The 72089-nt window shown below is 30.9% G+C and overlaps 1 long non-coding RNA gene and 2 other non-coding genes across 3 annotated transcripts; 2 read left to right on the forward strand and 1 right to left on the reverse strand.

Moving 5' to 3' along the window:
- Positions 1-38920: 38920 nt before the first annotated feature.
- LOC122724941 lies at positions 38921-46587 on the reverse strand. Its single transcript, XR_006352386.1, has 2 exons — positions 46438-46587; positions 38921-39893 (listed from the first exon to the last, which is right to left on the reverse strand). It is a non-coding gene; the product is annotated as an uncharacterized LOC122724941 (long non-coding RNA).
- Positions 39082-39153, forward strand: TRNAP-UGG. Its single transcript has one exon. It is a non-coding gene; the product is annotated as a tRNA-Pro (tRNA).
- On the forward strand, positions 40443-40514 carry TRNAP-UGG. The gene has a single exon. It is a non-coding gene; the product is annotated as a tRNA-Pro (tRNA).
- Positions 46588-72089: the final 25502 nt, after the last annotated feature.

A 72089-nucleotide genomic window follows, 5' to 3' on the forward strand; every position in this document is an offset into this window, starting at 1 on the left:
CAGAAGTGATAAAAAATTGATTAGACTCTGTCATGAGATTAATTAATATTATTTAGCTAATACAGTATGAGAAAAAAAATTGGTTAGAAAATGAAAAATCTTATTAAAATTATTTAAATATTAAAAAGTAAATTTTTAATAGTTAAAAAATGCTATTTATAATAGAAAAAAATTATAATATTTAAAATTATAAAAATATTTTAAAAAATAATTAAAATGTAAAATTGACTCCATAAACAATAGAATTTTATATAGAATTTTATGATAGACCTGTGCCTCCCATTACACTTTTGAAAGTCGTGTGTTTCGAAATTTCTTTTTCAAAAAGTTATCGTGAGTCTCCATCGAACGTTGGCAGCAGAAGTTAGACCCGGTCTAAGTCTGCCATAAAGTCCAAGATTAGTTGCTCCATGTCAAGGAGTCTGATAAACTGATATGTAGTCCCACTCGCAGAAAAAAAGACCTGAACACTATAACACTAAGTTTTTCACCAAAACTCATCCTCTCTTGAGTAGGACGAGAATTCACGGAAAGTTACCGTTAACGAATACAACCCAAAAGATTCCATTACACCTACAATCGCAGAATCTCTTATCCACTAGTCGGTACCAGTCAGATTTTCATAAGATTTGACAACCAACCCCACCTTCTTGCAATATAAAAAGTAATAAACGCAGAGATCAAAGTACGCATTCTTACATAACTATTTCTGACATGAGCGTCGGAGTGGCTGTCATAGGCGACAAGCACTCACATTTTCTTTTTTTGTAGATTGACCAATTACAGCTCAGCTCCATTTCAATCACATAATTTAATTCCATTACTGGGATATCTATTGAATTCTCTCAGTTCATTTAGATTAAAACTAGTCCCTTATTCACTTTCCTTCTCTTACATTCTCTAAATGGCTGACAATTCACAAACTGTTGCTAAGACTGTTGTTAACAAAAGGGACACCATTTCTTCTACCTCTAGCAGTGGACAAAACACATCCTCTATGATCAATGAGACAAATCTCAATAATCTGAATAACGATCAAATGCTCCAATATATCAAAGCTAGAGGATGAGGAGTCATTGGACGAGCCTCGAAAGGACGTCGACTGGAAGTTGGTCCGAACTGAGCAAAGGTACCAGAAGGAGCAGGAGAAGGACTATGGTCTGGATGATGCCTCGCCCCTGTCAGAAGAGATCCTAGTAGAAACTTTTCCTACCAAGTTTAAGCTGCCAAGTTTGGACAAGTATGACGAAACAGCAGATCCCAGAAGTCACTTGGCAATCTTCAAAATAGCGATGCAGTTTCAAGACGTCAACAACTTTGTGCTGTGCCGAGTGTTTTCATCCACACTCATATGTTTGGCTTAGAAATAATACCAACATCTGAGTCCAGATTCTATTCAAAGTTTTACTCAAGTTGCCATGTTATTTAAATCTAGATTTATTACTTGCATACCTCCTAAAAAACTCTCCTCTGACTTGCGGAAGATCGACCAAGGAGATGACGAGTTTTTAAGAAGTTTTATTTCACATTTCAATGCTGAAGGGATATAGGAACAAGATGTCTAGAATGTTTAACAGTAGAGTCAAACCACGTACTTTTAATATAGGAGATTTAATCCTTAAAATAATTGATGTAATGAGAGATAGTGTTGGGTCTGGTATGTTGGGCGAGAACTGAAAAGGACCATCTAGGGTCTCGAAGGTTATTCACCTAAGGTCTTATAAGTTGGCCAAATTAGATGGTCGAGTCATTCCCCATTCTTGAAACATTTGTAATCTAAGTGAAATTTATCAATAATACTTAACGAAGTATTCTTTTGCATATATTGTGTTACAAGGAATGGTGAATTGCCTCTCCAAAAGTTAAAAGATCGTTGATCAACGTGTCTTTTCAAAAAGGCCACAAAGTGGATATCCGCCAGACTCACGACCAGGTGTCAGTCTCAATTAATTGCTAATGCATTTTATACATAGGCCACAAGACGAATATCCACTAAGCTCACGACTGGGTATCAGTCCTAATTAATAAAAATTTCTAAGGCATTTTATGCTCAGAGCACAAGGCGGGTATACGCCAGGCTCAAGATCAGGTGTCAGTCCAAATCAATAAAAATTTCTAAAGCATTTTATGTGTAGGTTACAAGGCGGATATCCGCCAGACTCACGACCGGGTGTCAATCCCAATCAATAAAAATTTCTAAGGCATTTGATGACTAGCCCACAAGCTGAGTACTTTCTAGACTCAAGACTGGGTGTCAGTTATGATTAATAAAATCTTTAAAGCATGATCATGTCCGAGTGTCTAGGTCGGTTGATTATTTTTCCAAGTTATTTATTTCATAATACGAGGCGGGCATCCACTAGGCTGATGACCGGGTGCTAAGTCCCGTTAATGAGTCCATTTAAGTTTTTTTATGACAAAAGGTAGAGATTGCCAGATATTTAATTGGCTTGGCTGTTAATCTCACTTAGTAATTTTTTAAAAATTATTTAAGTCTTATTTGGCGATAATTGAACGAGAGTTATGATCGAGTATTGGTCATACAAGCACTTAGTAAAAATAATAACAATATATAAAGAAAAGTTTTTTCATTAAAAGGAATATTACAGGGCAGGAGGGACATCATCAGTCGCATCGACCTAAGTTTCTGTTATATTTTCATCTATAGTTATTGCATTAGAAGTTAGGTCAAAGGGATTGTATTCGGTTGTCTCTCTTCGTCGTGCCCATCCTCATCCTCATCGTTCTCCTCCTCCAAGAAGATGTCATCTATACAAGCAAAGTCCTCGATAGGAAATTGTTTCACTAGCTCCTTCTTGACTGAGTCTTGGCCTTTGACGAACATCTCCCCTCTTCAAGCTACTGCCTCTTAAAGTTCAGCTTCTAGTTTAGCAATCCTAGTAGAGGCAGTCTAGTTCTCCTCAGCCTAAGACTGCAGCTCCTGGACTTGCTGCTAGAGGATACCTACTTGATCTTCGGTATTTTTAGCCCGATTCTCAAGGGAAAACTTTGAAGTATTATTCTCGTCCAGATCCGCCTGGAGTTTATCCATAGAATCCATCATCTCTTTCATAGTGCCCTCCACTTCATTAATCCTAGCCTTCAACCTCGAATACTCCTTTTCCAGGAGATCTTTGTCCATCTCCTGAGCCCCAAACTCTCGCCTCAGAGCCTTATTCCGCTCCTTGGCCATAAAAATGCAAAGAGCACTCTCCATTGTAGAATGGATAATATTGTCATAGAGGTCGTTGGTCTCGACCTCATTCAAGTGATGGCGGTCCCGGGCCCAAGACCATTCTTGGCAATAAGGACTGAGAGACGAGGCTTCTCGAGCAAAAAAGTTGTCCAAGTCAGAGCTAGTGCCAAATGCTGGATGCCCCTAGGCCATGTTGCTCCAGCTCTAGCCTCTTCACGTGACGGGTTCACTTAAACAGGGACTATTGCAGGACCGCCCCTTGTAGAACACTTGGGCTAAGTAGGGGCTACTTCCTCAATTGCAAGAGAAGGTAAAGAAGGAAGTATAATAATCTCCTCGGCACGATAAACTCGTTTAGGAGATGGAGCGGTCATTCCAACAACAGTTTTACCTTTACAAGTGGCGCGTGCTGTCTCGATAAACTTATTTCTTATTTTAGTCATATTTACATAAAATAAAAAGTGAATCAGTAAGACAGTTTTAAAAGTAAAGGGGTTAGAAAGAAAAATAGTTTATTTATTTATTTAAAAAATTATTTTTTTAATTTTTTAATATGTTATTAACTTTAAAGTTTATTAATTATAAAATATTTTCTTTTATAATTACAATAAATAATAAATCAATATAAAATAACATCACAATATCAATATTAAAAAAAATCAATATGATATATGGTATTTATCGGTCATTTTGCATATTAATAACAGCAAACATATAATTTTATCAAATATCGAGAATATAGCGAGTACAATTAATTATTAACGGTTACTGATAATTATTTTTAAAAAAATATAAAATAATATTATATATCTTCACTCAATTTTATTTTAAAATTTAAAATTTATTTTTTATCAAAATATTATATAAATATAGCGAGTATAGTAATTTTTTAAAATTGTTTTTTAATGTAAGAAATAAAATATAATTATTAATTAAAAAAATATAAAAAAATATTTTCATTTTTATTTTGGGGTCTATGATTTAATTTATTTAAATTAGTATCTTTGATAAAATTTTTATATCAATAATTCTGATAATATTTAAAAAATGCTGCTATTTATTAATGATGGGATGTCAAATATATTATTTTAATACAAATTAAATCATAAATAATAAAGTAAAAAATTGATAAAATTATAAAATTTTTTTAATACTTTCCTTAAATTATTAATTATAAATAGTATTCAATAATTAAATTAAATCTTGCCATCAATTTATCTATTTTTGATAAATGTATCACCTAAATACACATTTTTTCACTTCATCAATCTAAATTATTATTTTGAGCTAACTATAGGGCTTGTCTTGGACTAGTTCGTAACAGTCATGCCAAGTTATTCCTAAATTATAATATGAATAATATTTTTGTTTATAAATTAGAATATTATGAAATATTCTGAGAGATTTTATTGTAATAAATTAAAAATAAAGAACTGAAATATAACAAATTTCAAAGTTGGGGGACTTGATGTAAATTAATCCATGACATCTTCTCAATAAAAACGTGTTTCACACTACAAACGCTGTGAAGGTACACAAATCTCGGCTCACTTCAAATGGGCAAGCAATTTATGGCAGGTCAGTTCACCTTTTTAGTTCAAAAAATGCGGATAATTAGATCTTATTTAATTCAGATCTGAGTATTTTTTTTTTGAAAATTTTACTTTAAAAAAAATTTAAGTGAATTTAAAATAAAATAAAAAAAATTGTAACTTACAGAAAATAAAAAAAAAAACTTTTAAGGAGGAGGGATTTTTATATAATACCTTTAAAAATAGAAATTTCATGATAACAAATTAAAAATGGGCAATTAAAGATAATAAATTTTAAAGTTGGGACTAAGAATGTAAATTAGCCATCAAAAATGGAACTGTTATGTATGAGAAAAAAAAAATGATTTTATGGATTAGTCTGTCTGAAATTTTACCAATACAGACGTGAAACATTTATGGATTTTGTCTCAATTTTACCAATGAGTTATATATATTTTTTATATGTATATATTTTTTATATGTATATATTTTTTAATTTTCAAATATAGAAAGGGTAGTGGACTTTTTTTTCTTATTAAATAGGAAAGTTTAAATAGATTAAACTTTTAATTAATTTCATAAAATAAAGTCGAATATTTTTAATTTATTTTAATTATAATCAATTTATTTCAATTGTGGTCAATTTCTAAATTGATATATTTATTATGTATTTCTCTGCTATTTTAGAATTTTTTTTTAAAGCAAACCTGATTGTATTAATAAAATTTCATCAAATTGAGAAATAATTATACCTGATAGATTCTCTAATCAAAATATGAACAATTAGAGTAGTATTTATCTAATAAAAATATCAGGTCTAGAGTTTAATAAAAATTTACAATTATTTAAAATTAAATCCCTACATAAGATAATATGGCAAAAATACTCCTCAAGTGTCTGTTTAAACCATTGCATAAGATAATTTGGTAAAGATAATCCACCTTTCTTATCTCTCGAGTATAAATCATTAAAGTCTCCCGAACAAAATCACGAAAAAGAGTTTTTACGAGATAAAACTCGAATAAGATTTCAAGACTAACGTGGTCATTGCGATTCCGGAAACTCATAATAACTGGTAAACCTTCATTAAATATTATATTTCGAAATAATCAAATCAATAAAATTTGAAGAAAAACTAATCACAGAAATAGACCCATGACTAGGGGTGAGCAGTATTCGATTCAAACCGAAAAAATCGACCGAACCGAATTAATTTCAAAATTTGGTTCAGTTTTTTATTTAATTCGTTTCGGTTCGATTTTTAATTTCAAAAATTTTGGTTATTTCGATTCGATTTTGATCAGAAAAAAATCAAAAAAATCAAACCGAACCGATTAGTGATAATAATATGTTATTTTCAATAATATAAAGAAATTAAATTATATTAATATTAAAAAATTTTAATTAAATTTTAAAATATTAAAAATAAAGTGTAAAAAATAAAAAATTTATTAAAAATTGAAATCGATCAAACCGAACAGAATTAAAGCGAATCAGACTGGTTTAGTTCGATTCAATTTATGATCAAAATCAATTCGATTCGGTTTTTATAAATACTAAAATTTTAATTTTTGATTTATTCGATTCGATTCGATTTTAAACCAAACCGATCAAATGTTCACTTCTATCCATGACTCTTCCACGTTAACGAAAGAGTTCCTCTCAATTATTGTCTATTAACGAAAAAAACAACCATCAAGATATAAAAATACCATTTTAAATATTATAGTTTCCAATAAATATTTAAAATGAGGATTCAAATTGGGATCAACTTGATCACCTGTCTTAAACATGATCTGATAACTTTTTTTTCTTTGAAAAAAAAAGTATATTAATACAATGTTTTGATATTAAACATGCAAAATTATTTTCAATACCATCCAATTTTTTTAAACCAAAATAAACAAGTAATTAAAATCAACTTATAACTCAATCCATTTATTAATTATTTTAATATTAAAAGTGTCTAAATTATACAATTTTTTTATGTATAGGTATATGATTTATGTAAAAGAGAATACTATAATATTTTAATTTAAACTCTATTTATTTTATTAAAAATATTTTTCATGAAAAATAATTTTTTAAAAAATATTTTTTAAATGTAGATTATTTTTTATAAATAAATGAAATTTAAATTTAATTCTTGAGTTGAATTTTACCTGAGATTAGGGGTGAGCATTCAGTCGGTTCGGTTCAAAATCAAATCAAATCGAATAAATCGAAAACTGAAATTTTAGTGTTTATAAAAACCGAACCAAACCGATTTTAGTCAGAAACCGAATCGAACCGAACCGGTCTGATTCGATTCGGTTCGGTTTGATCGATTTCAATTTTTAATAATTTTTTTATTTTTTACCCTTTATTTTTAATATTTTAAAATTTAATTAAAATATTTTAATTTTAATATGATTTAATTTCTCTATATTATTAAAAAAACATATTATTATCACTAATCGGTTCGGTTCGATTTTTTCGATTTTTTTCTGATCAAAATCGAATCGAATCGAAATAATCAAAATTTTTGAAATTAAAAACTGAATCAAATCAAAATATATAAAAAACCGAATCAAATTTTAAAATCGATTCGATTCAATCGATTTTTTTAATTTGAACCGAACACTCACCCCTACTTGAGATATTACATAAACCATATATCGTTGATCATATGTGAGTGTGATATGACGAAACAAAGGTCCCTATCCACCATATATCATCCAAATCTATGTATGTTATTATCTATCAAGTACACACAAATACGGGAGATTATATAAGAGGATCCTTGGCCCTACGTTCTCCCTCCAATATCATTGTGAGATTGGCCCCACCAAAACTTTATTATATTTTTATTATATAAGGGGTTCCTGCAGAATAAAATCGTTAAGAATATATATTGTTTTCTCTCTGGCTTTAATTAAAATATTTCGATCTTAATAATTTTTTAAATAATAACTATTAAATAATATAAAAAAATAAATTATTAATTAATATCATAAAAATTTTTAAAAAAATTATAATTTTATATGTTTATTTATATAAAATTATTTTATAATAATTATTCAATTCAATTTAATTTGTTTTATCAAAATTAAACTAAATTGATATGATTAAAATTATTAAAAATTAAAATCGAGGACTGAATTAAAATTTGAAATATGAGATTGGATCCACTGTCTGGATGTGAATAGGACATTGCTGAGCCTGGTGCTGTGCTGAGCCTAGTTTTGTGCGATTGTAACCCAACCATAACATTAGTCATAGTCACTAGTAAGAAGGTGAACGGGACCCACTGAGGACTGCTTAAATTTCAGTGAAGATATTGTGGAATGTAGCATTAATTGTCCACATAGCATTAATTGAGCATTAATTGTCGACATAGCATTAATTGACAGCCTGCATTAATTGACCATTAAATGTGCAGCCAGCATTAATTGTTCGCCCAGGCGCCCAGCATTAACTCTATTCAAATTTTCTTGCCGAATATTCCAGGGAAAATTAAAAGAAAATTTATGATGGAAGACTGAAATGTTAGAAAGAAATAGAAATTGGATCCCAATAATAATAATGATGAATTCTTCAGTCACGGACTTCCTCTGCCACTCGTTGCTGTTCTGCATATTTCTCCCTTGATAATCTCCAAAATGTGTATCCCATTTGGTTCCGTGAACTTTGCAGCTTTATGTTCCGCTTGTCATCTTATCTTCTCTTTCTTTTTTTTTTTTTTTTTAACCTTAAATTTATTATATAATAATAAAAAATTAATTATTTAATTTTTATATTGTAATAAAACATCCATGTATTAAACATACAATTTAGAACCTAAATGTTAAGTAAAGAGATTTGGAGATGTATCGACTAGTAAAAATAACTAAAAAAATAAGCTAATTCTTATAAAAATAAAATATTAAAATTAAAAAAAATATATATTTTTTTTCCTTTTTTGAATTTTATATATCACTATTTTATTATGTGAAATTTATTTACAATTTTATCTGTATTAAATTTTTGAGAAATTTTTCTTTCAATGTAGACAATTAATTATTCAAATATAAATTAAACTTTTAATACTAGTACAATGAAATAAGGAAAAATAATTAATTTTCTAAATACCAGAATAAATATAAGTTTAATAAGTGAATGAAGTGACAATAGGTAAAAGATTTTAGCAATTTAATTTATAAGAAATATCACTATAATTATTTTCCAATTTTTTTATTAAAATAATAGTAACCGAAATTCAAATATTTTTGCTTCATTTAATGCAAAAAACTACTAGTTACTTAATGAAATATTCTCTATTTAAAAAAATTATTAAAAAAATTTTCGTCAGAATATATATTATTAAAAATAAGTAGAAGAAATAGTGTTAAACACTTAAACATAATCAATTAATTATATTACACAATTGGACACTATATTTTAGATTTTTAAATAGTTTTTTAATTAATAACTCTTTAAAATAAAATTTTAATTATTTAGTTTTTGATTTACTTTTAAGATATACATCAATGGGTGATTTAATATTTTAAACATACATATTTTAAAGATTTAAAAATTATCAACTAATTTTGAGAGGCTATTATGAGTAAATGGCTGCTCCCCTCGCTTCTACCACTGATAATTAACCAGGCAAACTTACATAGGAAAGAATACAGAATAGAAACCTTAGAAAAATTTACAATCTACCAGCCCAGCCCAACCCAACCAAATCCAATTCATAATTTCACAATGGAAGCAGCCTAGCCTAACCCAAGTCATAGTGGAAGCATTTGGACCATCCAACCAAACAACTGTAGCACAATTCTTTTCTTTTTTGTCGATAGGTGGGAATCCAATTCGTCAGGAACTTTTTTATCTATGCCAATCTATTTAGTAGATAGTAAACTAATTGGTGCCCATTCAAACACTATCATTGCAATCAATAAGCACAAGCACCTCAACAAGACACCACAATCAAAGGACAATGGGTTGAAAACCTCATGGAAAGCACCAACAAAAATACATAGACGGGATGATAGGGTCAAGTTTATCGACATCTTTTTAAAAACTTTAGAGAAGCCAAATAGGCAAGGGTTCCTTATCGAGCTATAAACCTCCAATCTAATCGAAAGAATTTCGACTGCAAAACAAGAAAAATTCTTACACTAGAAAGCCACAACGTTGTAAATTAAAGCCATTGATACAAAAAAAAGAAAACCCATCAAAATAGAGAAAAATGATAACAATGCTTACGGACAAAAGAAAAGCATTTTTTCTTATCAATGAGAAACTTGCATTTCTTAAATCCCAACATTGCTCTCTCTTTCACTCTCTTTATTTGCCTAAAGCTAAAATTGACACTTATAATTAGGTTTCAAAAGAAAATTTTACTTTTAAGAGCGGAGATAGGAATATTCAATCTTTTTTTTTCATAAGTGATTTTAAATTTGAATCCTAAATATAAAACATAAGAAAATACTTTATTTTCTTAATGAGTTTGTCCTATATAAATTTAAATTAATCGAAATAATCAACTCGAAAAAAGAAAAATTTCAATACATTAATTAAAGTTTATTGATGAAATTAATTTGTCATAATAACATTTCTTTCATTTTTTTAGTCTTAATCTAGATACTAAGTATATATAATTTCTTAGGACAAGGCCTAAGGGCTAACTTTAGTTGTATATTTGAGTTTACCTCTAGTAGATTTTAATAGTACTTTTTAGAAAATATCTTGTATAATAACAAATTTAATTTAATAAATAATATTAAGATAACTTTAAATCAATATATATTAGGGTAAATTATACTTTAATATCTAAGTTATACCATAATTAACAGATCCATCATTCTATTTTTTTAAACCAAATACTTAAACCCTTCTATTTTCATTCCGTTCAAATACACAGTCTTTTCATCTATTTCTCTGTTAGTTCAAAGATAAATGATTGGTCAAACCTCTAAAAATTATTTTTTCTTCTCATAATACTCTTATTGCACCATACAACACATATAAAAGAAATTTTTACATCTAAAAATTCAAATCCTCCTTCATCCTTTCTCAAATTTGCTGCAATTTTTAATTTTATTTGCTTCAAAATTCAAGTAATTTTAAATACTTAAGTCCTTCTACTTTTATACATTAAAACACATCACTTCTTGAAAATAAAATTTACATTTTTCTTAGATTTTCTATTATTTTTAATTTTCTTGGTATAAAATTAAACTAATCATATAACAATGAACTCCTTCATTTTTTATATACTAAATAACACGTTCTTGTTTAAAATAATTTGAAATTTTCTGATTTCCTATCATTTCTTAATTTTTTGGTATAAAATTCAACTAATTACAAACACTTAAGCCCTTCACATTTTATATATTAAAACATATCAGTCTCTGCGAGTAAAATTTGCTGTTTTCTCAAACTTTCTGCCATTTTTAATTTTTCTTATCTTTCACAGCCACAACAACCATTAAAACACTAACACTTGTCAAAAATTAGTGCAGCTTACTGTACGTGGTGAGAATAGTGGAATTGAGTCCTTTTATTTAGTTAGTTTTATCTTTTACTAAGTCAATAAGCTATTTATGTAAGACTTGTTCATATTAGTTTATTAGTTTATTTCTATTTTATTGGTGAGTGCAATAAATTAGTGGAGAGATTTGTGGAGAATTGGTTTAGATTTATTCTATAAATAATTATTGTAATCAAAAGCTAAATAGAACACATTCTCAAAATTTTCTTATTTATAGAAGCTTCCTCCATCTCAGAAATTTATGTGTTTTACAATTACATTAGAAAGTTTTCTTTATTTTATAGTATCAGAGCTTGGTCTAAGACTCGGTCATTCAAACTTTTATTGTTTGGGTGGGAAAGAAAAGTTTTATTGTTTGCAATAATGGAGATGGCAAACAATGGTACTACACAATATGGAGTGGAGAAACTTGTAGGCAACAATTATAAGTATTGGAGAATGTGTATGGAAGCATTCCTTAATTCAAAGCCAGAATCTTTAGGATTTAGTGACTGGCGCTAATACCGAAATTCCTGCAGAAGCTCCTGAGAATGTTGATTCACAAAAGAAGTGAAAGATCAAGTGTGGGAAGATTCTCTTTCTATTGAGAACTTCTATCAGCAAAGATTATATTGATCATGTTCGTGATGTAAGCTCTCCAAAAGAAGTGTGGGAAACGATTAAAAGGCTGTTTGCCAAAAAGAATACTGTAAGGTTGCAATTTTTAGAGAAAGTTGGCAATGTTAAAACAAGGAGGTATATCAATTTCAAAATATTTTTTATGAGTTAAAAATATTTGCACTGAGATTTTAGAAATAGATGCGAATGAGAAAATTAGAGAATCCTGTCTACGTCGCTTTCTTATTCATGACTTGAAGAAGGAGTAAAGGCCCTTTGTCACTTCTATTCAAGGGTGGTCATAACAACCTTCTGTTGAAGAGTTAGAGAATTTGCTCTCTAACCAGAAAGCTTTGGCAAAATAAATTGTAATACCCGGCTAGACTTCGGTATCGGAATTCCTACCGTCCGGTGGAATCTCGGATGTCGGAAGCCTCTAGTAGGGTAAAACCATGTTTTTATGAAATGTTTTAATGTGTTTTATGTTTTAAGCATGAAAGAAAATGAGTTTTTGCATGAAAATAGCATTGGAGGAAAACTCAGGTTCGGCCGCCGAACCTCAGGTTCGGCCGCCGAACATGCATGCGTTGCGGGTGTGCTTTAGGCCCCCGAAAGCATAAGTGAGGGAAGTCCAGGTTCGGCCGCTGAACCCCAAGTTCGGCCGCCGAACATGGCATGCATGCGGAGGCACTTTCGGCCCCCGAATGTGGTCTGGCCAGCCACTATAAAAGGGTCCCTTAGCCGAAAACGGGCGAGCTTTTTCCCCATTTTCGGTCAAGGTGAGCTCTTCGCCGTCCCTCACCCATCTTTGATGTTTTTCCTCTAAATCTTTCAAGATTTTCATTTGTTTTAACTTTGTTTTGAAGATTAAAGCTTTTGAGCAAAGTTTTTGGAGCTTGGAGGTTCAAGAACCCAATCTCTCCCAACTTCGAGTTTAGGTCGTCTCTCCCTCGATCTTCAAGAGGTAAGAGCCGATCTTAAGCTCATTGCATGTTTTAAGTAAGTTTTAAGTAGATCTATGGGATAGAATGCATATTTAGGTTATGGTTATGTTTTTGGAGTTTATGGGTATAAATGTATGTTCATGAACAATGTGAGTTACTTGATGTGTTGTAGATGGGGTTTATGTTGGTTTGAGGCCCCTAGGAACATGTATGCTTGTGTTTGTGTGTTGTAGAATAGGTTTGATGCATGTTTGATAAGTTTGGAGGCGAAATGTGCAAAAGGAGCCAAGTTTCTGCCCTTTGGCAAAAACCAGGTTCGGCAACCGAAGGATTTTCGGCCGCCGAACATGGCTGGGGAGGCAGCCTTTCGGCTGCCGAAGCTTGCCCCCGAAAGGGAGACTTTCGTCTTTGTCTGGCAGTTTCGGCCGCCGAAAGTGCCGCCGAACATGCATGAGTTTCGTCATACGATATCTAGTTTGAACATAATTCATTGTCAATGTCAAACTTATAATGTTCAAACTTATGATTTTTCGATCTCTAAGTAGACTGATAAAACCAAATGATATTGATCACACTATCAATTCATTTGAGCACGACTATGCATTTCTCAGTCTCATTTATCGAGGGGCCTAGAAGATATCTCTATCAAAGAGAGGGATAAATTCTATCTTGATTGTTCAATATCCTTTACATAATTTTTATTATGCTTAATTATAACATTTATGATTATCTAATTAAAGACAATGTTTGGTTATGTCAAAACATAACCGTCCTTATATTGGAAATTACAACAATCTCAAGTCAAAAGATTAAAACATAACTATATTGAGATTCACTTATGACAATAACTCATGTAGTGATCTCAATGTGGGTCCATCCAATATTTTGTTCTCTGACAAGTATTTATGATTATTGAATTATATCAACATATACATAACTATTTCATGATTATCAATCAATAATCATACTAGTCATATTTTATTATTATCACCATAATAATAAGTAACCAGAGGTGTTAATCATTATTACGTAACATACAAATAAATAGTAATGATAATAAAATCTCTTTAATTAATAATCAAAATGACATATAAAAAGATTTAAGATAATGACCTAGGGCAAATACACTAACATTCATGTTCGATGATTTCTTTCAATATTGCTAGGACAACGGTATTCTTTGGCAAATGACTTATCCAGACACTCCTCAGCAGAATGGAGTTGCCAAAAGGAAGCTTGGTTATCTTACTTCAATTTGTCTTTCATGGCTGTATGACAAGAACCTTCCTTGAGAACTATGGGCAGAAGCTATTCAATGTGCATGCCATGTAGCCAATAGGTTGCCTCCTTGGCCAGGTACACAAAAATCTCCATTTGAGATTGTATATATACAGAAGCCAAATGTCAATTATTTTGGGTATTTAGTTCTATTTGCTATGTTCATGTTTCCAAACCTAATAGAACCAAACTTGACTCGAAAGCAAAGAAATGTGTATTTGTTGGCTATGACCCTTGTAAGAAAGGTTGGAGATGTATAGATCTGCAAGCAAAGAAATTTACTACTTCTAGAGGTGTGATGTTTGATGAACTGTCACCTCTATTTTATGCTGAAAAAATTGTTGTTCTTAATGATGATCAAGTTGATTTGGAGCCTCTATTTCCTAAAGCAATTGTACAAGCCCCTCGTAATGAAGAAACAAAGTCTGAACCCCCAATTCAAAATGTTACCGAAAGAGATGTTAATGGGGAATAACCAGCAAGAAGATCAATAAGAGAGAAAAGGCCGTCGAACTACCTCAAAGATTATGAGGTGGAACTTAACAATTATTCAGTTACTTCATGTTTTTTTGCAGGAGCATTAACTGCAGAAGAACTAATAAGTTATGACGAAGCAAAAGGTTGTCTTAATTGACAAAAAGCAGTGCAAGAAGAGATTGAGGCTTTACACAAGAATGAGACATGGGAGTTGGTTCCCAAACCAGAAAAATGTGAGTCGGTTACTTGCAAGTGGGTTTTTTGCTTAAAGAAAAATTTAGATGGAACCATTGCTAAGTATAAAGCTCATTTAGTGGCTCATGGATTTTCTTAAAATTATGGATTGGATTATGAGAAAACTTTCAACCCGGTAGCAAAGATGGTAACGGTGAGGTAACTAATTTCACTTGCTGCTTTTAAAGGTTGTAAATTGTGGCAGCTTGACGTAAAGAATGCATTTCCTTACGGTGATTTGGATCGTAAAGTGTTTATAGAGCAGCCCCTTGGTTTTGTTTCTAAACAATTTTCCAATTATGTATGTCGTTTGAAGAAAGCGCTTTATGGTTTAAAGCAAGCTCCGCGAGCATGGTATGGTAAAGTTTCTCAATATTTCATCTTTTGTGGTTTTAGAGTTTCTGATTCAGATTTTGGTTTATTCATTAAATTACAATCAAATGTGCATCTCCTAGTATTATTGTACGTTGATGATATGATAATAAGTGGAGAAAATGAGTCAGAAATCTCTAACTTGAGGAATGATTTGTCTATTCGTTTTGAGATGAAAAATATGGGGGAAATTGGATGCTTTTTGGGTCTAGAAGTGAAAAAAATCAAATTTGGGTTATTTTGTTTCTCAAAAAGCATATGCAAAGAGCCTCTTGGAGCGTTTCGGCATGGGGAAATTGAAAGCAATAGCCACTCTAATGGAACCCAATTTAGAGTTGCAAAAGGATGAAGCGAAGCCATTCAAAGATGCCAAGAAATTTCAGCAACTTGTTGGGTGCTTAATTTATTTAACCATCACAAGGCTAGAAATCTCATATTCAGTCTCTATTATTTCTCAATTTATGCCAGAATCTAAGAATTTCTCATTTAGATGCTGCAAAAAGGATATTGCATTATGTGAAAGGATCTCTTAATCATGGGCTTTGGTACAAGAAATGTGATAATTTTATATTAAATGGATTTATTAATGCAGATTGGGCAGGGGATGCAAATGATTGTCATTCAACCTCTGGATATTGTTTTAACACTGGATTGGTAGTAATTTCTCAGAGCAGTAAGAAGCAAGTTGTTATGGCTCTATCTAGCACAGATACAAAATATGTAGCAGCAATCATGGCTGCACAAAAATGAATTTGGTTAAAAAGGTTGAATGGAGACATGTCACAACAAGTTAATTATGCTGTAAAAATTAAGTGTAACAATGAAAGTGCTGTTAAACTAGCATCAAATCTAGTGTTCCACGCACGAACAAAGCATATTGAAGTCCGGCATTAGTTTATTCATGAAAAAGTTTTGAGTGAAGAGATTGAGGTAACAAGTGTTCGTACTAATGCTCAAGTTTCTGATATATTTACTAAGGCTCTGGTGAAGCCTAAGTTTCTGTTCTTTCGAGCTGCTATAAGAGTTGTTGATAGTAAGTTTGCACTAAGGAGGAGTGTCAAAAGTTAGTGCAGCTCACTGCACATGGTGAGAATAGTCGAATTGAGTCCTTATATTTAGTTTGTTTGTTTTATCTTTTACTAAGTCAATAAGCTATTTATGTAAGATTTGTTCACATTAGTTTTATTAGTTTGTTTCTATTTTATTGGTGAGTGCAGTAAAGTAGCGGAGCGATTTATAGAGAGTTGGTTTAGATTTATTCTATAAATAATTCTTATAATCAGAAGCTAAATGGAACACATTCTCAAAACTTTCTTATTTATAGAGGTTTCTTCCATCTTAGAAATTTCTGTATTTTATAATTACATTGGAAAGCTTTTCTTTATTTTAACACTTTTATTCAATCAAACTTTTTATAACAATTAAAATATTTTTGCAACTGCCACAAGTATAAAAATGTACAAATTAAAAATAAAATTTTTAAATTTATTAACACACATTCAATCCTCTCAAACTTTTCTAAAATAATTTTAGGACCTTCCTTGATTTTTTTCACATTATGAAATACCTCACCATTTGAAATAAAGATTTCTCTACTTGCAACTATCTTTCAAAGAAGAGAATGAGAGAAAAAGAAGGAAGAGTTGTGTTTTCAAAATGTAAAAATTTTCTTTAAATATGTTGTAGGGCATAGAAGGGCATTATGGAAAGAAAAATATCTTTTGTTAGGTTTGACCAACCATTTACTTTTGAACTAATGGAGAAATGAATGGAGGGACTATACATTTGGACGGATGAAAAATAGAGGGATTTAAGTATTCGATTTTAAAAATATAAAAAATAATTTGTTAATTATGGTATAATTAAAAGACTAAAATATAATTTATCCTATAATAAATAATATGTATAACATCAAATCTAGATTGATTATGGTTGGCCTTGTTTGTTCTAACGAGTATAAACCTTTGCGCTTGGTCTATAAACATTATTTTTTTACGCTCTTAAATGTTTTAAGCAAATTATAACTTAATTTTATGATTTTTTAAAAATAATGTGTTAAATTATTTTTTATGGAAAAGAAACAAAATTAGCAATCAATTTATGGACAAGGATATATTAATAGAATTAAATTTTTGAGACTAAATTATATTTTATAAAAAAAATCCACAGACTATTGATATATTTCAAAGATTAATTTATAACATATCCTAAATGTTTCAAAACTTTAAAAGTGCTAAAATGATAAAATAAGTGTATATTTCAATTTTTTCGATACAATTGGTTTCAACTCGTGTCTATACTCGAGATCTCTCAGCTTTAAAATCTATTTCAGAGCTATTTCAGAAACAATAGAATAAAACGATAAAACCAAGATACAATTTTGCTGTCTTTGAAAGGCTATTTCACAAATATATTTAAAATTAAATTAAGAGTTATATAATTAAAAACTAAGACTTTGCTTTTATTTGTTTTAAAAAGATAACTTGTGGAAAATATTTTTTTATAAAATAATTTATTTTTAAAAGATTTATTATTTAGTCTTTAGGTACTGCCATTATTAACGAGTCTGCATTTTCATAAATCTATTAAAAGGTTTTCACTTTTACATTTATTAACTATACCGTTATTCCTCTAATTTAATCTCATCATCATCCATTAAAAATTGATGGAAAAAACTAATTTGCTCTTTGACTAAGAGCTCTCTTTGGTTGTCTTTTTTTATTTAAACCTTTTTTTTTAAAAAAAAAAGAAATGATAATGAAGAAAAAAAAAGAAAAAATGATGTGATAATGCAAAAAAACACCACAATAAGAATGGTCTGCAAACAATCAGGAAAAGAAGTTTATTTTTTCTAAAAATTGGTTGTGAAAATAGCATTGTAGAGAGACAACCCATTTCTTTCCTTGCTGTTGGCTTCTTTTCCTCGGAATAATAAACACAAAAAGAAATTGTAAAATTCAAATAAAATAACACAATTCAATTCTAATAAAAAAATTCAACTACAAATTTAATCACACCTAAATACAAATTCTCAATATTTCAATCTTATAAAATAATATAATTCAAATACAAAATCTCTCAAAATTGCAATCGCATATTTAAGCACAAAACCCATATTTTAATCTCAAAAGCAACCCAATTTAATTGTAAAATTTACAAAAAATTAGTCAAATAAAAATTATAAAATGAAATCCAGTAGTGAAGAAACACATAGAGACAATGTATATTGGATTGGGATGAATGCGGTTGAATTTTGTTGAATCTCTCCCTCGCTTGGACGAAATTGCAACATGAAATGGTAGTAAGAGCACCAAGCAAAGGAGAGATGATTGATAGGGACTCGGGAGAGACTAATGTAATAAAAAATACTCACAAATCTTTAATTTTGGTGGTTGTGTAATGATTGGTGTAGATTGGGGACTTAGTTGATTGAGAAGGAGAAGCTGAAAAGGATCATAGGGATGAATATCCGGTCGGAGGAAAGAAAGGAGAAAAATAATAAATTTTTTAATACCATTAAAAAAATAATTTAACAAAAGATATTTTTTTGATAAAAATAAAAAATAAATCATTCTTTCTCTTCTCTTTTTCAAGAGAAAGTCATTTTTTATATTTAATGTCTTATTAAAATATTTATATATAAATTTATTAATATATTTTATTTTTAAATTAAAGTTAAATAATAAAAAATAAATTATTTTATTGAAAAAAAATATTTTTCATAAAAAATATTTTTTATGAAAATTATTTTTCATATAATCTATGAAGATACGAAGGTAAAAATATAACATATTTTAGTAGTTTTCTGCTTCATACTTGGTCATTGAGTGTTTATTGTGTAGCACTAGGAGTGAGCAGTATTCGGTTCAAATAAAAAAAATCGATCGAATCGAATTAATTTGAAAATTCAGTTCGGTTCGGTTTGGTTTTTAATTTTAAAAATTTCAGTTATTTCGGTTCGATTCGATTTTGATCAGAAAAAAATCAAAAAAACCGAACTGAATCGATTTAGTAATAATAATATGTTATTTTCAATAATATAGAAAAATTAAATTATATTAAGATTAAAATATTTTAATTAAATTTTAAAATATTAAAAATAAAATGTAAAAAATAAAAAATTTATTAAAAATTGAAACTGATCAAATCGAATCGAATCAAATCGAATCAGACCGATTCGATTCAATTTAATTTCTGATTAAAATCAATTCGATTCAGTTTTTACAAATACTAAAATTTTAATTTTTAATTTATTCAATTCAGTTTGATTTTAAACCGAACCGATCGAATGATCAGTTTTACGTATCACGATGAGTAGTGCAGTGGAGATGCGCCCTTCTCAATCCTCTTATACTAAAGAAAATTCCTTTTAATATTCAGAAAATATTAGTTGTTCGTATAAGTTTTAGTTTTATTAGTATGTATAACTAAAAGTTAAAAGGAAAAATCTTTTTATAAAAACTATTTAATCACTTTAAATAATGATTTGGGCAATGCGAAAATATAGATATATTATTTTAATGGTGTTGCACAACAGAATCCTAATAATACTTAAATAAAAATTTATATAATTATTTTAATACTGGTATGTTCTGTTCATATTAAAAAGAGATAATCTTAATCTTAATTATATTAAGAATCCTTTTTGAGCTGACATAATCAATCCCCTTAATTATAAAAGAGACTTTAATTATGTCTGATTAGGTCTTAATAAAGGCCATACTAAATTTGGAAAATTTAAGTAATTGACCTTAACGTTGACTTGGGCATACGTGCACTTTGACTATATATTCTAACCTTTGGGGCTCATCTTGGACCTAACTCTAACTCAATAGTTCAGGCCTGTAATTCCCTTTGCTAGAACTACATGGAGGGCTTGGGACGAGGCCTTGTTGAAATGGCTTGGACTAAGCCTTCATAGCCAACTTTTTTACCTAATTTTGATTCAGCCCCTCGACTAACTCCATAAATAATATTTTTTTTCATTAATAAATTGATTAATTACACTTATAATTTTATATCTGCGCTTTTATGATATTATAATTTTCATTTATATATATTTTTTAAAATCTCGTATATTTTTTTTAAAAAAATCTCGTATATTTTTTCTTTTCTTTTTGCAAACTAAAATAATGAGATAAAACTTATGAAACATATAAATATAGATAAATAGAAATTTATTTATCAACATGCCCTAATACCAATTGATACGGAATCCAGGATCAACTCGTGATCAAGAATCTCAAACACACATTTGACAAAAAATAATGTTAAGATATCTTTCAAATGTTGCTCCACTACATTTCTAATTAACTAATGTGATTAGTAACATAGATAATCAAAGGAGATGATTTTATGAATAATATTTTAATTTTTCTCTATTGTTAGTAATTTATTAAGGTTTAATATTGTGGCGTTCTAATATGAATTTTCTCCATACTTAGTTAACTTATCAAGAATTTCTTGTGACATTCTCTAATTAGAATCGCTTGATAAAATAGCCCTAAAAAAAATTCACCTCGAGCGTTCCCACCTCTACACTCTCTGACCAACATAGCGTGGAGTTGAATCTGCGACCATAGGGTATGGTGTATAATCCATAATTTATTATTAGACTCTATATCTTAACATATCATTCATACTCTAAATCCAAATAGCCATGATTGAGAGTCGAAAGGCTCAAAAGTGAAGCATGATATCTAAGTTTGACCAAGTGAAATCCTTTTTTTTGTGAAGGAATTAAAATTTGGGTGTTGAATATGAAACTTTCTAAAGTTCAATTAAATGTATTTACTATTGAATGAAGCTCAGTATAAATTAAATCGTTGATTATGCTTTAAAATAAATTTTTTATAAAAAACTTAATAGCATTTTAAAGGAAATATAATCTAATATTTATTGTCGAAGATGCATAAAGAAAATTCCTAAAATTAACTCTCCAAGGTCATACTCTTTAAAGTAAATATTTATCTCCTAAAAATAATTTTGTTGACTTTTCTATTTTAATCTTCTTGCTTGACAACATTTTAGTCTTGTGCAAGACCTATTACTCATATCTTTCTCTGTTACTTTTAAATTTTCATCATCAAGCTCCCACATGCAATCAAATCATGCACGTAAAGAACTTGCATAACAATTACATATGCATCAAATTAAGACAAGATTTGGTAGCATTGTAATCCTTGTCTATTGGGCTTTCATCTTGAACAGCTTCATCGCGCAACTTCCCCTTTAATGGTTGATCAACTTCCTTCTTCAACAAATTTTGGTTAAATACTAAAATTCTAACCAAACGGCTATGAGTTTGCACAATGTGGCATTGGATTTTCCATCTTTCCAACAATCTTTTGGCACCATTATTAATTTCTTGAGTTGCACTAATTTTTTTTATAAAATGTTATAAAAATGAATTTATATTTCAAAAGATTTTAACTTATCAATAAATATTTATTCTTAATCTTTTAAATATTTTTATATCTCAAATATACTGACAAGGGGGAAGCCAATCAAGGATCAAAGGATAATTTAAAGATGAGGCAAACCTTATAGCCAAGAATCAAGATGAATAAAGGTCACTTATTATGAAAACGCACATGGCGTCATACAGGGCAGAGGCAAGTACCTGCCAGTCTACATTTTTGGGTATTCACTCTATTCTACTAAAGTTTTATAAGAAACATTTGTTAAATCGAGAGTTAAAATCCACAGGTGGATATGTCTTTGTAACCGAATAAGATATACAAAATAAGCATTTTCATTAGAAAAGATTACAAAGAGTTAAAAGGGACTCGAACAAAGTCTCTAATACATTAGAACCTTCAAAAATCTATTAGCAGAAACTCCATCTCATCCTATGGGAAGACACCGTTTGAAAGGCCATGCAAAGAACTATCTCTCCAATCCTGGCCTTGCCCTTGGAATTAATCTTGCATAATCCAACCCCTCTCCTTAGAGTCGCAATACTAAAAAGACATTATAGTCGGGTTGGTTGTAGGCCTCAGCGCCAAGCAATATAACTGCACCTTCATGAAAGCCCAAGGGTCGTGATACTGAAGAGGTATTATAGTCGGACCGGATGTAACTTTTAGTAGTATGCCCGTACCTTCACAAAAACTTACCTTCACAAAAACTCACCTTCAGCTGCACTTCGTAGACCATTATGACATAAGAAAGAAAGCGCCCATTCCTTGTCTCCCAAAGACGATAGTCACAAATACAAAAGAGAAAAGAGGATTCTTATACAGTTGCGTAGTCATAAAAGTCTTTAATATGGACCAAAGAATAAGGCCGCCATTATGACCAAGGAAAGGCAAAATGAGGCAAATAGTCAAGTTGTGCCACGTGGTCAATAAGACAAAATGTCACATTCAAATCTAAAGAATCAAAGACCAGCCTAAAGGGGTCTATGACGATACATAACAATTGCCCAAAGTGACCTATGCGCTGTCATCACGAGATAGGTTCATGTGGCAAGGATTAGGTGAGTAGGAAATGCAGTCCATCCCAAGGGAAGGAAGATCCAAACACCATAACACTTGTTGCATCATTAAGACTTGCCTTTTCCTCGAACGGGCGAGTCTCGGTCCGAAGTTACCATTAACAGACACAGTCTAGTGTATACCTATTGCACCTGTAATCGCGGGATTACCAACTTATTAGTCGACGATATCTCTTATCAAACAGCCGGCCACGTCATTGCTAGATTATCAGAAAATTCTATATTCATCACCACCTTCTTATAATATAAAAGGAGAAGGATCATAGAGGCAAAGGTATGCTATTCTCTAATACTAAAACTCAAAGCAATTCCTTGTATTCTCTATACTCGTCAATACTGACTTGAGCATTGAAGTGGCCATTGTGGATACCCACCACCACCTCACGTTTTCTTCTTTGTAGGCTCTAGCCAGTCATAGTGCGGCTCCCTTTCGGCCACGTCATCAATCTAATCTCTGCAACATTAAAGCTTAAAAAAAAGGTTGAAATTTAATTGTTTTAGTTTCATTACGTAAAACTTTATCCACCAAATGAATTTTTATTTTTTTGAAGATTTGAAAAAATATTTATGTGGTATAAAGGTTGTCTTATTTCTAATCAAGGAAATAAAATTATTGAATTTTTATATGGTTTGAAATAAGTACCTAAACAGTGACATGAGATATTTTACCAAGTTTTGGCTAGTATATATGTTTACAAAGTTTATACATAATGAAAGTGTGATTTTTTTTATATGTGAACGATATATTTATTGTAATACCCGGCTAGACCCCGGCATCGGAATTTCTACTTTCCGGCGGAATCTCGGACGTCAGAACCCTCTAGAAGGGTAAAATATATTTTTTTATAAAATGTTTTTACATGTTTTTATAGTTTTAATGAAGAAAGAAAATGAGTTTTTGAAAGAAAACACCATGGAGGAAGAGTCCAGGTTCGGCCGTCGAACATAGTGCTCTTGCGGAAGCACCTTAGGCCCCCGAAGGTGGTCTGGCCAGCCACCTATAAAAGGCCCCTTGTCCGAAAATGGGCGAGTTTTCTCTCTCTATTTTTCGGCATAGGTGAGATTTTACCTTCCTTTGGTTAATTTTATGTTTTCCTTCAAATCTTTCAAGTTTTTGACAAGCTTTCATCTTGTTTTGAAGTTTTTGAGCTAAAGAGCAAAGTTTTGAAGCTTGGAGACCCCCGGAGCTTGTTCCTCCATATCTCCGAGTTTGGGATCGCATCTCCTCTCGATCTTCAAGAGGTAAGTGTCGATCCACGCCTTTTATGATGTTTTAAGTAAGTTTTAAGAAGGGGTTAAGGGTTTTGATGCATTTTAGGCTAAGGGTAACATGTTAGGGTTTATGTACCCTTTATGTTAAATATATGCTAAATGTGATGTTTGTTGGGGTATAGGTTAGTTTTATGCCCCTATATGCTTGGAAATGTATTTATGCATGTTTTAGTATAGTTTTAATGCAAGTTGGGTTGTTGATAGAGCATATTTTAGTCCATATTATCATGATTTCATTGATGTTTATTTACACCTTTCCTACCTAATTTTGTGGTTTTAATCATGTTTTGAAGATATTAGGTTTAAAGAGACATTCTGGAGAAAATGCTCTTAAAACTGCCAAAAAGTGCCAAAAACAAAAAAGTCACCTTCGGAAGCACCTTCGGAAGCCGAAAGTCACCCACCTTCGAAAGCACTTTCGGAAGCCGAAAGTCTGGTCCAGAGCTGAAAGTCACCCATCTTTGGAGGCACCTTCGGCCGCCGAACCTTCACTCCAGAGCCGAAAGTCCAGCCTCCGAAACTAGACTTAGGCGGCCGAAAGTCCCTCCGAACAGCCTCTTCCTTGTTCAATAAGCCAAATCTTGAAGATCACATGTTTTCCACTTTATGCCATGCACATTCAAAATTCAAATCAAGGCTCCACCTTCCTCTTTAGTGCATGAATAATGTGAAGAAGGCTTCTTGGACACACTTGGACAGCAATTAAAAGACCAAAAAGGGCTTGCAACTCTATACATGCACATAGAAGACACAAGGGCACTTTGGGCAGCCTCCAAAAGATGCATGAAACCCTAGGCAGCCTCTCAAGACATATTTAAGATCCTTATGAAGGCAAGATGAAGCAGATTTTCATCCACACAACTCCTCCAAGGTTCGGCTAAGGCTCTCCAAGGCTTCTCCCTTTTGGTTCTTCATCTTCTTGCTTTCTTTTCTTTTATTTTCTGTTTTGGTTCAGCCATGAGTGGCTGAAACCCTTATTCTAGTTGAAGTTTGGTTGAAACTAAGGTTGTTTAAAGGGTTGTGAGATCTGAACATAAAGTGTTTATCTTTGATTAGTTCAATATTCATGCAAGTGTGCTTAATTCTAAGATTGCTTTGTTGTTTTGATCAAATTGGCCACTTGATTCTTGATTGCAAAGTTAATTGATTGTTAGTTGGGATATTTGTTAGTCCGTAATTGCTGAAAATATTCTGACCTAAGAACACTTGGTGTAAAAACTAAGGAATTGCATGATCTAGCAACATCTCATGCGTTTGAGTAGCTAGGGTTGGATCTCTCTCATTCTTTATGCAATTGACAATTGTTTTGATGCCTAAGGCCCAAGGACATTCCTTGGCAATTTGTTAATTAGTAATTGATTAGAGGACGTTCCCTAATTGATTTAATGATAAGGAGAGACATGGTGGTGAGAAGCGTTTTCAATCCCCATAACTAATCTATTGAATCAATCAAGAAAACATAAGTTTCAATGATCAACCCAAACAACCAAAGTGGATCCATATCTTCAACTAGACCTTTCCCGTATTGATTTTCTCTTTTATTTTAATTACTTGCTGTTTTAATTGCTTTCAATAGTTGTTAGTCAAATCATTTTCAAAACCCTCTTTTTACTTTATTGCACTTTACTTTTGCTCTACTTGCTTTCAATTGATTCTGATTGATCTTGATTGAGAAAAATAAATAGGTAATCAATTCTCTGTGGATTCGATCCTTCACCACTATCTGCAGTTGTAAATTGTTGATAACCAAGAAGGTTATTTTTTACCGGCTTCGACAACCGCGAGTCAGTTGTTGTGGGTGGCTAGATACGCAAGGCAGAATCGGGTTCTGCCCTTTGGGAGAGCCCAGGTTCGGCCGCCGAAGCCAGTTTCGGCCGCCGAACTTGTGGAGGCAGTTTGGCCGCCTAAACTCGCCCCCGAAAGTTTGGACTTTCAGCTCTAGAGGGGAGTTTCGGCCGCCGAACCTGCCTCCGAAGGTTGTGACTTTCGGCTCTGGAGGGACTTTCGGCCGCTGAACCCTGCCCCCGAAAGTGCTTGACTTTCGGCTCTGGAGGGACCTTCGGCCGCCGAACCTGCCGCCGAAAGTCTCCTGTTCAGCCTTCCTTTGCATGTTTTCTATGAATGTTTTATGATGTTTTAGGGGGTTTTTGGGGAGATGTTTAGAGTCTTGCTAGAGTTGTTTGGTCCCTCATTTGAGTCCACCTGTGTAGGATCGGACCCGAGGAACCGAGGAGGCCAGCAGTGCTAGCTGTTTCAGAGTCAGCCAGAGCTGAGTAGAACTGAACTATGTTTTAAAGTAAATGAAATTTTTTAGCATGTTCATGCATCATGAATGCCATGATATGTGTTGGGAAATCCCGAGATTGTTGCAACCCAGTTGCGCAGCGGAAAAATAAAATCTCTGTTGATTTCCTTTCCCAGAATCTGAGTGCTTCGTTTAATTCAAAAGATGGATATGAGACTAACCTGTTAATCTCATCAAGAAGATATAATGCCGGACTGATGGTGTTGCCTTTTCAAACGAATACCCTCAATGGTATCCACACGAACGTTTTCTATTCTTCTAGAGTGCTAGCTCTCTCAATGATGGATAGATTATGTGCTCCACAATCTGCAATCTTTTAGACTGAGTTTTCTCAAAACCGTCGTCACCACTCTCTTCGTAGAAAGAGTATTTATATGTTTCAGTCTTTTTGTTTTCCTACTACTCTTTTCCCAAAAGAGTTGTGTTCAGAACCCACTATCACAATCTCGCAGATACTCAAATATCTTTATGTGATAGAGTCCTTTATTTGTAACAGTTACAGATAGACTGCAGATCTTTTTAAATATTATTATCTTATAATAATAAATAATTAATAATAATAACACTTTATTATTATTAATTATACTAATGGGCTTTTAGCTCATTAATATAGCACATCAACAACGTTCTTGTGTGTGACCCAATAGGCTCACATTAATTGGCAATAGGCCCAGTCCAACAAGGCCTATAAGTCATAAGTGGCCTCTAGCAAGACATTATGACTATCCAACTAATATGAGGATCAATAGTCCGATAAAGCCTATTAAATAGAGCATGAATTAATCCCTTTGTAACACCATATCTAGTTTGAACATAAGTCATGGTCAATGTCAAACTTACAATGTTCAAACTTATGATTTCTCGATCTCTAAGTAGACTGATAAATTCAAATGATATTGATCACACTATCAATTCATTTGAGCACGGCCATGCATTTCTCAGTCTCACTTATCGAGGGGCCCAGAAAATATCTCTCTCATAGAGAGGGACAAATCCTATCTTGATTGTTCATTATCCTCTACATAATTTCTATTATGCTCAATCATAACCTTTGTGATTGTCCGATTTAAGACAACGTTTGGTTATGTCAAAACATAATAGTCCTTATGTTGGAAACTATGACAATCTCAAGTCAAAGGATTAAGACATAACTACTTTGAGATTCACTTATGACAATGACCCATGTAGTGATCTCAATGCGGGTCCATCCAATACTTTGTTCTCTAACAAGTATTTATGATTATTGAATTATATCAACATATACATAATCATCTTATGATTATCAATCAATAATCATACCAGTTATATTTTATTATTATCAACATAATAATAAGTAATCAGGGATGATAATAATTATTATGTAACATACAAACAAATAATAATGATAAAAACATCTTTTATTAATAACCAAAACGAAATACAAAAAAGGCCCAAGATAATGGCCTAGGGCATATACACTAACAATCTCCCACTTGCACTAGGCCTAATCATACAAGTATCTAATACCCATAGACCTAGTGTGCTGATCATGCTTGACCTGTGAAAGAGGCTTGGTCAGTGGATCTGCAATGTTGTCATTTGTGTCTACTTTGCATATTTTGATATCTCCTCTGAATAAGGTGATATCACCTGAGTATATGTTTTAGATCTCTGGTGGGATCTGGGCTCCTTTGCCTGTGCTATGGCACCGTTATTATCACAATAAAGGTCCATAGGTTTTGCAATGCTGGGAACCATTCCCAACTCTGAGATGAATTCCTATAACCAGACTGCCTTTTTAGCTGCATTTGATGTTGCTATATACTCAGCTTCTATTGTAGAATCTGCTATAGTGCTCTACTTGGAACTCTTCCAACTAACAACTCCACCATTTAAAGTGAATACGAATCCTGACTGCGATCTGAAGTCATCTATGTCGGTTTGGAAACTAGTATCTGTGTAACCACTTAAAACTAGCTCGTCTTCCAATCCTCCATAAACTAGGAATGCATCCTTAGTCCTTCTAAGGTACTTTAGGATATTCTTAACAGTTGTCCAGTGACTTTCACCGGGATCTGCCTGATATCTGCTTGTTGTGCTCAAGGCATATGAGACGTCTGGTCTAGTACATAACATGGCATACATGATAGATCCAATAGCAGAAGCATAAGGGATCTTATTCATTGTTTCTCGCTCATCAGATGTCATAGGACATTGATTCTTGCTGAGATGAATACCATGAGACATGGGCAAGAATCCTCTTTTGGAATCTTGCATGCTGAACCTTTTCAGCACCTTGTCAATATAAGTACTTTGACTCAGACCGATTATCCTCTTGGATAGCCCTATAGATCTTAACCTTTTGCAAGGTAGGGATATCATTTTCAATGAGTAATATGTCATCCACATATAGGACTAGAAACACAACTGCACTCCCACTAACCATCTTGTAAACACAAGGTTCATCTTCATTTTTGATGAATCCAAAGTCCCTGACTGTTTCATCAAAATGAAGATTCTAGCTCCGAGAAGCTTGCTTCAATCCATAATGGATCTCTGAAGCTTGCAAATCTTTCTAGAATTCTCAGGGATTACAAAACCCTTAGGTTGTGTCATGTACACATTCTCGAGCAAAAGTTCACGACTGTCAGTCATGAGAAATCCATATCTCTCATGCTGATGACATGTCCTATCAGATCTGCATGGGACTTGTGTCACCCTTTCAGTTTCCACAACTGTTTGTGGTTCTGGAAGTGGTTCTACCAGTGGTTCAATGCTCTCTTGTGGTTCTTGAGTTTCCTCAAATCGCACTGTACTCCCACTGAATCTCTGAGAGATAAATTCCTTTTCTAAAAAGGTACCATTTCGAGCAACAAACACTTTGTTCTCTGAGGGAATATAGAAATAGTATCCTTTGGTTTCCTTCGGATACCCCATAAAATTGTACTTGATAGATTTTGGAGCTAGCTTATCTGAAATTGGGCGTTTCACATAAGCCTCACAACCCCAAATCTTAAGGAAAGACAAACTAGGCATTTTCCCAGTCCATAACTCATATGGTGTCTTTTCAACCGCTCGGTTTAGAATGAATGCAGTTGTTTCCCAAGACATAACCTCAAAACAATAAAGGGAGATTTGTTTGATTCATCATAGATCGAACCATATCTAATAAAGTTCGATTTTTCCTTTCAGAAATACCATTCCATTGTGGAGTTCCTGAAGGAGTTAATTATGAAATAATTCCACAGTTTTTAAGATGTTCATCAAACTCTTGGCTCAAATATTCACCACCTCGATCAGATCGAAGCATCTTAATAGTTCTACCAAGTTGATTTTGTACTTCATTTTGAAAAGTTCTAAACATTTCAAAAGATTCATGCTTATGTTTCATTAGGTAGACATAGCCATACCTATTGAAATCATCAGTGAATGTAATGAAGTACTGATAACCTCCCCTAGCACTAATGCTTAGTGGGCCACATACATCTGTATGTATTAAGTCCAATAAGTCTGAAGCCCTTTGACCTTGTCCAGTAAAAGGGTCCTTTGTCATCTTACCAAGCAAACAAGATTCACAATTTTCAAATGATTCAAAATCAAATGAATCTAATAAACCATCTTTATGGAGCTTAGATATGCGATTCTCATTTATATGGTTAAGACGATAGTGCCATAAATATGTTGGGTTTAACTCATTTGGTTTAGTTTTCTTAGAAGTTATGTTATAGATATTATTGTCTCTAGAATCATCTAGATCAAGGACATAAAGGCCATCATATGAATTTGTAATACAATAAAGCAAATCATCTTTACTAATGGAGCATTTCTTATTCTTAATAAGAAATGAAAAACCTTCATCGTCCAAAACAGAAACTGAAATAATATTCCTACTTAAAATAGGAACATAAAAGCAATTGTTCAAAACTAACAAAAGCCCATTGGGCAACACAAGTTCATATGTCCCTACAGCCATGGCAGCAACTCTTGCTCCATTGCCTACACGTAGGTCCACTTCGCCCTTTTTCAGTTTTCTACTCCTTTTGAGACTCTACACATTTGTACAAATGTGAGAACCATATTCGGTATCTAATACCTATGAAGTAGAAATAGATAAATTAATATCTATAACATAAATACCTGAAGTCGTAGTCTCACTACTCTTCTTCTTCTTGCACTCATCCAAATAGAGTTTGCAATTTCTCTTCCAATACCCTGGTTCCTTGCAATGGAAGCAAATTCCTTCCTTAGGAGCTATTTCCTTAGGAACTTTTGCCTTGGATTGCCATTTAGGCTTGCCTCGTCCCTTAGGCCCATTACCACCTTTAGACTTGGGCTTCCTCTTATTTTTCATGGGCTTACCCTTATTGACATTCAAAATTTAGGTAGGCCTTTTCTTGACATGAACCTCAGCTGTCTTTAGCATCCCATGCAGCTCAGGAATGGATTTCTCCATATTGTTCATGTTATAGTTCATGATAAACTGAGAGAAACTGCCAGGTAAAGAATATAGGATCAGATCCGTAAAGAGTTCTAAACTCATAGGACAACCAAGCCTAGCAAGGTGATCAATGTAGCCTTTCATCTTTAAAACATGAGCACTAACTGATTCACCTTCAGCTATTTTGCAAACATGCAATGCAATGGTGGTTTCATACCTATCCTGCCTAGCTTATTGTTGGACAGCCTGTTTGAGATGGACACTCATCTCATAGGCCTCAAGGTGCTCCAGATCCTTCTGAAGTTCTAGGCACATAGTTGCCAATATAAGACATCCAATGTCATTAGAATCATCCATATGCTTCTTATGCTTGTTCTTAACAGCATTAGTAGCATCAGCAGGAGGTGGTTTTGGGATAGCTTCATCAAGCACATAGGACTTTTTCTCTTGCTTGAGAACAATTCTCAAGTTTCTAAACCAGTCAACAAAATTAGTCCCATTTTCTTTCAGTTTATCCTTCTCAAGGATAGATCGCAGTGATAAGGTGGAATTGTTATTAGCAGCCATAATTATCTACAAAAATATGCAAATATAATCAATCTAGTAAATTAATATTGAGGTGATAATAATCTCCCACTAAAATATAACCCTCAAAAATAATAATATTTTAGTGGGCTAAGATCCATATTTCACCTAATTCTAAGTCAGCTTTGGCATGACGCTTAGAATTAAGTTATTTAGGTAGGTAACCCCTTACCAATTACATCTAATGTAACTCTTAAATTATGAGGTGTTGATATCATATGTTAAATGCATGTTATACCCCATCTAATGCCTTAGGCCCAAAACCGTTTTGATAGCCTAATTAAACTCAACCAAAATTAAATAAATCAGTAACCATTACTCATCCTATCTTACTAGGATAACCTAATGCACTTTGCTTTGGCAAAACCTGCATTTTGGTGATCTTAGTCTTGATAGATTTTTAATATATGGGTGGCATTAAAACTTAAAATTTTAGAGTGAGGGTTCATCTTTTAATTTTAATTATTTTATCTTGCATATATATATTATAGTATCCTATATGCATACATATATATATCTATAGACAATAATGCATAGTATCTCATACTAATATATGACAAAATAATAAAATATAGTCATTTAAATCTAATTTAAAGACTAAAAGGAAATAATAAAATATAGTCATTTAAATCTGATTTAAAGACTAAAAGAAAATAATTTAAAATTTATTTTTTTATTTAATTTTTTTTTATTATTTCCAATGGCAGAATGGTAATTTATGGCATCTTCTTCCCCCAGGCTCCTGCCCGAAGATCCAAAATAATAAAATATAGTCGCTGCCAGCCAGACGCGCAATGGCGAGCTCGAAACGGCACCGGCGAGCTCGCGATTCGCAGAAATTGCGAGGAGCCGAGAAACATCTCGGCTTCGTAGTCCCCGGTGGCCCACCGACGCACGTCGCGCCACGCCAGCGCGCGACCACCGGCCGTGTGATCTATCGGGACACGCGACCCACCGGGCGGTGGATGGGTCGCGCGACCCACCTGGCGCGCGAACCGGCGTTGCCAGGCGACGCCGCCGACCATCCGAGTTCCACCCGACGCGCAACAATTGCGCGATAACTGGTCCTTTGTGCCAGCCACTCATCGGTGACTGTTCGAAGGACAACTTTGGTCTTACCAAGCTTCCTTTCCGACGACGTCGAGGCTGCTGGGTTCATCCTGCGACCGTTGTGCATGCCGTCCGTGCAACGCCGATGACAGGCGTGCGACGCCCGTCATTGGGTGTACACAAATTGATCATGGCCACAGGAATCGCGTTCCTCCTGAACACGATTTTTCCAGAAATTAATTTTTTTTAATTAATTTAAATTTTCTAACCAAAAATTAAAATTATCTAAATGATCTAATCATTCATCCATAATTATCATGCGATTCTAATAAACATATACCACATATATAATATCAATCATGGCATAATTAATTTAAACGAAAAGTACATATAGGCTCTGATACCACTGTTGAGAAATCCCGAGATTGTTGCAACCCAGTTGCGCAGCGGAAAAATAAAATCTCTGTTGATTTCCTTTCTCAGAATCTGAGTGCTTTGTTTAATTCAAAAGATGGATATGAGACTAACCTGTTAATCTCGTCAAGCAGATATAATGCCGGACTGATGGTGTTGCCTTTTCAAACGAACACCCTCAATGGTATCCACACGAACGTTTTCTATCATTTTAGAGTGCTAGCTCTCTCAATGATGGATAGATTATGTGCTCCACAATCTACAATCTTTTAGACTGAGTTTTCTCAAAACCGTTGTCACCACTCTCTTCGTAGAAAGAGTATTTATATGTTTCAGTCTTTTGTTTTCCCACAACTCTTTTCCTAAAAGAGTTGTACTACTCTTTTCCCAAAAGAGTTGTGTTCAGAACCCACTATCACAATCTCGCAGATACTCAAATATCTTTATGTGATAGAGTCCTTTATTTGTAACAGTTACAGATAGATTGCAGATCTTTTTAAATATTATTATCTTATAATAATAAATAATTAATAATAATAACACTTTATTATTATTAATTATACTAATGGGCTTTTAGCCCATTAATATAGCACATCAACAACGTTCTTGTGTGTGACCCAATAGGCTCACATTAATTGACAATAGGCCCAGTCCAACAAGACCTATAAGTCATAAGTGGCCTCTAGCAAGACATTATGACTACCCAACTAATATGAGGATCAATAGTCCGATAAAGCCTATTAAATAGAACATGAATTAGTCCCTTTGTAACACGATATCTAGTTTGAACATAAGTCATGGTCAATGTCAAACTTACAATGTTCAAACTTATGATTTCTCGATCTCTAAGTAGACTGATAAATTCAAATGATATTGATCACACTATCAATTCATTTGAGCACGGCTATGCATTTCTCAGTCTCACTTATCGAGGGGCCCAGAAGATATCTCTCTCATAGAGAGGGACAAATCCTATCTTGATTGTTCATTATCCTCTACATAATTTCTATTATGCTCAATCATAACCTTTATGATTGTCCGATTAAAGACAACGTTTGGTTATGTCAAAACATAATAGTCCTTATGTTGGAAACTATGACAATCTCAAGTCAAAGGATTAAGACATAACTACTTTGAGATTCACTTATGACAATGATCCATATAGTGATCTCAATACGGGTCCATCCAATACTTTGTTCTCTAACAAGTATTTATGATTATTGAATTATATCAACATATACATAATCATCTCATGATTATCAATCAATAATCATACCAGTTATATTTTATTATTATCAACATAATAATAAGTAACCAGGGATGATAATCATTATTATGTAACATGCAAACAAATAATAATGATAAAAACCTCTTTTATTAATAACCAAAACGAAATACAAAAAAAGCCCAAGATAATGGCCTAGGGCATATACACTAACAATATGTACTATGTTGTTTTGCATTAGAATTCACGAATATGATGCATTGCATAATATGTTATTGATGTGGATGGATATTGGATGACCCACTAGCCCTCAATATAATATGTAATGTAATGTAAAGAAATGTTTCATGGTTTAGTATTGTGCTTGGCCCTAACAGTAGTGGTAATCCCTTTTTGTACATGATCCTTATGAAAATGTTTTAATGATGATATATGTGGAACCAAGCTTGATATATGTAATGTTGACCCAACTAGAGTATTTGATGAGGGCTCTAGTATGGGGTTTGTATGTCTTAAGTTATGGTGCATGCACAGGTCAAGCTTGGTAAATAAAAAGTTTAAAGTTTTTATGAAATGTATGATTATGTATGGGATTTTATCAGATTGGATGTATAGTAGGCTTGCTACGGGTCCCGGCGACATTAAGTCGATCTGGATCCTAGCGCCGGTAGCGGTCCGGTTTCCGGGTCGTTACATTTATATTTAACACAAGTTATAATATAGCATATGAAATAAAATATTTTCCTATTCATAAATTTGATATAAAATATATAAAGGAAGCGAATGTGATTTGTGGTATTAAAATTAGAATGATAGTATAATTATATCACAAGAGCATTAATATTGAGCTTTTCTATACAATGCTAATTCTCAAAGAAGAATAGAGATGATATTATCACTCATTTTAGATATGCACATATTATTAAAAGATTGTTGTATCTAATAAATTTTTTAGACTTGATATAATTTATGCTATGTAGATTGAGCAAATTTACATATAACCGCAGTGACGATCATTGGGTTGCATTAGTTAGACTAATGAAATATTTGAGAGGTACAATAAATTATGATATCTTATATAGTGGATTTCTCACTGTATAAGGATACAATGATACTAACTAGATTTCAGATTCATATGAGAAAAAATTCATTAGTGGTTATGTATTCACTCCAAGAGGTGGCGCAATTATGTGAAAATCAATCCAAACAAATCATCATTACTAAATCCACTATGGAGTCAAAGTTTAATGATAAAAAATTAGCTGGAGCTGAAGCTGAGTGGCTAATAAACTTCTTAGTAAATATTTCGTTAGGAATAAAACTAACACTATTTGTGTCAATGCGTTGTAATTGTCAAGTGACAATATCCATTGTAAAGAATAAAACTTTTAATAGTAAAAATAGATATATTCATCTAAGACATAATATGATTAAACAACTATTGAGAAATGGAATTATACCCATTAATTATGTGAAGTCAAAGTGAATTTGGCCAATTTTTATACTAAATCTTTAAGAAAGAAGTTAATAAATGAAATATCGAGGGGAGTAGGTCTTAGGCAATTTGAAATTAACAGTGATAGAAACCCAACCTTTGTGATTGGAGATCCCATAAAAAAGATTTATATGGGTAATAACAAGTCATTTGTTAGTTCTGCTAGCACTATTTAACTTTGTTCCTTCCTATGATGTGAGAAGCTTTAGACTGCATTAAATGAGAGAATGAGCTAAAAGCTCTTAATGATGTTTATAGCCCTTATGGGTGGTGTATAGATTATAGTACACACTTGATGGTATCACCTATATAAGTGTGGAGTGAGGCTACTTCTATGAGACTGTGACATAATCTCTAGAGCACTTATAAACTATTAGGCGTGCACATGGCCTATTAGCGCAAAACAACATTGACAATAAGATCTATAGAGTGTTATGAGATTGATAGGATATTAGCATACCAAAAAGAGTTTTTTGTTCATAGAAACAAAAGTTTCACCAATTACTCGGTATGTTAAATTTTATTAATCTAAATTTGGTTTATAGTCCAAAAGACATTAGATTCGAAACATATACACTTAAATCTTAAGCTCAGCAATGAAAACCTTTTGAAATATGTCTGGGATTATTGTAAAAATGAATTTATATTTCAAAAGATTTTAACTTATCAATACATATTCATTTTTTACCTTTCAAATATTTTTAGATCTCGAATCTCAAAATATATATATGATGATCTGAGATCCAGAAAATAGGGTTTTACAATGGGTTCTGTAAAACTGGAAAAAGCCTAGACCTAGAGGAGAGTATTTCTCCTTTTATATGTTTCCTTTTGTCTGTTAGTGACGTGTAACAGAACGTGTGTCATTGGGCCACCTGTCCCTGCTACGTTGATACGAACGTACGAGGGAATCAGATCTCTGCCCCATGCGTAACGGCCCCCTGATTCTCCCGGACGCGCGTGCGGGTGGTCCCATGTGAAAGATGGGTAGATCTTCTTCCTGAATCCGGGCCAGGCCGGAAGATATGATATGGGCTAAGCCCAGAGAGGATTTGTTCATCTGGCGCAAAGAGCTAGGCCGGCCTGCCCGGGGAGATTGGTGGGAGTTTGGTCTCAAGGCTGGCGGACTGGCGGATTTGGCTTGGATCATAAGAAAGACTTGAGGGCCTCTAAGTACTGGGCTGATATCACGGGCTTGGCCCCAGACCGGGGTGGAGAAATCCAGCAGTCATCAATTGCCCCTTTACCTTCTCGTTAGTTATTGTTTGGCTGATGAGGGGGTAAATATCGAGAGTAATAATGACCGCGCCGCCTAAAGGACACGTCTACTCAGAACATCTTCTCCTCTCATCACAATTCTCATATTTCAAATTCTTTCTGTCTTCTCGAAACCTTTGCTCTCTTTTGCCTTCTGCGCGATTTGCCTACTTCGTCTTTCTGCCCCAGCCTCTTTCAAGGTACGCTCTTCTCTTTATCCTTCCATGGATAGCCCGAGACTTCCCGATGTTCTTAGAGTAGAGTCTAATGTCACTCCATCTGTCCTAAAAAATTTCTTCTCTAGGGAGTACTTAGATACTCTCCTCTTTCGTATTTGGGCCCCCTACCCAAACGAGAGGATCGTTCTTCCTGATCCTCCTCCCTCCGACCTAATCGATCCTCAAAAGGATCTTAGCCTGGTCTTTTTCGCTAAACAAAGGGAGTTTGGCTTAACCTTCCCCTTTTCCCCTTTCTTCACCGAGGTCTTCCGGTATTTTAGGATAACCCCTCGGATGCTAGTTCCTAACTCCATTCTGTTCATGTCCTCCTTTGAATCTGTGTGTCTGAGCTGGGGGTTCACACCCACGGTGCATTTGTTTGTTTCTTTCTTCCGATTAGTTAGAGCAAATCAGGGTTTTTATTATTTTTCCCCTCGGGGGGGGGGCTTTCAATCTTTTCGAGTCATAAGGACTCAATAAAGGGCTGGATGGAGGGCTTTGCAGTAGTGGAGCTCAAGAAGGAGTCCGAGCTCATCTGGGACCTAGAACTCTCTTGGGAGGATGTTTCATTGAACTGCAATGACCTGCCCCAGCTTAGCCTTACCGAGAAGGTCGGGTATCTTCAACTGACTTCTGTTGAAAAGAAGTATGACGTTGAGAAATGTATGTTTGTGTCTAATCTTCGTGATATTAGAGACGCGGATACTCTACTATACTTAGCTGTGTTTTTCTGCCTTTGTGATCTGCGTGGCAGGGTATCTTACTTTGTAATGATTTTGGACTTTTGCAGCTTCCAACGTGAAGATGGACCAGATCAAGCCCCCGAAGAACCTTATACTGTCTCGCGAGAGCATGAACGCAGCTCTGGACGCCCTCCGGGCTGGGCAATCAGTGAAGGAGGCTACCCAGGAGGTGGCTAGGACTATTTCTGCCAGGACGGTTAGTAAGCCTCTTGCTCCACCCACCTCCCGAGCTCCCAAACCGAGTACCCGGGGAGCCAGGTCTGCCAAGCCCCCCGGCAGTAGATCGAGCTCGGCTGTTCAGCCCCCTCGAGCTTTCCGGTCCCGACGAACTTTCACTGAGGGGGCGAAGAAAGCTCCAGAAGATGCTGCTATGTCATCCGCAAGCGCTGATCCGGTGAGAGCGGACTCAACCCTGCCTCCAACAGATGCCGCCAGGCCACCCTCGGGTGCTGAGCTGGAGAGAGTGGAATTAGCTTCGCTTTCTGGGGAGACCTCTGAGGGGAGAATCAAGACCCCCATAACTGAAGAGACGGCTTCTGGAGGCGAAGCAAGGGTCATCCTTGTGGATGATGATGTAGGGGAAGCTGCTGACGAAGATGCTCTGGTTATTAGGGATATCCTCGCGGAGGCTGTGGAGGCTAAAACGGTTGAGGATGCTCTTCCTCAAAAGAAGTCCCCAAGTGTCCCTGAAGAGGTTTCTGGGAGGATGGAGAGCAAGCGTCCTCTCCACCCTGACGCTCCTGGCGTCAAACCATATAAGTTTAGACTTTCATCCTTCTGTTTTAGATCTGGCCAGCATAAAGCCAACTGCATAAGAGCAAGTATTTAGTCCTCCAACTAATAAACTTAAAATAATTTAGAAACACAAATGTTCTCAGCAATCACTTAGAAGCCAGCTACTTCAACCCTGCCAAATGTTATTAAGGTCAGAGAAGGCAACAAGTGAAAACCAGGCATATAAAAATTTAAAAAAACAAAAATAAACAAACTAAATGTGCTATATAATAAAATATATCATGAATTTTATAAAAAGGTGGAGCATGCTAGAAAAATAAACCACAGATGAGATAAATTAGTATACAGATTCATCGTTAACAAAACCTCTGTGTGTCCAAATATCAAAACTTACATTTTTCCTAAGAACATTTTCATCATTACATTGAGATGTAAAAGGTTGAAGAGTCCATTTTATGGGTAGAGAAACCAAATTTTACAACTAGTGAACTCACTTCTAGTCCATAATTTAGTGTTTAGTTTCAATTTAAAGATTAACCAGAAAAACTAGCATCTGGTAGGAAAGATGTCCTAAAAATAAGCAAAAAGCAACAAATCATGCTCCAAACTTTCAAATACTAAGATTCAAATGTTGAATTTGCATGTGAATTTCACATCTAACCACAGAAATAATGCTCCAAACTAGCAATAGCAACAGTCCACATAATTAGTATGAATGGGCATTTGGTCTAGTGGTATGATTCTCGCTTTGGGTGCGAAAGGTCTCGAGTTCGATTCTCGAAATGCCCCCATTTTGCCATTTCAATTAACAAGATTTTTTTGAGCAAGTCAATCCTAGCCTAAGTCTAATAGGAGAACAAATATTTCATGCTTTTTTAATAGCTTAGATCTACTAGATCTTTATCTATGCCAATGAATTTACAGAGTAAATTAGTAGCACTGATTACAATTTAAATTGCTTTTGAGCAGAGGAATCAAAGCCCAGGTCAATCATATATATATACATATATATATATATATATATATATATATATGTATGTATAAGACTTTAGTTTCCTAACAAGATCCCATGCAATCAAATTTAAAAAAGAAAAGAGAGAGAGAGAGAGAAACAAAAAGAACATTAGATATTGGCACCAGGTAGACAAACGATAGCAGCATCAATGATCATAAATCAAGCATTCAGTATCAGTAACATGCATAGATACATTTCATTGAATCCAAAGACGATAAGAATAAGGCTTTAAGGTCTTGTTCACCCAATTCGAAATGAAATTAAGCATTATTAAAGCAAATAACATCAGCAGCTGGCCATTTGGTTTAGTTGTATGATCTCACTTAGGGTGCAGTAGGTCCCAAGTTCCATTCTCATTTCCACCCTATTTTTGGGATTCTTAGCCATTCTATACAGATGCACTTTTTATGGTTTATGAAGATGATATTCAGACTAACAATTAGCAAGCTCAGAATCATACCTGTATCTAGTTCCATTCAATTCATCAAGGGGGGAATAGCAATTTACCTGAACCCTGCAAAATAAAACAACTATTGAGAGCAAATTCTCTAGAAAAATGATCAATCAAAGACATGCTGAATTAGAGAATACAAACATAAAACAATAAACAGGTAGTGCACACATGTTAAGTATAGAATTCAGATCAACCCTATCCATCAAGGCAAAAGAAACAGGCAATTTGCCCGAGTATGCTCATGTAGGTAACTCGCGCTATTTTTGACATGGTCTCATAACTTTTTTGAACAATCTATATTTTCACAAACTTAACATTTTTGTTTTACTGCTCAAATTATTTAGGTCATGCATCCCAAATTTCAAGTTGACTGCATATTGAAGGTTTGAAAATTAAATAACTCTTTTAAGCTAATTATTTTCCTAAATATAATTTAGGGCCAAACAACATGTTACAAATGAAGCACTTATTCATATTTGGTTCATCTAAAACGCGACATGCATGGTATACATGAAAACAGCAGTAAATACAAGAATTTTTTTAGAAAACATGACAAAAATAATTATTTGAAGCTTCTTTTAAATTATAAATTAAACAAACATAACAATTGGGCATTTGGTCTAGTGGTATGATTCTTGCTTTGGGTGCAAGAGGTCCCGAGTTCGATTCTCGGAATGCCCCAGCTTTTTGTCTTTTTTCATATCCAAATATTGAGATTAAAAACTGGCCCTGTACCTGTCCTTAGTCAACCATAGACTTTTTTAGGTATTTTTGTTCTGTTCCAAAAATTAAAATATATGGCCCTGTAATCTGCTCTGAAGTCAACTGCAGAAATACAAGTCCCAAGGCCCCCACCACCACCACTTTTCCTGTCTGTTTGTGCTTTTCAATGACCTTTTACCCAGTTATCAATTGAAAAGGCAGCTACTCTCTATGAAATGGTTGTGGAAATGAAAGTATGCAATAAGTGACCTGAAGATGGCAAGTAAAAATTCTAATAAAGCAATCAAGTAAATCTGCTATATATTGAACAGAAAGAAAAAAAAATCTGCTCTACATTAGGGAAGAAACCCTAACAGGATGTAATCTCAAGAAGAAGAAGAAAGAGTTAAAAAGAGAATAGGAAGAAAGAATATAGAAGACTTCATTAACAATATTATTGAATAACTTCTACATAACAGCTCCTTTGATACACAATTCCCTCGAATTCTCTATTTGCCTAACAGCTTAATCCACAACTATCAATTTTTCCCTCCAAATTATGAGCTGACTTTAGTTGACTTTTCCTGTGTTCACAGCTGATTTGCACACTCATTATTTTTCCTGTTCTCATACTTTCTCTTCTGTGATAATAGCCTCATCATGAGAACATTCTTGTCCCCAATAATGTTAAAATTTGGAAATTGAGTTTGAATAAATGTGCTATATTTCCAGTGGCATCCTAAGCTACCACTTTGAACCCATTTTTTTTTTCTTCTTCTAATATGATAAAAAAAATCAGAGAATTGAAACAAATGTCACTTGTCCCTTGTTGCCAATGAATGAAAGTATAGGCTGTTGGGAAATATTAGGACTGAACTACTGTTTCAGTATAGACACATGAAAGTATAAACTCTGGGTTGACAATTTGACATAGATTTGACTTTCTTTGCTACCACTTGATGTCCAGCCATAAATAAAAGGCCCAATCACATACTTTTTCTGAAAAGTTCCAGCAATAGGAAGAATGCTCTCTGCAGACTTTTTTTTATCAACTCTGATAAGACCTCAGCAGTTTACGTGTCCATTTACACAAACATTTCTAATGTTCAAATCATCCCTTGAAAAGGAATGCTTTGTCTTCCTTTGTCTTCTCCATCTTTCAGAAACATCTTCTTTAAGAATGACTAAACCAACAAAAGCTCCCTTTAAAATCAATTTCTTCTTCTGCCTTCTTGATAACTCCCATTTGAACTCCATGGAATTTATGAAATCACTAGGGTAGAATTCACAATCTTGGTTCTCAAAATAATGCCACTTCCTCGCAATGTTCCCAATTTCTCCAATTCCCTTCTTTTTTCTTTATGGAATATCTCCTCAAGAATCTCAACAACCAAAGAATCACATTTACAAATTGTCTTGTACAAATCCAGATTGCTTTAGTGGCATCCAAGAGATGCTCTTTCTGAATTTTCAACAGGTTCTAGAACAAGAATCTTATCTTGATTTAAGGTTGTAAATTTGATGTTGAAATCTCCATTTTTTCAGCAACAGCCAAGCTTTTCATCAAACTTCAACTTTGTTCCGAGATTGCTTTCTTCTAGGTAGCCAGCAATATGTTAGGGTCCCTAGAATAGGATCTAGTTATGGATCTATATAAAGAGTCTTTTGGCAGGATAGAAGGGGGTAAGGATGAATTTTTCTTTTTGCGACCTATTGTGAATAGCTGTTAGGCTCGTCAAAGAGAATTTGTAACCTCTTGAATTTAGAATACTCAAACACTTTTCTTTGAAAATTGTTCTCATCCTTCTTTTATTAAATTGTTGCATTTAAATATAAGAGTGAAATATAACTATCTCCTAAAAACAGGGAACCATGCACCCTCCTACCCCTAAGAAAAAGTAAAAATTAACTTTCGCTATTTACATCATGGGTTGACCACTAAGAACATGGCCTAACTACCTAACTCTTGAAAATATAACAACTAACGTACAAAAAAACTAACTTGCATTATTTGCTAACATTACTCACTCCTCTACTATGCGCTTGTCCTCAAGCACAAACTCAGGAATTTTCTAAGGATTGTTCAGCCAGTAGTTGGTCCGCTACGAACATCTCCTAGATCTTCATCAGCTAAATCCAGCCAGAATAATTTCTTGCACTAATGTCCTCAAATAAAAGGTTCATCACAATTAAAGCAAAGTCCTTTTCATCGTCGTTCCTCCATCACCTCGCGGTTCAAGTGCTTAATGATTTGGGTACCTTTTGCTTCCATTATTTATTAAGATGAATAATTGGTTGAAGGATTTGAGCACATATGGACCAATTTTTCTGTTCACAGAGTCAAGACATGCTCATAGCTAAAACCAAGTCCTTGAATTGGTGAAGCTCAACTTCCACTGCAATGTATTCTTGCAATCCACTGATATACAACTATATTTTCTGCTCTTGGTTGAGGAGGCCAACTCGTGAGACAAGGATTTCAAACTGGGTTTGATACTGAGCAACAGTACTCGTTTGTTTCAACTTTGCTAATCCTCCCAATTTATGGCTTCGAATTGGGGGGCCAAAATGCAAGTTGCATTGGTGCGAGAATTCCTCTCAAGTTGGATCAGGAACATCCAATAATATCTGCGTATACCACAATTGAGCAATTCCCTCTAGGTGATAGGAGGCTAAGCTCACCTTTTCTTTCTCGAGTGTTGATTGATGGCAGAAAAAATGTTGACAACAGCTAAGCCAACCCAAAGGGTCTTCTAGCCCATTGAAGAGAGGGAAGTCAAGTTTTGTGAATTTTGACACAATCGAGTTTCCTCCAGGATTTTCAGAAACTGTCGTACTAGAAATTTCCTTATCTTTTCGTATTTTTGTTTGACTTTCAGCGCTTGAAGAAGACATCCCCTTCTTTGTCAATTCCAAGTCAAGAGACGTGGCGTCTAATTTGGTGTGAAGTTGTTTAATTTTCTCATTTTTGGATTGGTTGGCTTGCTGCTTGGCTAAGAGTAAGTTATAGAGTTTGTTAAGCTGTTCTTGAACTGATTCACCCATAACTATTGGCTCTGATACCAATTTGTTAGGATCCCTAGAATAGGATCTAGTTATGGGTCTGTGTAAAGAGTCTTTTGGTTAGATAAGGTGAGGATAGATTTTTTTTTGCGACCTATTGTGAATAGCTATAGGGCACATCAGAGGAAACCTATAACCTCTTGACTTTATAGTACTCATAGATTTTTTTTCGGAAATTTTTCTCACCCTCCTGAAAACAGGAAACCTTCAGCCTCCTACCGCTAAGAAAAAACAAAAACTAATTTGCACTGTCTACGTCATGGGTTGACCACTAAAAACATGACTAAACCACTAATAACATGACTCTTGAAAATATGACAACTAACTTGCAAAAAACTAACTTGCATTATTTTCGAACACAATATTTACAAAATCATTTTCTTTAAAACCTTTATCAATCTTTGCTTCTTGAGCTTGGAATTTCTGCTCCAAATCCTGAAATAGATCATTCAGGTCTGATCCAATTTCAGACCCAAACCCGCCTTATTTCTTGCCTTCAGAGGGCAGGTTTTCGCTTGGAAGTGGCAGCATTCCCCTGTTAGCCAACCCATTTTTCCCATGAGACCCAAAATTAGAGACTTTAACTCTCCTATGGAAGTTTCCATAGAATTAATAGAGTTTTTAAACTCCAAAATTCTTTTCCATGGCTTCTGTATCATTCCTAACTCCAAGTTGTAGATTCTTGAAGTCAGATTTCAGAATCTCCAATTCCTTCCTTGTCCGGTGACTCTCCAACTGAAAGAACCTCCATCTCTGCTACCTAACTGATCCTTGACTAACCACAGCAGATTTTGCCATGCCCTGCAAGCTGCAACCCCCAGAAACCAGACTGCATGTAGAGCCCTCCCCACCCCCCCCCCCCCCCAAAAAAAAAAAAAAACAAGAACAAAAGACTCTCTAATACCAAATTTCGTTAATAATATTCTTTTATATCTCCTACATAAGCTTACAGCTCCTTTTATACACAATTCCCTCCAAATTCTCCAACTCCCCACCAACTTGTCCACAACTAACAACTTTTCCCTCCAATTTACAAGCTGATTTTAGTTGACTTTCCATGCGCTCACACCAACTTTTCACACTTGTTCATTTTCCCTATTTTCATACTTTCTCCTACTACACCTCAAGAAAACAGAATTTCATGGCAGATAGAGCAAGCTAAAAAGGAAAAACAAAGAGCTAGTGTATGAGTATAATGATTCATTGCTAATCAAAACCTTCAATTACCAGAATACCTAAGCTTACATTTACTGAGAACATTTTCACCAATACTTTCAGAAAGAAAGGTTGCAAAATTTATCTATTGATAAACAAGACAATATTAAACCAATGAACTCGGTGCTAGTCCACAGTGTAGTAATTTGTTTCAGATTAAGACTGCAAGCTTAGGATCATACCTGTATCTAGCTCCATTCATCAAGAAGCAAAGGCAATTTACCCGAACTCTACCAGATGATACAAATAATATGAGCAAGTTCATTAACAAAAATTACAAGTCAGAGGTTGGCCAAAATTAAAGAATAGAACACATACCAAGAAACACTTGTGCAGACAAAGAAAATATATAACACACATATATGCATATCCCTTTGAATTTCTTACTCCAAATAAGAAATGTTCTCTCATCTGTCGAGGCATTCTGATTCAGTCATCAATTTTCACCAACTTTACCTGTCATCTCATTTCTGCTCCATATTACAACATTAGGCTTTGCTGCTATGGATCCTAATACCAGAACAAGTCACAGGCAGCAGACTGCTACTCGAGAAACTTACAACAACTAAGCATTAATCCCAAACTAGCTGGACTCAGTTTGCTATAATCCCAAACTACTTGGACACTTAATTAATAGCAAATTGACGCTGTCCCTCAACCCAAACTAAAAAGCTGGATGGAAATGAGCTACATCCAGACCTTGGTCGCATGTATCAACTCAAAATGCAGGGATACCATGACAGTCCTTTGTTGATTCAGATTATGAATCAAGAATACTTGAGAATCAATCTAATTTCATGACGTAATTTTTAAACAGAGAGATGCAGAAATTGATGCCATAACAAATGATGTCAAATTTAAGGGCAAATGGCCATTCCTTGCAGAAAAACAAATGTAAGCTGCAAAAGTACTGATGTCCACTTCTAGCATGCACAAGATGCACATACAATTTTTCATTTCATCTTTGTTTCAACGGTCGGTATGTTTAATTTTGTAGATAGGAATTCACTGAGAAAAGGGGGAAAAAGGAAAATTATTATCAATTACATAATATTTGCATTCATGTAAGCTGAGTATTTCTCTAAAGTCTAGTGTCCTACGCTATAAGAAACGAGCAAGACTGAAAGTCCAACACTGGGAATCAAATACAATATCCACGGCATATAGAAAGAACAACCATGTTTTAATTAATGAAATACATCAATAATTATATAAAACTATGGTGTTAATTCTAGCTATTGAGCAAAAGAAAAACGTCTGCAATGTTTCCAAACATGAATCTATGAGGTTACAACTGTAACTTTAATTGATTATAAGACTAGAGATCTAAAGAATGTGTATTTGAAGTTTTGCATACCATCACATTCAAGGCAACAATAAAACTCAAACAGAACCTGATAATCAAGGAACAGGAGAATTCATACATATGAAAATAAACATAAACAAATATGACACTCCACTAAACACCAAAAACACACACAAAAAAAAAAACAAAAAAGGCAAAACCCATAAAAATATCATTAAAAGCTTTCACTTCTTCTTCTCAATTGAACAAAACCAAGAGAGAGATAGAGAGAGAGTAGTAAAACAATAGCTAATTAAAACATGGGCATAGCTCAAGTACGGTTCTTGGAATACGTGCTCCATTCGGGTGCGTCAAAAAGGTGAAGACACTCCTCTGCTGCTTTGGCTACTAATTTGCAGACCTCCATTTTTTTTTTCATGCGGCTGTACAGTTCGTGTCGCCTCCGAATTTATCAGAGCTCTTATTTAATTCGCTAATTATCATTCTTAAGAAGAAAAATTAATTAAAAAAATATCTCGCCACCTTGCATGATTTAAAAAGGTAAAATAATTTATTAAAAACTAGATAATTATTTAATCAGTTTAATAATATTAAACCTCTTGTCTCACAAAAAAATTTTTTAAAAAATATTCTTTTCCATCCATCTCAGTTTATAAAATATTTTCCTTTTTAAATTATTTATTTACTTATAATATACTCTAATTTAATATGTATTGAAAAATAAAATTTATTATTTTTTAATTTATGTAAAAAGTAAATTGGACAGAGAATATATGTTAGAAAAATTATTCTGTTTCTAAAAAATGATTAATTAACCCCAATGAATCAAAGTATTACTATTTTTAATTAATTTTATCGATAATTATGCCTTAAATAAATTTTGGAGGCAATGTAAGAAATCTTTCCCTAAATTGATTTTACAACCTCCCTCCTCTTCTTTTATTAATTTTTGGATTTTAAAAATAACATTATCTTCCATAAACTTAATTTAGTGATAATAAGTAGTTTAATGATAATAAATAATTTAGTAATAATAAATATATCTAAATAAATCTGAAAAATTTCAACTTTTATTTTTCAATTCTTAATTTTCATTTTAAAATAAAAAAAACAATATCTTCCATCAATCTTTTAAATAAATTGTCATAAAATTACAATAAAATCAACAATTTTCTGTTAGTACTTTAAAATTATTAGTATCAGTTAACATTTTATTATATGTACAATATTCATTATATCAACTCGTAAATTTTTATATATTTATATTTTTTGTATAAAATAATTATTAATATTATAAAGAATAGAAAAATATAATTGATAAAATATAAACATTAATATAAAATAAATTATAGGATTGTTCACTTTTTTAAATGATTGTTTAAATATATTAATTTTTTTAAAACAAAACTACTAATTGTATTAATAAAATTCAATCAAATAAAAAGGATATCATCTCAAACAAGATACATTATGCATAATAGATTCTCTAACCAAAATATAAGCAGTTAGAATAGTATTACGATGAATCCATCTATCAGTTCTAGAGTGTAATAAATATTTACAATCATTCAAAATCAAATCCTTACATAAAATAATTTGGCAAAAATATTCATCAAGTGTCTGTCTAAGCCCCTATATAAGATAATTCAACAAAGATACTCCTCCTTCTTTTTTATCTCTTGAACATAAATTATTAAAATCTTCCAAATAAAGCCACGGAAGAGAGTTTTTTTGAGATAAAACTCGAATAAGGTTTTAAAATTGACATCGTCGTTGCGATTCCAGAAACCCATAATAACTAGTAAACCTCCATTGAACATTACCTTCCGAAACAACCGAATCAATAAAATTTGAAGAAAAACCAACCACAAAAATAGACCCATGATTATTCCACATTAACGAAAGGCCTCCTCTCAATCCTTATCTATTGACTGAGAAGCAACCATCAAAATATAAAAAACTACGAAAAAATTCCATATGATAACTAAGAGCTTTTATTTCCATCAAAAATAAAATGTCCGGCTTGTAATTAGGAACCAAATCTTTCAATACATTAACTATCCGAGAATTGCCGCCATAAATCTGTAAAAAAGGTCTGCATATTCTGAAAATTGATTGGATTGAATGTGAGAAGCATCTCCATCATACAGAAATAATAAGTGACGGTCGGAATATCTCTGAAACTCTTAATAGGGACAACAGTATCTTCTTTTTCTCATCGATAGTCAATTAACGCATATCGTCTTCTATGGGGAATGAAAAATAAGAAGTTAAGTTTAAGAAAAAGGAAAATGCGAGAGTATCGAGTAACAAAAGAATCACAGAGGGAAACTTGTTTCGAAAGTTTTAACTCGAAATATATTAACTTTAAATATAATTATTTCAATTTTTATTCTCTTCAAGTTGTTATAAAATTTATAATAATGGAATAAATATAAAATATATGAAAATAATAATAAAATATAATATTTATTTTGAAATTAACTAATATAAATGTTTTTAATTGGTTAAATTTATTTTTAAATTATATAACCAAATTAATAATAAAATATAATAATTTTATTTTTTTTCAAAATTACAAATTATCCATAAAAACCATTTATGCATTAATTATTATTATTTTTTTCCATATTAATAAGGTCATCTAAAATTTAACTATAAAAGTATAAACAAATTGAAATCATGTTAAAAATAATTAATATTTATAAATTAAAACATTATGTTAAAAATTTTTAAAATAAAGAAATGTATAAAAATAATAAAAATAATAAATAAATTATCCTGATTATTTTAAATTTTAATTTAATACATAATAAATAATTTGTACTAATATAAACTATATTTTTATGACTCTTTTAAATATATATAAAAAATTAATTATACGATTACTTTATTATCTTATTCTTTTTCTTAAAAAATAATATTAATATTATCAAATTTATTAACTTTAATATATATATATATATATATATATATATATATTAAAATTTCACTTTATTATCTTATAATTATTATCTTATAAATTTAAACTTTTTATCTTATAATTTAATATTATAACTGTTATTTTAATATTTTTAAATAAATATAAAATTACCATAAATAAGTTATATTATTACTTTATTATCCAATAAACAATATTTTAAATTAAAATTCTTATTTACTAATTTAATATTATCAAAATTAAAATTTATTTTAAAAATTTTATCTCAAAAATATTATTTTACTATTTACCTATGCTAAAATAATTATTTACTAACTTACATTAATTTTGTTAATAAAATTATTATTCCCTTTAAATTTTTAATATAATGATTAATAATATAAATAACAACTTATTATCTTATAACATAATATTATTAAATTTATTAATATTTTATAATTATCAATATATGCATATAATTAATTTTTAGAAAATATTAAAATAGTTAACATTTAAAATTAAGTTAATTCTTAAAATTATAATCTATTACTGTAATGATTTTTATTTTATATAATTTTGAGTAAATTTTTTATTTTTTTTAGAATTCATTAATATTTAAATGTGTTATTTTGATAATTTTATATTAAAATTTTATTTTTTTAATATTTATATATATCTTATAATTTAAATATTTATTTAATTAATTTAAATAAATTGAAATAAAAAATTATTGTCTACTTTAACATTTAAATATAATTATAAATAATTAAAGCAACAACTTATTATATGATAATTTTATATAATTAAAATTATTACTTTTTATAATTATATAAAGAAATTTTTAGATTATATTAAAATTGTTAGATTTTTTAATATATATTTGATAGTTAATTCTTAAAATTATTATAATCAATTTAATTATTATCTTATAATTTTAATTTTATAAATTTAGACTTATTATGTAATTATTTAATATTATTACAATTACTTTAATATTTTAATATTTTTAATTAAAAATTAGTTTGTCATTATCCAAATTATATTATTATTAATTATCCTATAATCTCTTATATCAAAATTAAAAAAATTTTATTTTTCATGTATATTATAAAATTTATATACTTATTTATCAACCCACAAGTTTAACATAATAATAAGTGTATTTGAATAAATTTGAAAAGTTTCAAATTTTACTTCTATTTAGTGCGAACAAATAAAAATTAAATTGAAATATATTATTTCTATGATCTATTAATTTTTTTTATTATATGATATAAATAATATAATACAATGTGATTATAATGTTATGGAGCATTCAGATATTTATAATACGTAATTCACAATATTATAAATTTATATCTTAATTGAACTTTGTTAATTCTTATTCTATAAAATCTCAACCGCATTTAAATAAAAAATAATTATCTGTTATTAAATTTATTATTTAATTGTAATTATAAATTTAATATATTAAAAAGATTTAATTTTTAAATATTATAAAATATTACTTAATTTAATATTAAAATCTATTTTGAAATTTTTTTTCAAAGAAAGAGTTAAGTTTACATAAACTTTCACTTTTTAGATGATTTTATTTTATTTTTAATAATTTTAATTATAATAAAAAATTAACTAAAATAATTTACATATAAGTCTAATTGTAATATTTTTAAACTCAAATTTATAATTGTAATGGAATTAAAAATCATAATAAAATTATATCCATTAAAAAAATTTAAAATTTGAAGTTAAAATAGGAAATTCATTTAATTAAATTAAAATTAAATAATAAAAAATAAATTATTTCATTTGAAAAATATTTTCCTCAAACAATATTTTTTATAAAAAATATTTTTAAATCTAAATTATTTTTTGAAATAAACGGAGGTTAAATAGTTAAATTACAAATTTTTAAATAAAAAAAATTTTAATTTTATCAAATCTTATTGGGGGTAGTTTAGAAATTTCCGTTATTCTTCCTCTCCACGTATTTATATTTACTATAAATATAGGGGAGTATAAATATAAATATAGAGGAGTGATAGAGTTTATTGCCTCTATTAGCATTTATTTTTTTTAAATGAAGATTAAGAATGGGAGAGTTAAAATCTGAAATATATTATATTTACTATATATTTAGCACTAGACTATATTTTACTATATACTTAGCACTAGGCTATATCTATAAATATATTACCTCAATTAGAATATATTTAAAAACACTTATTCACTAAAAGAACAACACAAAATTAAAAACGAATTTTTTGATTTTTGTAACCAAGTCAAAAGGACTATACCATTTTTCACATATCTAAAATATTACCATGAAAATAATTTAAACATTTTAGAAAAGAAGATACACAAATGGAACAAAGTTAATGAAGTAGGAGGACCTAGCGATCAATATTATGAATCTGAAAGACCACCAATGAATAAGGCTTTATTTAAAAAGGATCATGAATACCATGGTATACAACCAATAATAAACACGAGCAATATACAGAGTAGTGAATTAAAAGATATAACCTTACAAAATAATTGGACAAACGTAGCTCTTCATATTATAGGAAATCAATTAGATAGATTAGAAGAAAAAATAGAGTTAAACCATGAAGCAATAACTAATATTGAACATATAGAAATACCTCAGCCACCATCACCAATAATAAATAGACCTAGTACTACATATAGTTCCCAGAGATATACAAATCCAAAATCATATAACATAGATCCAGCATATAAACAAACAAGTAAACCCTTTACAAAAATAATACCACCATCTCAGAATCCTATAGATGTAGTAAATATAAATCCAAAAACTGAGTTAGATGACATGGCCAAAATATTACAAAAAATAATTAGTGAACAAAATAGATCAGGAAGTACTAGTAATAGTTCACCAGGTATTAAGATTAATGAACCAAAAGAATCTAAAGATAAAAATAAAATAACTATATTAACAGAATATAATGATAGTTCAAGTTCTTCAGACAATGAGACAATAGAAAACCCTTTAGAAGTATCAGACTCTAATTCTGACCAGGATTATGTTATACCCATAAATACTATAGGAAGACATTATAATAGTCAACCTGATGACTTAAAAATATTAGATAGAAAACAAAAACAATATAATGCTAAAAATATTTATGAATGGAATGTTGATGACAAATCAGAAACAGAAATAATACAAATGACCAAAGAAATGGTAATTGTAGGAAACATTTATAAACAAAGAGTAGGAATAACAGAGAAACAATCAGCAGAAAACATAATACTAGGATTTACAGGTGAGTTAAGGACATGGTGGGACAAACTCTTAAGTAATGAAATAAAAGAAAATATATTATCAGCTAGAAGGATAGATAGTAATACAGGATAACCTATTAGAGACCCAGAAACTGGACAACCACAATCTTTCATTCTTGCTTACTTAGTTTACAATATTATATCACACTTCATAGGAGACTTAGATCTTTACACAGAAAGAAACAGTGAGATTCTACAAAACCTTAGATGTAGGAAACTAGAAAATTTTAAATGGTACAAAAACAATTTCCTAAAAAGAGTTTATTCTTTAGCAGACCCAAATGCTTACCATTGGAAAGAAAAATTTCTAACTGGTTTACCAAGATTATTTGCTACAAAAGTAAAAGAAACAATAGAACAAAAGTTTGGACACATTTCATATGACGATTTAACTTATGGAGATTTAATAACATGTGTTAATTTAACAGGTTTAAGATTATGTAGAGACATTAAGTTACAAAACAAACTAAAAATAGAAAGTAGACAATCAAAGAAAGAATTAGGAAATTGGTGTGAACAATTCGGATTTGGAACCATAAAAAGACCAAAATATAAGAAGAAGAAACCATATAAAATGGAAAAAATATATAGAAAACATAGGTTTAGAAAATATAAAGAAAATAGCAAAAATAGATATAATAATGATCATATTAAGACAAATAGGGAAAAATCCTTCAGACCAAAAAGATTTAACCAGAGAAAATCTAAAGACAAAGTAACATGTTATTTATGTAACCAAAGAGGGCACTATGCAAACGAATGCCCAGCTAGGAAGAAAATTTATGAATTAGGCTTAGAACTAAAAATAGACAACATAGAACAATTATTAAATAAAATAGATCAAATAAAATTATCATCCTCTGAATTAGATGATGACTATAGTAGTGACCACTCTAGTAAAACAATAGAAAGTGACAATAGTAGTAGTGAAGGTAAAATCTGTGCCTGTAATAGTAAAATTAATATGATGACAGATTATAGTAAGATCCTAGAACAATTAGAACAAGTGGAAGATCCACATATAAAAAGAAAATTTCTTAAAAAATTAGACAAAGTAATAAACGAAGAAATTAAACAAGGAACAGAAGTACCAACTACATTCGATGACATAGAACAAATGTTCAGGCAAAAGAAACCTACAAAAACAATTTCTTCTGTAGATTTGCAATTTGAAATAAAACAATTAAAATTAGAAGTGAGACAGTTAAAATCCAGATGTGATAAGTTAGAACAAAACCAAAATATAAAAAAATCTTTAGAGAAAAACAAAGAAAAGATAGAAGAAGAAATTAAGAATGAAGAAGATGTAGACCTAAAATTTAATGACATTACCAGGATAAAATATCAAAAATGGTATGTAAAAATTAATTTAACCATAAAAGATTTTAAATTAGAAACAATTGCAATGTTAGACTCAGGTGCAGATATGAACTGCATAGACCAAGAAATAATACCTAGTAAATATTTTCATAAAACAAAACAAGAATTATCAGCTACAAATTCAACAAAAGTAAAAATAAATTATAAAATACCAAGTGCTCACATCTGTAATAATAATATTTGTTTTAAGACAAGTTTTATGCTAATCAAAAATCTTAACACACAAATTATACTAGGTAACCCTTTCCTACAAATGTTATATCCATTTAAAGTAACACAATTAGGATTAGAGACAAAAGTTTTAGGACAAGACATAATTTTTGAATTTATAACTCCAATAAATTACCATGACATAAATTTATTTCAACAAATGAACATAAGTAAAATTAATAATATAGAAAAACAAATAAAATATTTAAAGGAAGATCTACATTCAAAGAAAATAAATGAACAATTAGAAACAATTAATGTTAAAAACCAAATAGATAAAATTCAAAAACAATTTGAAGATAATTTATGTTCAGACCTACCAACAGCTTTTTGGGAACGAAAACAACATATAGTAACTCTACCATATGAACCAGATTTTAAAGAACAAAATATACTGACTAAAGCAAGACCAATACAAATGAACCAAGAAATGTTAGAATATTGTAAAAAGGAAATACAAGAATTATTGAATAAAAAATTAATTAGACCAAGCAAATCACCATGGTCTTGTGCAGCATTTTATGTAATAAAAAATGCAGAAATAGAAAAAGGAGCACCAAGGTTAGTTATTAATTATAAACCATTAAATAAAGCATTACAATGGATTAGATATCCCATACCAAATAAGCAGGATTTATTAAATAGATTATACAAGGCACAAATATTTTCTAAATTTGACATGAAATTTGGATTCTGGCAAATACAAATTGATGAACAAGATAAATACAAAACAGCATTTACAGTACCATTTGGACAATATGAATGGAACATAATGCCTTTTGGCTTAAAGAATGCACCAAGTGAATTTCAGAAAATTATGAATGACATATTCAATCCTTATGATTTCATAATTACTTACATTGATGATGTTTTAATTTTTAGTCATAATATAGATCAGCATGTTAAACACTTAAACATTTTTTATAAAGCCATAAAAAGAAATGGTTTAGTTATGTCAAAACCAAAAATGAAGTTATTTCAGACAAAAATTAGGTTTTTAGGACACGAGATATATCAGAATACAATAGTACCTATTCAAAGAAGCATAGAATTTGCTAACAAATTCCCAGACGAAATAAAGGATAAAAATCAATTACAAAGGTTTTTAGGATCATTAAATTATGTTGCTGATTTTCTACCAAATTTAAGAATATTCTGCAAACCATTATATAATAGATTAAAAAAGAATCCTAAACCATGGACACAAGAACATACAAAGATTATTCAGGAAATTAAAAAACATGTTAAATCATTACCATGCTTAAATTTATGCAATCCTGATATTTCAAAAATAGTTGAAACCGATGCTTCTGACCAAGGTTTTGGAGGAATTTTAAAACAACATCTAAATAATAAAGACCATATAATAAGATATTATTCAGGAATTTGGAACCCTACACAAGAGAAATACTCTACCATTAAAAAGGAAATTTTAGCAATTTTTTTATGTGTAACAAAATTTCAGAGCGATTTATTAAACCAAAAATTCACCATTAGAGTTGATTGTAAAGCTGCTAAAGATGTGTTAACAAAAGATGTAAAAAACTTAGCTGCTAAACATATTTTTGCCAGATGGCAAGCATTTTTATCAATTTTTGAATTTGACATTGTTCATATTAAATGAACTGACAATTCTATTGCTGATTTTCTAACACGTGAATTTTTGCAGGGAAAGCATGGCTAACAAAGGAAAAGAAAAAATCTCATTAAGATCACCAAAAATTAAACCTGCTAATATAAACCTATTACCACCAAACAATCCCCGACCAATCTACACAAGTACCACTTCTATTTTACAAAGACCAATGAATCCAATATCTAGCGCTTTGGTTATACCAACCTCTCCAAGACCAAGATTACCCAGTTTTGCTTCTGTCAATAAATTTAGCCCTCTACAAGCTAATCCAAATCCATCCTCTACATTCAAACAAGCAGTTACTGGCCCAACTGCTAGTAGACCATCATCCTCCAGCCCATTACCTTCACAAGAACTATCCCAGACAGACTATACTTATAAACCAATTGATGAGTATATCCTGACAATTGAACCAGAATATTGGGCCCAAAACCCCAATTTAAATGTCTATCAATTATGTAGTACTGTTTTTCCAAAGAGTCACTTTTACATACCAGACAATTTTCAAAAATCACAACATTTCTACGAGACCATTCTCAGTAATACTTGTTCTGTTGTTATTCACAATAATTATGATCCACAAATACCAAATAAACTGAAATATTGTAAAGTTCGAATTTTGAAAGTTTGGACTCTTACAGATTGGGGTCTTGAACCTCACAAAATGAGAGAAATGATCATGACAATTGGACAAATGAATCAAAATATTAAATACAATTATTATGATTATCAGACTGCTTGGGAAAGGACTTTTTTCAAGCAGAATGAACAATTGTCTGTGTCTTTCTTTTTCTTTTTTGATGACAATTTCTCTTATCCTGTGCCCTATTGGTTTTACCAATGGTGGAACAAATTTGGTATCAATGAAAACAATATCCCAAACCAAATTCGGATAGCTAAAGAACAGTTTTTTGAGAGACAACAATTACCAGAAACTGTTACCATAGCCCCATCTTGGTTAACTTATTGCCACCATTTCCATATTCCATGGATCCGAATGATAGAGTACCAACTCAAAGACCAAACCTTGGATATTTTTCAAATACCTACCCTCATTAGAAAATACAAAACAAAGTGGTGGAATAAAACCAATTTATATGGCTGTGATCTCAAAGCCATTGAACAATTCTTTGTTGACTACCCACAATTTGCCAAAAACCCAAGTATATCTCTTATTACCAAACAAGAAACTTTTCTAGCAAAAAAATAACAAATCATGTCACAAATGGCCGCATGCACTTCTGAAAAGGAGTATGACAAACTGTTGGAAGAATTAAATGAAGTAAGGAGTTCTGCAACTTCACCATCACCAATCACTTTAGAAGATGACAATGACGACTTTTTCACTCAAGTCGAAATGTGAAATAACCCAGAGACAAAAATAATGACGTAAGCACTGACGTCACCAGAAAGCAGACAAGAGAAAATAGAGGGACCCACTCTCCACTGGCTGACAAAGACCAAGACACGTGGTTCAACTTCATTGGACCGACACAAGTGGCAGACAAAACCGGCCGACACTATGGCCCACTCCCATGTGACAGACAATGACAATTCACAAATGACCGCTCAAACAAATTGAAGAAAATTTTGGAGTCCGCGGTTATAAAAGGCGACCTCCAGCTCTTCGACAGACACACCGAGTTTTGACTCAAAAATTTCTCTCTGATATTTCTAGGATAGTTTATATTTTCAATGTATTGGAAAGTTATGGTTTACCACAACCAAACTGTTGCTGTGTAGTATTTCATATTTGAAAAACAATAGTAAGTTGTATTGTATTTACTTCAAGTATTTATAAAATTATCATTATATAACTGTTACTCTATAAGTCCGTGTTGACGGCAACTCTTTCTCTCTCTCTTCGAATTATCAATCTGAGTTAATTCTGGGAAATCCAGGTTAACATTGCAGGAACCTTAACCAAATAAAATCAATTGCATTCATGATAAGTATGCTCTGTGATTGCGGTTCATACCGATCTTTCACATCAGAAATTGGGTTGTTCATTTGAATGAATCATGTTTATAATATTATTTGATATAATTGAATGATTATGTTTTATATTGCATATTACTTTTATGAATAATTTAATTAATCACTATGAGATTTATTAAATCTGCTTTAGAAAATTTAAGTTTAGTTGATTTGACCAATAAAAGAGAAGTAGAAACCTTTAAGAGAAATATAGTTGAACAAGGAAGATTTATAAGTGATTATCATTCTGCGAACCATAATGAATACTGTGATTGTAGAGAAGTTGAAAGAACATTAGAACTATTTAATTCCATGATAATGTATTTAGAAGTATTGTTAAGTAATAACAATTTTTAAAATCATGTATGCATACGGTATTGTTATACTATTCATATGTATGTATATGTTTGTACAAATTCATGTATTTATTATTTTATACTCTATAGCCTTATATTTACCTGTTGTGTATGATTATGATACAAATTAAAATATACATAATAACAATATAAGTTTTATTTACATAAGTCTGTTACATATTTAATAACAATATAAGTTTTATTTACATAAGTCTGTTACATATTTAATAACAATATAAGTTTTATTTACATAAGTCTGTTACATATTTAATAACAATATAAGTTTTATTTACATAAGTCTGTTACATATTTAAATCATGAATGAGTTTCTCTCAGCAATGGTATCAGAGCCTAGTGTATTAAATATTTTAAGCAAACTTATAATAAAAGTTTAGGGTTTAATCTGTGTCCTCGCTAGATCCATAAATCAGGCAGAAAGTGTAAGTCCTGTAGGTGTGTGAGAAGGAAGTGTATGAGCGAACCCTAGATTTTAAAAATGAGTTTGTTTAGAAGAAATAGATCCACTAGGTCGAGAAACCAAGATGAAGAATTAATCCAAGATTTAAATATTAATACAGACAATAAAAATACAATTTTATCAAGAGAAAGTACTTGGAATAATCAACAATTAACAAATTGGAAACCCTCTAAGACGCCTATAGATCATATATACAAGAAAGGTATATTAGATTTTAAATCAATAAGAGCAATTAAAACTAAAGAGAAAGTTATACCCTTATATTCAGAAAATCAATCAATGGGTTTACTAAGTGAAAAAACCATAACAAGATATATAAACCAAGGATATAGATTTATGCACATAGGATTAGTACAAATAGCTATTAAACCATTAACAGTAGAAGGTTTAAATACTAGTATGCATGTAGCTTTAAGAGACTGTAGACACATAAATTACAAAGATTCTTTATTAGGACTATTTGAAACAAGTTTAAGTAATGGACCAATTTATTCAAACTGTTTTCCAAATTTTACAATATCTTTAACAGACCCTCATATTATGAAAATTTTAACATTAGATATTTTAACACATAATTACAATATGTTAAAAGGATCACATATATATGAAGTATTTTATAGATTAAATTACAAGGTAATGAATACTGGACTATGTCCTAATGCTATAAACCATAGTAAACCATCAGGAGAAACAATGTTTTGGCAAATAGATCATACTAAAGCAAATATAATATGAACAATGTCAAATTCAAAAATTGATAAAAATGCTTGCCATCTGGCAAAAATATGTTTAGCAGCTAAGTTTTTTACATCTTTTGTTAACACATCTTTAGCAGCTTTACAATCAACTCTAATGGTGAATTTTTGGTTTAATAAATCGCTCTGAAATTTTGTTACACATAAAACAATTGCTAAAATTTCCTTTTTAATGGTAGAGTATTTCTCTTGGGTAGGGTTCCAAATTCCTGAATAATATCTTATTATATGGTCTTTATTATTTAGATGTTTTAAAATTCCTCCAAAACCTTGGTCAGAAGCATCGGTTTCAACTATTTTTGGAATATCAAGATTGCATAAATTTAAGCATGGTAATGATTTAACATGTTTTTTAATTTTCTGAATAATCTTTGTATGTTCTTGTGTCCATGGTTTAGGATTCTTTTTTAATCTATTATATAATGGTTTGCAGAATATTCTTAAATTTGGTAGAAAATCAGCAACATAATTTAATGATCCTAAAAACCTTTGTAATTGATTTTTATCCTTTATTTCGTCTGGGAATTTGTTAGCAAATTCTATGCTTCTTTGAATAGGTACTATTGTATTCTGATATATCTCGTGTCCTAAAAACCTAATTTTTGTCTGAAATAACTTCATTTTTGGTTTTGACAGAACTAAACCATTTCTTTTTATGGCTTTATAAAAAATGTTTAAGTGTTTAACATGCTGATCTATATTATGACTAAAAATTAAAACATCATCAATGTAAGTAATTATGAAATCATAAGGGTTGAATATGTCATTCATAATTTTCTGAAATTCACTTGGTGCATTCTTTAAGCCAAAAGGCATTATGTTCCATTCATAAATATTTTTAGCATTATATTGTTTTTGTTTTCTATCTAATATTTTTAAGTCATCAGGTTGACTATTATAATGTCTTCCTATAGTATTTATGGGTATAACATAATCCTGGTCAGAATTAGAGTTTGATACTTCTAAAGGGTTTTCTATTGTCTCATTGTCTGAAGAACTTGAACTATCATTATATTCTGTTAATATAGTTATTTTATTTTTATCTTTAGATTCTTTTGGTTCATTAATCTTAATACCTGGTGAACTATTACTAGTACTTCCTGATCTATTTTGGTCACTAATTATTTTTTGTAATATTTTGGCCATGTCATCTAACTCAGTTTTTGGATTTATATTTATTACATCTATAGGATTCTGAGATGGTGGTATTATTTTTGTAAAGGGTTTACTTGTTTGTTTATATGCTGGATCTATGTTATATGATTTTGGATTTGTATATCTCTGGGAACTATATGTAGTACTAGGTCTATTTATTATTGGTGATGGTGCCTGAGGTATTTCTATATGTTCAATATTAGTTATTGCTTCATGGTTTAACTCTATTTTTTCTTCTAATCTATCTAATTGATTTCCTATAATATGAAGAGCTACGTTTGTCCAATTATTTTGTAAGGTTATATCTTTTAATTCACTACTCTGTATATTGCTCGTGTTTATTATTGGTTGTATACCATGGTATTCATGATCCTTTTTAAATAAAGCCTTATTCATTGGTGGTCTTTCAAATTCATAATATTGATCGCTAGGTCCTCCTACTTCATTAACTTTGTTCCATTTGTGTATCTTCTTTTCTAAAATGTTTAAATTATTTTCCTGGTAATATTTTAGATATGTGAAAAATGGTATAGTCCTTTTGACTTGGTTACAAAAATCAAAAAATTCGTTTTTAATTTTGTGTTGTTCTTTTAGTGAATAAGTGTACAGTACCATTTGGACAATATGAATGGAACATAATGCCTTTTGGTTTAAAGAATGCGCCAAGTGAATTTCAGAAAATTATGAACGACATATTCAATCCTTACGATTTCATAATTATTTACATTGATGATGTTTTAATTTTTAGTCATAATATAGATCAGCATATTAAACATTTAAACATTTTTTATAAAGCAATAAAAAGAAATGGTTTAGTATTATCCAAATCAAAAATGAAATTATTTCAGACAAAAATAAGGTTTCTAGCACATGAAATATATCAAAATACAATAGTACCTATTCAAAGAAGCATAGAATTTGCTAACAAATTCCCAGATGAAATAAAAGATAAAAATCAATTACAAAGGTTTTTAGGATCATTAAATTATGTTGCTGATTTTTTACCAAATTTAAGAATATTATGCAAACCATTATATAATAGATTAAAAAAGAATCCTAAACCATGGACACAAGAACATACAAAGATTATTCAGGAAATTAAAAAACATGTTAAAACATTACCATGCTTAAGTTTATGCAATCCTGACATTCCAAAAATAGTTGAAACTGATGTCTCGGACCAAGGTTTTGGGGGAATTTTAAAACAACATATAAATAATAAAGACCATATAATAAGATATTATTCAGGAATTTGGAATCCTACCCAAGAAAAATACTCAACTATTAAAAAAGAAATTTTAGCAATTGTTTTATGTGTCACAAAATTCCAGAGTGATTTATTAAACAAAAAATTTACCATCAGAGTAGATTGTAAAGCTGCTAAGGACGTTCTAACAAAGGATGTAAAAAATTTAGCTGCTAAACATATTTTTGCCAGATGGCAAGCATTTTTATCAATTTTTGAATTTGACATTGTTCATATTAAAGGAACTGACAATTCTATTGCTGATTTTCTAACACGTGAATTTTTGCAGGGAAAGCATGGCTGACAAAGGAAAAGAAAAGATCTCATTAAGATCACCAAAAATTAAACCTGCTAATATAAATCTATTACCACCAAATACTCCCCGACCAATTTATACAAGTACCTCTTCTATTTTACAAAGACCAATGAACCCAATATCCAGTGCTTTAGTTATACCAACCTCTCCAAGACCAAGGTTACCCAGTTGTTTTGCCTCTGTCAATATGTTTAGCCCATTACAAGTTACTCCAATTCCACCCTCTACATTCAAACAAGCAGTTACTGGCCCAACTGCTAGTGGACCATCATCTTCCAGCCCATTACCAACATCTTCACAGGAATTATCCCAGACAGACTATACTTATAAACCAATTGATGAGTATATCCTGACAATTGAACCAGAATATTGGGCCCAAAACCCCAATTTAAGTGTCTATCAGTTATGTAGTACTGTTTTTCCAAAGAGTCACTTTTACATACCAGACAATTTTCAAAAATCACAACATTTCTACGAGACCATTCTCAATAATACTTGTTCTGTTGTTATTCACAATAATTATGATCCACAAATACCAAATAAATTGAAATATTGTAAAGTTCGAATTTTGAAAGTTTGGACTCTTACAGATTGGGGTCTTGAACCTCACAAAATGAGAGAAAGGATCATGACAGTTGGACAAATGAACCAAAATATTAAATACAATTATTATGATTATCAGACTGCTTGGGAAAGAACTTTTTTCAAGCATAATGAACAATTGTCTGTGTCTTTCTTTTTCTTTTTCGATGACAATTTATCTTATCCTGTGCCCTATTGGTTTTACCAATGGTGGAACAAATTTGGTATCAATGAAAACAATATCCCAAACCAAATTTGGATAGCTAAAGAACAATTTTTTGAAAGACAACAATTACCAGAAACGGTTACCATAGCCCCATCTTGGTTAACTTATTGTCACCATTTCCATATTCCATGGATCCTAATGATAGAATACCAACTCAAAGACCAAACCATGGATATTTTTCAAATACCTACCCTCATTAGAAAATACAAAACAAAGTGGTAGAATAAAACCAATTTACATGGCTGTGATCTTAAAGCCATTGAACAATTCTTTGTTGACTACCCACAATTTGCCAAAAGACCAAGTATATCTATTATCACCAAACAAGAAGCTTTTCTGGCCAAAAAATAACAGATCATGTCACAAATGGCCGCATGTACTTCTGAAAAGGAGTATGACAAATTGTTAGAAGAATTAAATGAAGTAAGAAGTTCGGCAACTTCACCATCACCAACCAATTTAGGAGATGACAATGATGACTTTTTCTCTCAAGCCGAAATGTAAAATTCAGAGACAAAAACAATGACGTAAGCAATGACGTCATCCACCAATGACAAAAGACAAAGTGGCAGACAATGACTCAGCGTTCACACTACTGATGACTCAGCGTTCACACTACTGTGGATAGCAGACAAGTGACTCACACAAAAGGACAAAGAGATGGCCGACACCGACACCGACACCGACAAAAGATAATGGTGGAACCTACCAGGTTGAATGGCAGACAATGATACTGTGGAGTGACTCAGCGTTCACACTACTGTAGATGACCGCTCAAACAAAATGAAAAAATTTTTGAAGTCCATCTTCGCCTATAAAAGGAGGACTGCAAACCATTACCAACACACCGAGTTTTGACTCAACAAAAATTTCTCTCTAAAATTCTAGGATAGTTATCATTTTCAATGTATTGGAAAGTTATGGTTTACTATAACCAAACTGTTGCTGTGTAGTATTTATTTTTGTAAAACAAAGTAAGTTGTATTTATTTACATTTTATCAATACAAGTGTTATTATACAACTGTTACTCTATAAGTCCGTATTGACGGCAACTCTTTCTCTCTCTCTCCGATAATCATTCTGAGTTAATTCTGGGATTTCAGGTTAACGTTGCAGGAACCTTAACCAAATAAAATCAATTTGCATCATATGATAAGTATGCTCTGTAGTTGCGGCTTTAGCCGATCTTCTACATCAGAAATTGTGTTGTTGCATTAAACAATGAGATTCATAAAATCTGCATTAGAAGACTTAAGTTTAATTGATATGACCAATAAACATGAAGTAGAATGTTTTAAAAGATATTTAATTAGACAAGGAAGATTTTTAATGGATTGACATGTAAGAAACCATAATAATATGTGTGATTGTAGAGAAACATATAGGACTCTAGAATTATTTAATTGTATGATCAGCTATTTAAATATCTTATTAGAAAATAATAATTTTTAATCATGTTTACTACATTGTATGTATTTTTATATTTATCTGGAATGATGTATGTATGGACCACTGTATGTATACTTTGGTTTTTATGTTTTGATTATTGGTATCTTAGTGATTTATGTTGGGATGATAACATATAGATATATTATTAACACTTATTATTGTCCAATTATTAGAAAGTATATACAAATTATTACAAAGTATTATGAATATTATTGCTTAGACCATAGAATGTATATACAAGGATATACAGAATACATTTACATATATGTATAAATAATAACAATTTCTTATCATAGCAACAAAAGGTCAATATTTAAATCATGAAAGCGTTGGTTTTCTCAGCAATGGTATCAGAGCCTAGTGTATTAAATATTTTAAACAAACTCATAATAAAAGTTTTAGGATTTAATCAATAAGAGAGAGAGAGATAGAGAGCACGCATACATACACACACATACACACAAAAGAACGAAAGAAAGAAAGAAAAGGAGACCCATAGTACAGGAATTACAAAAAAATTTTAACAAATTCATATCCATATTCCATAATACGTTACAGAACCCTATCACCCAGTTAAATAGCTTGATACTCGGACTATAAAAAAGACAACTTCAATTAAACACAAATAAAAGGAGGGAAAATATCAGATCCTCAATAACAAAATCATTCAAAACGAAAATTCCCATTAAATCAAGAATTAAAGCACTTAATTCCCCATCTATGAATTACAAAACTTAAATCAACCAAAAGAAAAAGGATAAAAAAAAAAAAGGAAAGAATCCAGATGTGGCTTCATTGCAGAAGAATCTCAGAAGAAATATAACAAATAACAGAGAAGAAAAAGATAAAAAAGCGCTGCGATGTTAAAATAACCTTTATGGTAAGTCACGCTTATGTAGGCGGCAATTCAATTTATGTACATAAATAAAAAGAAATTCAAAGCATAGGCTCTGTTTCCTCCTCTGATTTGCCTTTTCTCAGTAAACAAACATGGCAAAAGGAAAAGGTGATCTGACTTTTCTAAGCAAATTAAGGATAAAACAGCCATGAAAATATATAAATCAAATGAAACAAGATCCAGAAATTTAAGAAATAGACCAAGTTTGATTAACCGACCCTTTGATGCAAAGTCCGCAATTTGCCCAACTACTAAAACCAAATGTTCATTCCCATCTTCAACCACTAAATTATATATAATAAAAGTCAAACCAATTTAATCCAAGCCCAACACCAATGACTAGTTCAAAATCCAAAATGCACACTCAATTACGTTAATAGTCAAACCAAAACCACCCTGCTTTGGCCGCACAAATTTAGAAACTTCCACGCTTCTACAATCTACACTTGTTACTGTTTGGTTCCCAAGAAAAAAGCAGAAAAAGAAGTTTCTCTTCCCCCGTATTGAATTACTCGTAAAAGAGATGAACCCATTACAACCCATTGCGGTAACTGGATGGACGCATGCATAGAATTACTTAAAAAAAGCAAGAAATCTAAACATTAATTTTCTTTCCTTCTTCGTATCAGGGAACTGAAAATGAAGAAAAACTAAGAAAAGAAGGAAATGAATGGAAGTGAGATGCAAATACCTGAGGAGACAGATCTAATCTAATTGGTGTACTCTTGAGCAATGAAAGATCTAATCTAAGAATCGAAGTGGAATCAGAAGGAGAAGTTTGAATGGGGATCAAGATCTAGGGCAAAATCCAAGCGAAAAAGAACAAAGAAGAGAAACAGAGAAAGACACAAAATTTATATATATATATATGTATGAGTTGATTCTTTTAAACGATTCGTTTAGGTGTTGTGTCGTGGTTCTCTTCCTTCTTCTTCTTCTTCTTCTCGGGAGAGGGACAGAGAGAGAAAAAGAGAGAGAGTCGTTATTGGCTCTTCAAAACAGAAACAAGAGCATTTCAGCCGGCGATTTTTCAAAAAGAAAAAAACTAATTTTTTAATTTTTTACTTCATAGATTTACTAATAAAATTCTGTACAATACTCGCAGTGGAAGCGCGTGTATTTTTGTCTTCCACCACACAGGCCACGTGTGAGAAATTACGGCCGTGAATTAAGTTCGCCATCTTCCTGAAACAAGATGGTTAAATCAATAATATTTTTAATTTAACAAAATAAATTTTTAGGCCCTTAAAAAATTAGTTAAAAAATACTTAAGTTCTAATTAAATAAAATAATTTATTTAAATTCTTAAAATTTTAAAAATAATTAAAAAATTCAGAATCTACCAAGTCTTCGTTAAAAAAATATTAAATTCCTTAATAAATATTATAATAATCATATAATCTCTCTAAATAAATAATTTCAATATTACATTTTAACACTTAAATTTATAAATAAATAATCATAATTTTATAAAATTCATAAAATAAGTAAAATATTATTTGAAAATTTTAAATTTAAATTTATTAAACAGTAAATTAAAAAATCTTTTATATTAATTAAACCAATAAATAATTCATATTTTTTTATTTTCTTATTAATTAAAAATTAAACTTTTTTCAAACTTTAACCTTTATATATATATTAGAAAATTTTGAAATATCTTTGAAAAATATGCAACTATTATAATAATATTGATATATATAATAAAAATAAAAATAATGATAAAAATATATTAAATATTTAAATTTAATTTTCTTATAGATATAAGATTTAAATTATACTATAAAGTAATTGAGAAATTAATAAACTGAAAAAATCTCTTATAATTTTTTTATTAGTTTTAAATGACTTTTATTGTTAGTTAGTTTAATATTTTTATGGCTTTTATTGGGTTTATTAAGAAAATATAAAATAGTTTTTCATAAATTAATCTTTCAATGTATTTTATAATTTCTGTTATTTATTTTATGTAATATAATATATTATATAGTTTTAATAATACTCATAAATTTTTAAATGAGATATTAAAATTAAAGCTTGGTATTTAGTCGAAAGAAAAATAAAGGTAATTTTAATTCTTTATATACTTTTTAAAGTGAATTATTCATATTAAATTTTGAATTTAATTATGATTTATCCTAATTAAAATTTTATTTAATAATTTTTTTAGTTACTATTTTATATTTCTTTTTATTCCTTTCATTATTATTATTTTAAATTTTATTAAATTAATTAACGCAAATTAAACTTAAATAAAAATAAACTTTAAGATTTTAATTTATTTTTTTTAATTATTAAAGACTTACTTTTAGTAAAAAAATTTAAATATCTCATAACTAAAATATGAAATATTTTCGTAATTTATTAATTAAAGGAGTTTGATATATCTATATTTAATATTTTTCATTATTCAAATTAGTGATAAAATTTTATTTTAAAAAGTAATAATGTTGAATTAGTATTGAAATCAAAAATTTTATTTACATCATATTTTTGCAACTAAATAATAGCTTTCAAAAAAATAAGTAGTGTTTATAAAAATTATTTGTTAATAATGAAAATTTTTATTTATTTTTATCAAATATTTAATCATTTATTTTTATAAAAATAATAAATTACAAATAATTTTCAAACTTATTTTATTATAGAATTTATTTAAACTTATAGTAAAAAATAAAATTTAATTAAAAATAGAAATAAGGATTTTAAAGTTAAGTAAACTCTAAAATTATTTTATATAATAAAATTTAAATTAAATTAAAATAATCATTATAAAACATTTAAATAATTTTAGAGTGTCCTCTATATCTTTACATATTTATATATATTATAAATTATAATTATAAATATAAATTATAGAATTATAAATATTATACATAAAAATATGTTGTTTTTTTACGGACAAAGGAATATGTTGTACCAATTTTTTAAAGTAAACAATATTTGGATTCAAAATTCTAAAATTAAAAAAAAAACATTTTCATTACTTAAGTATAATTACAACAGAGTAGATTTAATATAATTAATTTTAAAAAATTACATTTTTAAAATTAAATTTCAATTTATTTTATAGAAAATATTTCTGTATTTTGTAACGTTTAAACACTTTGAAAATTAGATCTAACTTTTACCAACTAGTTTTGTATTACCTTTTTTAGTATTATTTAATGTTTAATTTTAAATTTAAATATAATTCTTATTATTTGATCATCTTATATTACCAAAATTGTTTTTTTCTTTTTCAAAATGTTTAATTTTTATATTTTAATAATTTTATGCCAAAAATTTATTTTATTTATTTATTTATATTTCAAAGTTCAATATTTTATTAATTTTAATTTAATTTAAATAATAACACCGACTACAAAGTGTTATTATTTGTCACTACAAAATAAGTTCACATAGCAAGAATAAGAATTTCATAAACAAAAATGCAGTTTAAATTCAATATATAATAATATAATAAATTTTATATAAAAATAATTGAAATTCATTTATTTATATATAAAATCTATTTAAAATCTATATTTATTTTTCAAATTTTGAAAATTATAATATTCAAAAATTGTAAATTACTTTTAAAAATCATTTTTTAAATATTGTATAAACATAATACATTATGCTGAATATTCACAGGTATGCTATTAATATATATATTGTATAAACATAATACATTATGCTGAATATTCACAGGTATGCTATTAATATATATATTGTATAAACATAATACATTATGCTGAATAATATTATTATTAATAAAGATAATATATAAAACATATAACAATAAAAACTTGTTGTCCAATAAATGAAACTGTTCATTCTTTAAAAATTGTTATTACTTAACAATACTTCTAAATACATTATCACGGAATTAAATAATTCTAATGTTCTTTCAACTTCTCTACAATCACAGTATTCATTATGATTTGTAGTATGATAATCACTTATGAATCTTCCTTATTCAATTATATTTTTCTTAAAGGCTTCTACTTCTCTTTTATTGGTCAAATCAACTAGACTTAATTTTTCTAAAGCAGATTTTATAAATCTCATAGTGATATTTTAATTAATATATTCATAAAAGTAATATGCAATCATATATTCTATCTCATTTGAAATATAATATTTCATTATATAACCATTGTCTAGTTCAATTATATCAAATAAAACAATAAACATGATTAATGAGCAACACACTTTCTGATGTGGAAGATCGGGATAAACCGCAACCACAGAGCATACTTAGTATGAATGCAATTAATTTTAAGTTGGTTAGGGTTCCTGCACTGTTAACCTGGAAACCCAGAATTAACTCAGAGTGAAGAGCGGAGAGAGAAAGAAATAGGTGCCGTCAACACGGACTTATACAGTAACAGATATATAAAATAATTGTTATTAAAGTACGAAATAAATTACAACTTACTTTGTATACATAATTAAAATACAAATACTGCTACGTCTAGATTGTAGTAAACCATAGACTCCTTATAAATTGAAACTAAGCTAAAGACTGAATACATTAAGAGAGAAATTTCTTGGTGAATTTCGGTGTGTCCCTTCAACGAAGAAGAAGCCTCCTTTTTATAGGCGATGGTGGAGCTTCGGACTTCAAATTTTCTTGAAATTGGTTGAGCGGTCTTTGGTTATTTGTTTAGGTGGGTCCAGGTCTGCCTGTCATTTTGTCTGTGCTGAGTCAGTTGTCCATTTGTGTCTATCAGGTGTGAACACACTGTGAGTGCGCGTCTCCTTTGTCGGCCATCCTTTGGTGAGTGCGTCTGTGGGTCCTTATGTCTGCCTTATCTGTCCTCTTGTCATTGTCAATTGTCGTCACTGCTTACGTCTTCACATTTGTCTTCTTTTACATTTCTGCTTGAGTGAAAAAATCATCATTGTCGTTATCCAAGCTGATTGGTGATGGAGATGCTGCTGAGCTTTTGACTTCATTTAATTCATTTATCAATTGGTCATATTCTTCTTCTGACGTACATGCAGCCATCTGAGACATAATTTGTTGTTTTCTGGCTAAGAAAGTTTCTTGCCTGGTAATAATAGAAATACTGGGTTTTTTGCAAAATTGTGGGTGGTCTTGAAAGAATTGTTCAATGGCTTTACTGTCACAGCCATGTAAATTGGTTTTATTCCACCATTTTGTTTTGAATTTCCTGACTAGAGTGGGTACTTGAAAAATATCGATGGTTTGGTCTTTTATCTGGTATTCTATCATTAATATCCATGGGATATGAAAATGATGACTATAGACTAGCCAAGAAGGAGCTAGGGTAATAGTTTCGGGTAACTGTTGTCTTTCAAAGAATTGTTCTTTTGCTATGGTAATTTGACTTGGGATATTGGTTTCACAAATACCAAATTTGTTCCACCATTGGTAGAACCAATAAGGTAGAGGATAAGAAAAATTGTCATCAAAAAAGAAAAAGAATGACACAGACAATTGTTCATTTTGCTTGAAAAAAGCTCTTTCCCAAGCAATCTGATAATCATAGTAATTATACTTGATATTTTGTTTTATTTGTCCAATGGTCATGATCATTTCTCTCATTTTGTGAGGTTCAAGACCCCAATCTGTCAGAGTCCATATTTTCAGAATTCTGACTTTACAATACCTTAATTTGTTGGGATTTTGTGGATCATAGTTATTATGAATAACTATGGAACAGGTATTGATGAGAATGGTCTCATAGAATTGTTGAGATTTCTGGAAATTGTCTGGTATGTAGTAATGATTTCTTGGGAAAATCGTACTACATAATTGGTAAATATTCAAATTGGGATTTTGAGCCCAATATTCTGGTTCAATGGTCAAGATGTATTCATCTATGGATTTATAACTGTATTCTGTTTGGGTTGGTTCCTGGGTAAGTAATGGATTGGAAGATGATGGGCTAATGATAGTTGGGCCAGTAACAGCTTGTTTGAAAGTAAATGGAGGTATTAGTGTTGATTGTAATGGGCTGAATCTATTGGTTGAAGCAAAACTAGGCCTTAAATTTGTTGAAATCAATGCACTGGATATTGGGTTCATTGGTCGGGTGATTATGGAAGAGGTACTGGTATAAATTGGTCTAGGACTATGCTGTCCTGATGGTAATAGGCTTATATTACATGGTTTGATTATTGGTGATCTTAAAGAAATTCTATTTTCGGCTTCTTTTCCTTTGTCAGTCATTTTTGCCCTGCAAAAATTCACGAGTTAAAAAGTCAGCAATAGAATTATCAGTTCCTTTTATATGCTCAATATCAAATTCAAATATAGATAAAAAAGCTTGCCATCTAGCAAAAATGTGTTTAGCAGCTAGATTTTTGACATCCTTAGTTAATACATCTTTAGCTGCTTTACAATCTACCCTAATTGTAAATTTTTGGTTTAATAGATCACTCTGAAATTTTGTTACACATAAAACAATTGATAAAATTTCCTTTTTAATGGTAGAATATTTTTCTTGTGTGGGATTCCAAAATCCTGAATAATATCTAATAATATAATCTTTATCATTTATTTTTTGTTTAAGAATACCTCCGTATCCTTGATTAGATGCGTCTGTTTCTACTATTTTAGGAAAATTAGGGTTACAAATATTTAAACATGGTAGGTTTCTAACATATCTTTTAATTTCTTGAATAATTTTAGTATGTTCTTCTGTCCATGGTTTAGGATTTGTTTTTAACCTATTATATAATGGTTTGCAAAATATTCTTAGATTTGGATAAAAATCAGAGATATAATTTAATGACCCTAAGAATCTTTGTAATTGGTTTTTATCTTTAATTTCATCAGGAAATTTGTCAGCAAACTCTATACTTCTTTGGATTGGTACTATTGTATTTTTATATATTTCATGTCCCAAAAATCTAATTTTTGTTTGAAATATTTTCATTTTTGATTTGCTTAATACTAGTCCATTTCTTTTTATTATTTTGTAAAATATTTGTAAATGTCTAATATGTTGATCAATATTCTGGCTAAATACTAAAACATCATCTATATAAGTTATTATAAAATTATATGGTGTGAAAATGTCATTCATAATTTTTTGAAATTCACTTGGTGCATTTTTTAA

This window comes from Manihot esculenta, chromosome 10 (genome assembly GCF_001659605.2).
Source record: "Manihot esculenta cultivar AM560-2 chromosome 10, M.esculenta_v8, whole genome shotgun sequence".
In the NCBI taxonomy this organism is placed as follows: Eukaryota; Viridiplantae; Streptophyta; class Magnoliopsida; order Malpighiales; family Euphorbiaceae; genus Manihot; species Manihot esculenta.